The sequence below is a fragment of the Tachypleus tridentatus genome, chromosome 4 (genome assembly GCF_004210375.1).
Source record: "Tachypleus tridentatus isolate NWPU-2018 chromosome 4, ASM421037v1, whole genome shotgun sequence".
Taxonomy (NCBI): Eukaryota; Metazoa; Arthropoda; class Merostomata; order Xiphosura; family Limulidae; genus Tachypleus; species Tachypleus tridentatus.
Window position 1 is genome coordinate 17,843,570 of NC_134828.1, and position 72,089 is coordinate 17,915,658.

Consider the following 72,089-nt stretch of genomic DNA (forward strand, 5'->3'; position numbering starts at 1 on the left):
TTCCTTTCTTGGTATTCTACAAGTACGTGTATAAACTTTGTGAAACATACAGAGAGTTTGAGGTTTCCTTTCTTGGTATTCTACAAGTACGTGTATAAACTTTGTGAAACATACAGAATTTGAGGTTTCCTTTCTTGGTATTCTACAAGTACGTGTATAAACTTTGTGAAACATACAGAGAGGTTGAGGTTTCCTTTCTTGGTATTCTACAAGTATGTGTATAAACTTTGTGAAACATACAGAGAGTTTGAGGTTTCCTTTCTTGGTATTCTACAAGTACGTGTATAAACTTTGTGAAACATACAGAGAGTTTGAGGTTTCCTTTCTTGGTATTCTACAAGTACGTGTATAAACTTTGTGAAACATACAGAGAGTTTGAGGTTTCCTTTCTTGGTATTCTACAAGTATGTGTATAAACTTTGTGAAACATACAGAGAGTTTGAGGTTTCCTTTCTTGGTATTCTACAAGTATGTGTATAAACTTTGTGAAACATACAGAGAGTTTGAGGTTTCCTTTCTTGGTATTCTACAAGTACGTGTATAAACTTTGTGAAACATACAGAGAGTTTGAGATTTCCTTTCTTGGTATTCTACAAGTACGTGTATAAACTTTGTGAAACATACAGAGAGTTTGAGGTTTCCTTTCTTGGTATTCTACAAGTAAGTGTATAAACTTTGTGAAACATACAGAGAGTTTGAGATTTCCTTTCTTGGTATTCTACAAGTACGTGTATAAACTTTGTGAAACATACAGAGAGTTTGAGATTTCCTTTCTTGGTATTCTACAAGTACGTGTATAAACTTTGTGAAACATACAGAGAGTTTGAGATTTCCTTTCTTGGTATTCTACAAGTACGTGTATAAACTTTGTGAAACATACAGAGAGTTTGAGATTTCCTTTCTTGGTATTCTACAAGTACGTGTATAAACTTTGTGAAACATACAGAGAGTTTGAGGTTTCCTTTCTTGGTATTCTACAAGTACGTGAATAAACTTTGTAAAACATACAGAGTTTGAGGTTTCCTTTCTTGGTATTCTACAAGTACGTGTATAAACTTTGTGAAACATACAGAGAGTTTGAGGTTTCCTTTCTTGGTATTCTACAAGTACGTGTATAAACTTTGTGAAACATACAGAGAGTTTGAGGTTTCCTTTCTTGGTATTCTACAAGTATGTGTATAAACTTTGTGAAACATACAGAGAGTTTGAGGTTTCCTTTCTTGGTATTCTACAAGTACGTGAATAAACTTTGTGAAACATACAGAGTTTGAGGTTTCCTTTCTTGGTATTCTACAAGTACGTGTATAAACTTTGTGAAACATACAGAGAGGTTGAGGTTTCCTTTCTTGGTATTCTACAAGTATGTGTATAAACTTTGTGAAACATACAGAGAGTTTGAGGTTTCCTTTCTTGGTATTCTACAAGTACGTGTATAAACTTTGTGAAACATACAGAGAGTTTGAGGTTTCCTTTCTTGGTATTCTACAAGTACGTGTATAAACTTTGTGAAACATACAGAGAGTTTGAGGTTTCCTTTCTTGGTATTCTACAAGTATGTGTATAAACTTTGTGAAACATACAGAGAGTTTGAGGTTTCCTTTCTTGGTATTCTACAAGTATGTGTATAAACTTTGTGAAACATACAGAGAGTTTGAGATTTCCTTTCTTGGTATTCTACAAGTACGTGTATAAACTTTGTGAAACATACAGAGAGTTTGAGGTTTCCTTTCTTGGTATTCTACAAGTATGTGTATAAACTTTGTGAAACATACAGAGAGTTTGAGGTTTCCTTTCTTGGTATTCTACAAGTATGTGTATAAACTTTGTGAAACATACAGAGAGTTTGAGATTTCCTTTCTTGGTATTCTACAAGTACGTGTATAAACTTTGTGAAACATACAGAGAGTTTGAGGTTTCCTTTCTTGGTATTCTACAAGTATGTGTATAAACTTTGTGAAACATACAGAGAGTTTGAGGTTTCCTTTCTTGGTATTCTACAAGTATGTGTATAAACTTTGTGAAACATACAGAGAGTTTGAGGTTTCCTTTCTTGGTATTCTACAAGTACGTGTATAAACTTTGTGAAACATACATAGAGTTTGAGGTTTCCTTTCTTGGTATTCTACAAGTATGTGTATAAACTTTGTGAAACATACAGAGAGTTTGAGGTTTCCTTTCTTGGTATTCTACAAGTATGTGTATAAACTTTGTGAAACATACAGAGAGTTTGAGATTTCCTTTCTTGGTATTCTACAAGTACGTGTATAAACTTTGTGAAACATACAGAGAGTTTGAGGTTTCCTTTCTTGGTATTCTACAAGTATGTGTATAAACTTTGTGAAACATACAGAGAGTTTGAGATTTCCTTTCTTGGTATTCTACAAGTACGTGTATAAACTTTGTGAAACATACAGAGAGTTTGAGGTTTCCTTTCTTGGTATTCTACAAGTACGTGTATAAACTTTGTGAAACATATAGAGAGTTTGAGGTTTCCTTTCTTGGTATTCTACAAGTACGTGTATAAACTTTGTGAAACATATAGAGAGTTTGAGGTTTCCTTTCTTGGTATTCTACAAGTACGTGTATAAACTTTGTGAAACATACAGAGAGTTTGAGGTTTCCTTTCTTGGTATTCTACAAGTACGTGTATAAACTTTGTGAAACATACAGAGAGTTTGAGGTTTCCTTTCTTGGTATTCTACAAGTATGTGTATAAACTTTGTGAAACATACAGAGAGTTTGAGGTTTCCTTTCTTGGTATTCTACAAGTACGTGTATAAACTTTGTGAAACATACAGAGAGTTTGAGGTTTCCTTTCTTGGTATTCTACAAGTACGTGTATAAACTTTGTGAAACATACAGAGAGTTTGAGGTTTCCTTTCTTGGTATTCTACAAGTACGTGTATAAACTTTGTGAAACATACAGAGAGTTTGAGGTTTCCTTTCTTGGTATTCTACAAGTACGTGTATAAACTTTGTGAAACATACAGAGAGTTTGAGGTTTCCTTTCTTGGTATTCTACAAGTACGTGTATAAACTTTGTGAAACATACAGAGAGTTTGAGGTTTCCTTTCTTGGTATTCTACAAGTACGTGTATAAACTTTGTGAAACATACAGAGAGTTTGAGGTTTCCTTTCTTGGTATTCTACAAGTACGTGTATAAACTTTGTGAAACATACAGAGAGTTTGAGGTTTCCTTTCTTGGTATTCTACAAGTACGTGTATAAACTTTGTGAAACATACAGAGAGTTTGAGGTTTCCTTTCTTGGTATTCTACAAGTACGTGTATAAACTTTGTGAAACATACAGAGAGTTTGAGGTTTCCTTTCTTGGTATTCTACAAGTATGTGTATAAACTTTGTGAAACATACAGAGAGTTTGAGATTTCCTTTCTTGGTATTCTACAAGTACGTGTATAAACTTTGTGAAACATACAGAGAGTTTGAGATTTCCTTTCTTGGTATTCTACAAGTACGTGTATAAACTTTGTGAAACATATAGAGAGTTTGAGGTTTCCTTTCTTGGTATTCTACAAGTATGTGTATAAACTTTGTGAAACATACAGAGAGTTTGAGATTTCCTTTCTTGGTATTCTACAAGTACGTGTATAAACTTTGTGAAACATACAGAGAGTTTGAGGTTTCCTTTCTTGGTATTCTACAAGTACGTGTATAAACTTTGTGAAACATACAGAGAGTTTGAGGTTTACTTTCTTGGTATTCTACAAGTACGTGTATAAACTTTGTGAAACATACAGAGTTTGAGGTTTCCTTTCTTGGTATTCTACAAGTACGTGTATAAACTTTGTGAAACATACAGAGAGTTTGAGGTTTTCTTTCTTGGTATTCTACAAGTACATGTATAAACTTTGTGAAACATACAGAGAGTTTGAGGTTTTCTTTCTTGATATTCTACAAGTACGTGTATAAACTTTGTGAAACATATAGAGAGTTTGAGGTTTCCTTTCTTGGTATTCTACAAGTACGTGTATAAACTTTGTGAAACATACAGAGAGTTTGAGGTTTCCTTTCTTGGTGTTCTACAAGTACGTGTATAAACTTTGTGAAACATACAGAGAGTTTGAGGTTTCCTTTCTTGGTATTCTACAAGTACGTGTATAAACTTTGTGAAACATACAGAGAGTTTGAGGTTTCCTTTCTTGGTGTTCTACAAGTACGTGTATAAACTTTGTGAAACATACAGAGAGTTTGAGGTTTCCTTTCTTGGTATTCTACAAGTACGTGTATAAACTTTGTGAAACATACAGAGAGTTTGAGGTTTCCTTTCTTGGTATTCTACAAGTACGTGTATAAACTTTGTGAAACATACAGAGAGTTTGAGGTTTCCTTTCTTGGTATTCTACAAGTACGTGTATAAACTTTGTGAAACATACAGAGAGTTTGAGGTTTCCTTTCTTGGTATTCTACAAGTACGTGTATAAACTTTGTGAAACATACAGAGAGTTTGAGGTTTCCTTTCTTGGTATTCTACAAGTACGTGTATAAACTTTGTGAAACATACAGAGAGTTTGAGGTTTCCTTTCTTGGTGTTCTACAAGTACGTGTATAAACTTTGTGAAACATACAGAGAGTTTGAGGTTTCCTTTCTTGGTATTCTACAAGTACGTGTATAAACTTTGTGAAACATACAGAGAGTTTGAGGTTTCCTTTCTTGGTATTCTACAAGTACGTGTATAAACTTTGTGAAACATACAGAGAGTTTGAGGTTTCCTTTCTTGGTATTCTACAAGTACATGTATAAACTTTGTGAAACATACAGAGAGTTTGAGGTTTCCTTTCTTGGTATTCTACAAGTACATGTATAAACTTTGTAGACAAAATATATTTCTTGAGAGATCTACAATTATAAAAAGTTTATACATCTATTATTGTTTGCTAAAATGCTGGAAAGTTCTCCAGAATGGTAAGAAAAACAAGTACACATTGAGTTCACATTGCCATAACGTGTTCAGGTAGAGATATTTAATGATTACTTCTGAACTCTATACACAACTTTGCAGTATATGTTAACTTCTGATAATGCTAATTTCTGTTGTTGTAAACATGATCTTGTGAATGTTTATGGCCATTTATGCTAATTTTTAGTCATTCTTTAGTTTCTTTCATATTTGAAATTATTCATTCTAATTTTTATTGTTAGGTAAGCTTTATAGTTTTGCAATGAGCCCATGTGTGTGTTTATAGTCTTTATTAACATTATAAGATAAAGTTATTTATTATGTAATATTAACAATTATTTAAACCAGTATTCAAACATCCCAACATCTCTATACTATAGTTGTATCTATAGGGTTATCAAATGATAACTTTTTGTGAACAGTATTGTCAGTAGATATTTATACTCACTACTAATTGTAATGTGATACAAATAGTGAGTAAAATCTGAGAACAAGACTAAATCAGAGTCAGTTTACCATTTTAAGTTCAACTAACACTTTATATTTGTGATAAATGTAATCAGATGTTTTAAATTGATTAGGTTTTATTCCATTGTTACAATTTGATATGCTTGTTATCAGAATCTTAGTGTAAAATACACTGAATATGTTATAAAATATATCAGTAAATAACTTTATTAAATTGGTTCACAACATATTTTATATCAATTCAACACACTTATTCCTTATTTATAACTAACTCTGATTACATAGTTTTGTGTTCAGGAAAAGTTAAAATAAATAGATAGTACCAGTTTTTATTGAAATTAGAACATAATGTTATAATAAGTCACTGTCACTACCTCAGTGACAAATGTATCACAGCCATACTATTTACTGAGGTTCACATGTTAGGTCAGGTTGGTTCAATATCTTCATGATAATTTATACAGATTGATTCAGTGTCAGATTTACAATTTATCAACAGAATGTACAATATAAACTAATGAATAACATAACATTATTCAAGTGTCATGAAGCTGTTGTAGTAATAACTTTGAAGTTTCCTTTCACTAAAGACTGATTGTTGGATCAAGTTGTGTTAATTTTGTTCAAATGATAAACACTCAATTTATTAAGAAGAACAAATATATTCTTACAGTTCTACATACTGGTATTATTGTTTGTTTAATAAATCTAGGTACGATAATTATTTGTTCTGATCATATATGTACAAATTTTACCAAAGAGAACCAATATATTCTTACAGTTCTACATACTGGTATTATTGTTTGTTTAATAAATCTAGGTACGATAATTATTTGTTCTCATGATATGTACAAATTTTACCAAAGAGAAGTAACAGATTCATACAGTTCTACATACTAGTATTATTGTTTGTTTAATAAATCTAGGTATGATAATTATTTGTTCTGATGATATGTACAAATTTTACCAAAGAGAAGCAACAGATTCTTACAGTTCTACATACTAATGTAGTTTTAAAAGAAATGTGGATAAACTGTAACAATTTTAGCAAAATACTGAACAACCATTAAAACCATTAATATAGAACTTTGAATCATAAAAACACAGACTCAATACTAAAGCTAATTTTGATTCCCAGTTTGTTCCTGAAGAAGGAAGATTCACCTTTTGAAAGTGCTTCGGTTATAGTGTTTTTCACTTTATAGAACTTTGTTATTTCAGTATCTGTTATGTATGTTGAGAATATTCAGTTAAGTATGCTAAACATTTATTATAAAATCTGTAACACTATTTAAATGAAATATTTTTGTTACCCATTCCACACACAATTATTCTTTCATAATAGTTCATAAAGTCTGTAGAAAAATAACTATTTCTTTGGATATGACTTGTAAATCTGACACTGAATCAATCTGTATAGTTACAGGCTTCACCACGTGTGTACATTGGTACAAGCACATTATAAAGTAAAAATTAATGTATTCTAGAACTGTTTTTGGTACAGTATTTATAAGTAACATTATTTTAATTTAACTTTACATTGATACATACTACTAAAGATATTTGTATAAAATACATGTATAAATCTTCTTGTAGATAGTTATTTGTTGTACTTGAAATAGATTTTCAAAATAAATTAAACATGCTACAGGCTGATACTGTCATGTACACTGAAAACATTACATATTCCTAAGATCTATGTTTCAAATGTTAGTATTAAAATAGATTTCTAAATATTCAGTTTTGTGTGTTGTGTAGCATACTGAATGATTATTTGGCTTAAATTATATGTTTGTGACATTGAAAGGCAAAATCCATAGTTCCTTAAGAAATAGAATTTCAAATTACCAATATTAACAAGGTATAATATAAAACAAGGACCTTCTATTTTATCTATTTTCCAAGACATATTTAGAAAATCAAACAAGTTGGTCCTGCCTGTCTCTTCTGTCTTTGGAAATGTTTGTTCACATGTACTTACTTCATTGTATGAAATGTTTATAACCAATCAAAACATCAGAATTTCTCTTACGTGATTTTTCTGTTTTTATAAAGTATCTTCATCAGTAAACTCATTTTTCTATTGCAGACATGAAACAATCATTTTGTTTTACATATTACACTTTCACAACTCAAAAGGCTTAGCAGATTGTGACATGTGAGTACTAATTATGTAAACAGAGAATATCATTGTTATCTATTTTATTTATTTATTGTTCTGTGTTTTAAGACAAGTAACTGAAATTGAAATTTAAAGATTAATTTGTAAATAGTAATTATATATATATATATATATATACATACATGTATCAGAACTCAAATGTGATTGTATTTTACAAAATACAGGTTCTCTAGAACAAAGGAAAGTCAGTTTTATAATATTTTATTTCAACTGTGGTTACACGTGACTCACTGATTTGTGTATTAAAAATTGTTGTAACATAAACCACTCAACACTTTGTATTATTATACTTTGGATGTTTAACTTAGGTTGAAACTTACAATTATTATAAGATAAACTACATTATAAGATTTGTCACACTGACTTATTTTTGTTTATAAGCTTCAATGGCTTATGTCGATTTAAATACTGTTTACTAAAACAGTAGTTAAAATATGAATTTTAAACATTAAGTGTTTTAAATTATATCTTCATATATCACATGTCTACAGACTGACGTAGATATCATGATACTTATTTCTGTTTCTGTGACTCAGCAATAACAACTAGATTATAAAAGTTTACCTGCTACACAATATTATATTGAGGCTTATTTGACTGTGTTTGTGTCAGCAGTACAAAATATACTCAAGTTGAGGGGTTATTATGACGTGATAATTTGTGTTTAGTGTGTACAGTGGAACTTGTTGGTTTAAATAAATAATTAGGAAGCTTTCAATGTGACTTATCACTGCAATGTGTGTGTTATTTTTACGTGTTTTAATCTTATATAAAAATACTTTCTCTAGCAATCAAAACTTGATTTTTAAAACATATTAACAAAACAAGTAATAGAGCCATGGCAACATATGTAAACATCTGTAATGAATGTTTTGAATTACACATACTTCATCTTCAGTAAATCAATAAAATTAATTAATCAAACAATCTTTAGTATAAATACTAATATAAACATACAATAAACGATGTTATAAATATCAATATAAACATATAATAAACACTGTTATGAATATTAATATAAACATAAAATAAACAGTATTATAGATATTAATATAAACATAAAATAAACAGTATTATAGATATTAATATAAACATACGATAAACAGTGTTATAAATATTAATATAAACATACAATAAACAGTGTTATAAATATTAATAACAAAAACCAAAAAAACTGTTACTGAAAAATTGCATCAACTGTACAAAGTTCAAATATGATTAATAACTTTAGTAATTTTTAAGTTTTGTTTCTCTAAGTAGATTATTGTACCAATTAATTACTTCATCTCTGTAACATGAAATATGAATTGATAGAATTGTTTTAAGGATGATGAATAAAAGCACAATAGTAATATAAACATTTGACTCTGAGACATTTAATACTAGAATGGTTTTAAATATTCCATTTTCAGCAATATACATTTAAATGAGGTAAAATATTAGATACAAAGATATCTAAATTTATAAAATTCCAACATCTTATGGAGAGGAATTAGAATACAAAGTAACAAAATAAAATAAATAAATAAAAGATGATGTTCATGTGAAGAATATAATATACTTTTATCCATCCTACAGTTTTATATTATATCTAGTGTTCACTCATCTACCATAAACTGTGGATGAATCTGAAATTTGAGGTAAAGTATATAACTGATAACTGTTGTTATGTAATACCAAGTTGAATAACACTCTGCTAAAGAGATTGGGAGGTGAACTTTGACCCCCAACCCACACACGTAGGGTAAAGTTTTTGCTTTGATGGATTTATAGATGTCTATGTTATTGTAGTTCCATAGTAAATATTTTAGAAAATTTACTTTGACCTGTAACAAACCTTGAATGCTTAGTCTGACACTTTTAATTTTTCTTCCATTGAATTTCTGAAAGCCTGAGATGTTAAAAAGGAATCTTGGGTAATCTTTATAGCTTCAGTAAAACAGAAGTATTGGTGACATGCTATTTTTGGTGTTCTTTCAATATTTGGTTCAAAAGTGGTATATTAAGCTTGGTATGTGGTATTTACAGAATAAAAAATTCAGATTGTAGAAAAGTCACTGTTTACCATGTTCTACTGAATGACCAGATTTCCTGGAAACGGAACAAGACTAAATTATCACAATGAACTTGAAGGAAACAAATTATAACAATAAGACTGATCCTTAATTATAGTATATAGTCACTGAGAAATGCACATTAATGGGTGTCTACAGAAACTTTCTGGGGAGGGGAGAGTGAAATTGTGAATTGTATAAAAAAGTCATATACATATGCTGAATGAATAAAGAAATAACTGTCTCTTATTTTCGTAGGGGGACACTCCCCCCTTTATTCATACCCACGTGTACACTCAAGCTAAAAAATGATATTGTGGCTGAATATGTTTAAACTTTTTTGAGTAATGTATCAGTGAAATTATTAGTGTAACAAAATCATATACGAGTTAGTTTAGGTTTCATTATAAAAATGTGTTATTACTGACCTGTATAATAATTGTAAGAGTTAGTTTAGGTTTTATTATAAAAATGTGTTATTACTGACCTGTATAATTATTGTAAGAGTTAGTTTAGGTTTTATTATAAAAATGTGTTATTACTGACCTGTATAATTATTGTAATATTTTGTTTAATTTCAGTAGTATCAACTTCTTTAAATTGTAATCTGTCAATCCAACTCTTTCCTCACTAACAAAATGTGTTGTACAGCTGCACTCTATGGAATAAGCATAATGAAACAAATGAACAGAGATTTCAAAGTTGGTGAGTGAAACAAGTTTGGTTCTACACCTTTTGAAGTAATATTATGTCTGGGATTTTCTTTACTGACGTGAAGTGTAAGCTAACTAGCTCATATATTGTATTATCAGTTGAAATGTGTTGACCAACAAAAGTTTCTGTTAGAATTGGAACTTAATGAAACATTTAACAGTAATTTTGAACTAACTTTTCACATGAAAATAAACTAATAAGCCTTCTAAAGCAATATTAAATTAAACCAAACATATATCAAATAAATATTAAATACAACAATATTATAAACCAATACTAAAAACGCTTGTTATAGATGTGTACATTATGTAGTATTATGTGTGGGATTGCCAGTGTGCTACACAAAAGTGGCCCAGTTTAGTTACTTTTGTGATATGGACAACTGTTTGTCTACAGTTTTGAATGTCCTTGGCACAGTGCCAAACATGCATCAACTTCCCCATAGTTCACTACACTTCTGTCTTCCTTATGATTTATTGTGTCTGCATGAGGAGGACACATATAAGCTTCAATTTCATATTAAAATACAAATTGTTTTCTTGGTAATAATGCTGTTAAATTGCTAATTGTTAATTCTGAAGCCAATGTTACTTACTGCTGTAGATATTTATACCGGTATCATAAATTTTAAACTGGTTTGTCACCTTACTTAAATAACATGTAGAAATTAATGTCCATACTCCTGCCTTGCCTCCTGATATATTTCTCAGTTGACATTAGCTACTTCTACATGTTGTTTTTTCCTTCCTTGTAATCCAGAGTAGACAATATGTAATTAATGTTTTCTGTTTTGGTCAAGTCTACCTTCTGGATGTTGTGGCTCATCTGTGAGACACTTGGCCTTGAGATCCTTGGGCTTGAGAGATTATTCACTCTTGTATTCATGTCTTTTATTTTTTCTTCCTATTCAGTCACATATTGTAGATTAGGAAGTTTCAACTCCATTCAGAATTGAGCAGTTGAAATTGTTTGTTAAGGTGCTACAATGTTTCATTTTTCTCTCTTTGTAGTTCTGCCACCACATGGTGTGCTATAGACCTGCCTCATTTTATCTATTCCTGTAAATATTTAATTTTAATATGGAAAGTGTAAGGTTGTTATGAAAGATTCTATATCAATGTCACTTGATAACAACAGTGAATACACAGAATACTTAACATCCCTGTTCATCTTTCATCCAACATTTTACTTCTTTGATATATGGAGGAGGTATTTCACATTCCTTCTTTGTGGCTTGGTTTCAATCATTTTTCTCGAGTCATCTAGTTTTTTTCTGGTCTTCTCCATTAGTTTCATTCAATATCAGACTCTGTTTTACATGGATTGACTTATTCTGTTGCATCTCTTGAACACTATAAAGTGACCAGTCAGTAAGCTACATCTCTTGGGTTGATCATCCATAGCTCCATTTTACATTTAGCACCAATACAACATTTACATTTGTGCTTTTTGATTAATACAGTTTAAGTTACGGTTCAGCTTTATGCTATGACATTGCAAGCCTTGGAATATGGTGTCCATACTCTTATACGTTTTACTTTGGATACGATGGCTGTATTTCACAAAGCCATTCCTGTAGGGTATGCTCATATGTGAAACCTATAGTGACACCTTGATTCTCAGTAGGACCTCAATCCTCCATTGTTGTTACACAGCATGCCTCAATCTTTCACCACTCTTGTGTTTCTCCATTTGTTCTATATCTTAGAGAACTACAAGTTTACTTTTCACTGTTGGCCCTCTTTAGTTAATTCTATTTTCTTGTTGTATATCAGTCTTATTGGGCTGCCTCTTCAAGAGCCGATGCATGAAACTTAATATGTTGTATCTTCAACCTCTCAACAAGCTGTTTTCCTGATGTATTTGTTTCATGATTGTGAACTTTATCCAAAAAATGTTTACAGAACTCCTCTATCTGACACCTTCAAATTCCATTTTCATCTATTTTTTGTTCTCATTATTCAAGGACATTATACAAGCCTTACAGTAATTCCACATGTGGTCCCATACGGGACTAGAGTTTAATCTTGTATTTCATTTTCTTTTTTTCTTCCTTCAAACTCATAAATAACTCGTTCATTCTGCCATCTTTCATTCAAATTATATATTCATTTAGTGTTTGCATCAGACATAAGTTATTCTACAGTCTGTGCCCATGATGCTTCAATAGTTTTATTTTTGAAAGAACTTTTGATTACATATTAAGCTTTCCTACTTAGAACTGAGGCTGTATTTTTTACTTTAAAAGATTCTGAGTTACCATTGTTTTCCCTTGAGCTTGTTCAGTTTCCTCCTCTATCATAGTTATAACACTGGTTTTATAAAGTGATTGGATTTTTTAAGTGAATGTAGAGGGCGTTAGACTCAAGAGAACTTCCAGTCATCACATGTTAGTAGGCTCTTCTTCCTCCATCAAGACATAGAACAACACATAGTGTTTTTACCCTAAATGTTACATCATCATCTGAGAATGTATATGACTATGACTAGCTATGTATATATTGTCAGACTCCCCAGTTTTTATATTAATTAAAGGGCACCTAGGCTGATGAGTTAATCTGCTGTAGAAGGACAACTTTTTCTGAGAGTCTTATGAAAATGGTCTACTTCATTTAATTCTAACATAGCTATAGTCCAATCCAATCTATTGTTTTCTAACACTGATTTTTGATTTTGTTCAACTTCTGATTAATTACCTCTTATAACTGTCATATTTAGCTTGTTAATTTCCTGTCTCAGAATCCAGCTTTTGAGACCCATTGGTCTTTATGACTTTCTTTGGGTTCAATCTTCCATCTCAGTATTTTTGTATTTGAAATGTAAGGCAACCTGTTTTAAATTTTACATTTTTAGAACTTCAGAAATACATTTTCATGCGTCTTTCAACAACCACATTTCCTTCCTGACTGCAAGTTAGAAACCTGGTATGGTGGTAAATCAGAACTTATATAGATCCTCCTGAGGCAGGTGTGTTAAAATAAGTAGGACAGTGGACAACTCTGTAAGTTAACTGGTATTCTATATTGTGCCACAGACTCAGAACTATAGTTATACTTAGTTTGACAGCATGAGACTATCTCACTAATGATAGGTTTTAAGTGATTGCTTGTTTGAATTTAATTTAAATTCTAATCAGTGATGACCAGAAAATCCACTTGTATAGAAAAATATTTATGTAAAAACGGCTGGTTTGGGTTGAGAAAATTTTGTACATGGAGGAGCGAACAACGTTTCGACCTTCTTCAGTAATCGTCAGGTTCACAAAGAAAGACGTAACTGACCAGTAGCTGACCACATGTTTGAAGGGGTTGTGTAATGGAGTGTAGGAATGTAGAGGGCGTGCTTAGATGTGTGATTATATTTATTAATATAGGTATATAGGTGTTCCTTTGTATTGGTTTATTTTGGGCTTGAGTTATCGATAAGAAGAATTCTTTAATTTTGCGTTTGTTTACGTTTGTTTCTTTATTTAGTATTTGAGTGTTTTCTATGGTTATGTTGTGTTTATTTGACTTGTAGTGTTCAAAAACGTGTGAAGGTGACTTTTCATGTTCTTTGAATCTGCTTTCCATTTTTCTACTTGTTTCTCCAATATAGAAGTTGTGGCAGTTATCACATTGTATTTTATAAATAATGTTGGTGTGGTGTTTGTCAGTGTAGTTTTTACATAGTATAGACCTTAGTTTTGTGCCTGGTTTTTGAATATATTTGGTATTAACTGGAATGTCATATTTCGTTACTAGTTTTTGCCAAATGTTGGTTATTTTTCTGCTGATGTATGGAATATGGTTTCGTGATTTTTTAATTTGTGGGATACATTTATTTTTTTTATTTGGTTTTGCTTTCTGTCTAGGTGTGTGCATATAACGTTTTCTATGGTTTGCGGAGGAAACTTATTGCTGTTGATGAAGTTTTGTAACAATAAATCCTAATTTTAATGCTAGATTTGAGTCACGAATTAAAGAAATTTCAGATCAGCAAGGATTACAGAGGAATTGTGCTGGAAAATCAGTAATCATACAAGCCAGTGCTGAAAATGTTAGTTCTAATGGGCATGGCTTGTAATCGCGTCATTGTGGCCTGTGTGGCTGTGTTGCGGGCAGTGAATTTATTGGCGTGTTAGTGTGATACTGAGTGTTCTAGAGTTTGGTTGCATTGTGCGTGTTGGAGCTTATTGTTTCTTTACACTTCAATTTTTTAGAAGTGTCTGTGAAAATTTTGTGAAGGAAGTTGGTGTTATCAAATTGTAGGAAGGGAAATTATGAAGATAAAAACAGAAATGTTAAGTCAGAGTGCAAGGAAGATTTTGCATTCACTGTTAAAGCAGGTAAACCTTTGTGTCTTATCTGCAATGTGTTACTCCGTCATTACAAAACTGGTAACTTGAAATGTCACTATGAAACAAATCACAAAATGTTTTCATCTGATTGTCCATCTAAATCAGAATTATAGTAAAACAAGTTAACTGTGTTAAAATCATCACTAAATAGTTAAACATCCATAATCTGATTGTGAAGCTGTTGAAGAAGTTATATGGATGGATTCAAGATCAAATGTTCCTTACTGATATTATGAGTCATAAGCTAACTCTCAACTTCTCACACCAGGGAAAGGATAAGATTGTTTCTGATCTTACTCAGACATTTGTCAGCTTTCAAAATAAAATAAGACTTTTTTAAAGAGACATAATGTGAAGAAACTTCAGTCACTTTCCAAATCTCAAAAGGAAAGTAAATCCATTCCCTGATACTGAAATAAAAAACCAGAAACTTGAAGAATACAAAGATAAATTACAAGGACTGCTTGATAATTTCCTAGATGGGTTTGAGGCCTTGCAGAAGCTGAAACCCTGCTTTACCATTTTTGTAAATCCACTGACATTTGATGTTATCAACGATGGTTGTCCAATTCTCGAACCTGTAGTTACAGAATCATCTGCTGTGGAAATGAAACTAATAGAACTACAGGAGGACCTGGGTCTAAAGATGATCCATAAATCCTATTCTACAATTGAGTTCTGGAAGCAAGTTCCAGAAATAAAATATCCTGAACTGAAGAAAACCAGTGTGCGACTCATCTCAAGTTCTTGCACAACATACTGCTGTGAATCACTGTACTCGGTAATAAAGTCTGTGAAGTCGAAGCATCGTGCAATCCTTACAAATCAATACCTGATGGAACTAATTCGTACAACTATAACAACATATTAGCCTGGATTTCAACCACTCACAACCAAGATGGAAATTCACATGACCTCTACTAGCAGTAAATAGCCTGATAATTGTATCAATGTCTGTCTGTGTGAGAAAAATATTATTATGACAACACTAAAATTTTGTAAGGTGGTATCTGATTAAAATATCAATAATTTTATTGTTTTACATATTTTCCTCCAAAATGTGAGTTTGGATATTTTTCTCAGATGTTTCCCTAGTTTTTTATCGTATTAAATACGTTCAATATAGTTGAAGCAATAATCAGCCACGATTTTGAAAACATTTTGTATATATATATGTACTTTGTGGTTATTGAAACTGATACAAATTAACAGTTTAAAAACTACGTACATGAATAAATACACGTACGAATGTAAATACATGTATTTATTAATACTTTTATATAATTTATGTAACATAATGTGTATGTAACAATAAAAACGTGTGTGTAATATTTGTTCATGTTCTCAAACATCTGAAGGTTATCGTATGTGTATCTTTCATTAAGCAAGTTTGGCCATCCCTGCTCTAGAGTATCACACACAATCTTACAAATTAATTTTTATCACTGCTAGTAAATTATGCATCCTTTCAACTTTGAATGTTTGTTTCTTAGTAGCATCTATTTGTATACTTTAATCTAATCATAAACATTTTCTGGTTCTCTCTATATTTTTATTTCATATAATACAAACATATCTATATGTATATAAAAGGTTAAAGACGACAAATACAACTTGTCACATCTAAAACTTGTTCTCAGATCTACACTGACAAATCGTCATACACCTGATCGCGAAAAACAACCTTTTATTTATAATCTAGGTACAATTTGTTTGCCAGATTTAAAGGATAAATCTTCGTTTTCATCACTCAACTTTGAATATCTTCTGAGTTTTCCCATTGCTACCTCCTCACTTATCAGTTTTATTTTTATGTCACATTACAACAATTGATTCAAGAGTTTCGTTACACTTGAAACCAATATAAACTGTGAAGAAAGACAACAATAAAGTTGAACCACAATATTACTGAATGTTGCATATAGTAACTGTGGAGATCAGACATTGAAATGAAAGCCGAATTTTGAGAAGATCAAAATTTTATAGCAAAAGATTACCTACCTTACATTTCACGGACATTTCGACCAGCACAATTTGTAGGCATAAAATTTTGTATAAATATTTTAATTGTATATTTACATAAGATCATTCTATAAATCTGAATTAAATTCTTGAAATAAGAAACAAAAGACAGAAAACCAGTAACATTCACTTTACTCTGCAACCTGTAAGAGGCTTAGCAATTAGGGTTAGCAAATACTGGGCTATTTCAGATAACGTCGTACTAAAATATTAAAAAAAAGGGACCATTTTCTAAGCAAAAAACTTTTTTTTCACAGTAATTAAAGTAGTGGAAAACTGTTTTGATTGTGCTAAGCAAACATTATTTTTGATCTGTTAAGTATGGTACCGTTTATTTCAAAACTAACAGTGTTTTTAACACATTTCCTAAAAACTATATTTATAAATTACATCAATAAAGATATAACCAAACCTTTAGATTTTGTTCTTTTGAAAGTAGGGTTCTTGTTCCGAGGACAACACTTTAAAATTCTGTTCTTTGATAAATAAAGGTTTGTCGTTTGTTTTTGAATTTCGCGCAAAGCTACTCGAGGGCTATTTGCGCTAGCTGTCCCTAATTTAGCAGTGTAAGACTAGAGGAAAGGCAGCTAGTCCTCACCACCAACCGCCAACTCTTGGGCTATTCTTTTATCAGTGAACAGTGGGATTGACCATAACATTATAATGATCCCATGCCTGAAAGGGCAAGCATGCTTAGTGCGACCGGGATTCAAACCCGCAACCCTCGGATTACATACGAGTCGAACGCCTTAACACACTTGGCCATGCCGGGTGCAAGGTTTGTCGTATGTATCGTAGTTATTTTTATAATTGTCTGAATTTAGGATACCAGAGTGGGAATTGTTTATAGATTTTCTTTTGTGGTGCTATTTAATAGATAGTGACACAATGTATTTATTATTTTGGTCACATACATACAAATATGGACGCCATGTCTTTTAGATGATAGTAAGATTAGAAAATGTAACGTGATTCTTTGTACTGGATTTGCTAAAAGATATATTTTCAACATAATATAATGCTGTAATTCTTTATAGATAGCCTATACTATGTTGTTGTATTATTAATTAACTGTACTTTTAGTTCGTGATTTCAGTAAATTTAAGATAATTATATCAATATAACCCACAATAGCAAATTAATATACTGTGATGGTTTACCTGGAGTCGTCTCGTCATCAGTCAAATGTCTACGACATTTTTCTTTCTATGTTCCCTCAGGTATCATTGGAATGTTTCCTCACGTTGGATGATAATTGATAGGCATTGATGAGGAATTTAAATGTGGTAGAGTTGTCAAGAATAACCACCACTCTGATCAAGTAATTATTTTAGTTAAGAATAACAATGGTATTGTCGGACGATGTAACATAAATATTTTTATTTAATGATCGTTTTTAAAAATATTTATTCAGGATATAAATGGTAAGGACGAACATTAGGGATGAAACCATAAAAAGTAGAAGAGGCAGATTTCTTTATTTTCGTCATGAAAAAATTACTAAGTAGATAAAGAGTTGCTTTGTCTTTCACAAGAAGGTCCTTTAGATACCTGTATTGTGATTTAAAAGTGTAAACTAAGTTAGGTACATGGAGTTTACGTGGTGAAAGAGAGAACTGAAGACCTTTAGCTGGCACTGATTTACACTGATTATTTATGCTATAATTACATAGGTTAACAATCTGGTCGCCAGGATGAAACTAGGAATGAATGCTGTTAATAAGTCAATTCGACCTCAAATTTTGGACATGTTCACACTGAACAATTTGTCTCAATTCCATTGGTTCCACTTGTTTAGTACATCGCGGTAATCAACACTGGTATCAACAATTCTAAGGTTAGTACAGTACACTTTGAACTTTTCCAGTACAATTTATGTTCTGTTGATGTTTTGTTCGAAATTCATGATCCAACTTTTACTTCATCAAACATGCTCACTCTTTGTGATATGTGTTGGGGTATGGAAAATATTGTTAGGGTTAGTCTCACTATTCGTTTGTGAAAGAATGGTTAGTGGATGGTGATGACAAGGTGCCACTATTCTTTCACTGCTAAATTACGGACAACTGGCGTAGATAGCCCTCGTGTAGCTTTAAGCCAAATTTAAAACAAACCAGTAATCTCTTTAGACAAATCTGATAATATAAGGACTTTTAAACTTTTCGATTTGGTTCTTTAAAGTGGAGAAACTTTGGATTCATGTTTCGAAGAATGCATTGTGAAAGAAAGCAAATTTCAAGGTTAATGGTTAATAGTATAACCATATTGAAGATGAAGAAATAGATTCATACAACAGAACGGAACAGAGATAAAGTTTTCAATATTTTACAGATTCAATATTTAAAGTAAAAAATATATAAAATCTTGATAACTAGAAACTCACTTTAGATAAAAATGTATTTCAGAATGGCTGGTATGGGTACTAACACTTGTATTGTATATCAGAATGTCTGGTATGGGTACTAACACTTGTATTGTATATCAGAATGGCTGGAATGGGTACTAACACTTGTATTGGATATCAGAATGTCTGGTATGGGTACTAACACTTGTATTGTATATCAGAATGTCTGGTATCGTACTAACACTTGTATTGTATATCAGAATGTCTGGTATGGGTACTAACACTTGTATTGTATATCAGAATGTCTGGTATGGGTACTAACACTTGTATTGGATATCAGAATATCTGGAATGGGTACTAACACTTGTATTAAATATCAGAATGTCTGGTATGACAGCCTGATAAACACTCAGGATGACCTCAACACTATAAGAGTCCTGATAAACACTCAGAATAACCTCAACATTATAAGAGTCCTGATAAACACTCAGGATGACCTCAACACCATAAGAGTCCTGATAAACACTCAGGATGAACTCAACACTATAATGACAGCCTGATAAACACTCAGGGTGACATCAACACTATAAGAGTCCTGATAAACACTCAGGATGATCTCAACACTATAATGACAGCCTGATAAACACTCAGAATAACCTCAACATTATAAGAGTCCTGATAAACACTCAGGATGAACTCAACACTATAGGAGTCCTGATAAACACTCACGATGACCTCAACACTATAATGACAGCCTGATAAATACTTAGGATGACCTCAACACTATTATGACAGCCTGATAAACACTTAGGATGTCCTCAACACTATAAAAGTCCTGATAAACACTCAGGGTGACCTCAACACTATAAGAGTCCTGATAAACACTCAGGTTGACCTCAAAACTATAGGAGTCTTGATAAACACTCAGGATGATCTCAACACTATAAGAGTCCTGATAAACACTCAGGATGACCTCAATACTATAATGACAGCCTGATAAACACTCAGGTGACCTCAACACTATAAGAGTCCTGATAAACACTCAGGGTGACCTCAACACTAGAAGTGTCCTGATAAACACTCAGGTTTGACCTCAACACTATAAGAGTACTGATAAACACTCAGGATAACCTCAACACTATAAGAGTCCTGATAAACACTCCGGATGAACTCAACACTATATGAGTCCTGATAAACACTCAGGGTGACCTCAACACTATAGGAGTCCTGATAAACACTCACGATGACCTCAACACTATAATGACAGCCTGATAAATACTTAGGATGACCTCAACACTATTATGACAGCCTGATAAACACTCAGGATGTCCTCAACACTATAAGAGTCCTGATAAACACTCAGGGTGACCTCAACACTATAAGAGCCCTGATAAACACTCAGGATGACCTCAACACTACAACAGTCCTGATAAACACTCAGGATGACCTCAACACTATAAGAGTCCTGATAAACACTCAGGGTGACCTCAACACTATAAGAGTCCTGATAAACACTCAGGATGAACTCAACACTGTATTGACAGCCTGATAAACACTCAGGATGACCTCAACACTGTATTGACAGCCTGATAAACACTCAGGATGACCTCAACACTATAAGAGTCCTGATAAACACTCTGGATGACCTCAACACTATAAGAGTCCTGATAAACACTCCGGATGAACTCAACACTATATGAGTCCTGATAAACACTCAGGGTGACCTCAACACTATAGGAGTCCTGATAAACACTCACGATGACCTCAACACTATAATGACAGCCTGATAAATACTTAGGATGACCTCAACACTATTATGACAGCCTGATAAACACTCAGGATGTCCTCAACACTATAAGAGTCCTGATAAACACTCAGGGTGACCTCAACACTATAAGAGCCCTGATAAACACTCAGGATGACCTCAACACTACAACAGTCCTGATAAACACTCAGGATGACCTCAACACTATAAGAGTCCTGATAAACACTCAGGGTGACCTCAACACTATAAGAGTCCTGATAAACACTCAGAATGAACTCAACACTGTATTGACAGCCTGATAAACACTCAGGATGACCTCAACACTATAAGAGTCCTGATAAACACTCTGGATGACCTCAACACTATAAGAGTCCTGTTAAACACTCAGGGTGACCTCAACACTATAAGAGTCCTGATAAACACTCAGGGTGACCTCAACACTATAAGAGTCCTGATAAACACTCAGGATGACCTCAACACTACAACAGTCCTGATAAACACTCAGGATGACCTCAACACTATAAGAGTCCTGATAAACACTCAGGGTGACCTCAACACTATAAGAGTCCTGATAAACACTCAGGATGAACTCAACACTGTATTGACAGCCTGATAAACACTCAGGATGACCTCAACACTATAAGAGTCCTGATAAACACTCTGGATGACCTCAACACTATAAGAGTCCTGTTAAACACTCAGGGTGACCTCAACACTATAAGAGTCCTGATAAACACTCAGGGTGACCTCAACACTATAAGAGTCCTGATAAACACTCAGGATGAACTCAACACTCTAATGACAGCCATATGGAAGATAATTGAAAGAAGGTGAAACTGCTGATATGTACTAACAGGATGACAAATAAAACTTTGAGAAATTCTGCAATAAATTTCAAATTTTCTACATAGGTCTATTGTTATAAAGTTAGTTAAACTGTACATTTGTCATATCTGTGATTTTTAAAATTAATTCATAAGTATATCTGTTTAAGTTTCTTTCATATCCTTTCTCTTTATAAGTGAATGTAGAAGGTATTGGTTTACAGTTTTTCCCACATATATGTGCTAAAATAAGTGTTTTTTCACGGTTTGGATTTTGAAGTCTAAATTACAAGAATTCAGTTTTGGGTTTTTATAACTTATTGTTATAATTTTTGACTAAATGATTTTATTCATCATGAATATAAAATTAATGTTTTTAAAAGGGGTTTTATTTTCTTGTATCATGTGTCACATAAATAGATTACTTGTGTCTTTTTATAAAATTATGTTTTCTTTAAAATTCGTCATTTAATTTTATTGTACCTTAGATATATTTTCAGTTCAAGCTAAAAAGATTTCTATTTTAATGATATATGTCGTTCATTGTTAAATGATTGTATTTTATAACCAAAATTCACTCAAGATTCCGTTAAAAATACCGTCTTTCAAAGTGAACAGGTGATTTTTGTTTAAATAAACTTGTGCTTGTTAGGCTTCTATTCAGGCCCACTTTAACAAGATGGATGAGACACTTGACTAGTAATCTGAGAGTCACTGGTTCAAATCCCTTCTCAACATTTTCGCCGTTTCAGCCTTGGTGGTATTGTAATGTTTCAGTCAATCCCACTATTCATCATGAGAACCTTTTTGTCTTACGTTTAGGTTTACGATTTTCATTTCAATGCTAACATATTTGATAAGAGATTCCTTTATTCTAATATTTATTATATTTTAATTTTATTTTATAGTCAAAAGGTTTTATTACGATATATGAAAGAGTATTTCTCTGTTTAATGGTAGTGTAATGTATGTGATATATAATCACCTGTATGAACAAGAAAATAATTCTAACACTTCCTAGCCGTGTTACAAGTTTAAAGGTAATTGACAGTTTGGGAAGAGAACCCGAAGCAGATATTGTGGGAAAATGTGATATGCAGACATATTCCATCATTTTCTATGAATGGAACAATTTTCAAACATTTTTCGTTTGTTCTGTTTCTATTAAGTTTTATAAACATGTACTCTAGCAAAACCATTGAAATTGTTTATTTGTAGTTACCTCTGCTTCTTTGTTTCGTCTAACATATAGTATTTACTTTGTTCATTAGCATGCTCTTGCAATTTAACATGTTGTTTACAAATAGTACAATGACAGTAGTGTCCTTCAATGGCCGAGAGTATGATGTCTTGACAGTAGTGTCCTTCAATGGCCGAGAGTATGATGTCTTGACACTAGTGTCCTTCAATGGCTGAGAGTATGATGTCTTGACAGTAATGTCCTTCAATGGCCGAGAGTATGATGTCTTGACAGTAGTGTCCTTCAATGGCTGAGAGTATGATGTCTTGACAGTAATGTCCTTCAATGGCCGAGAGTATGATGTCTTGACAGTAGTGTCCTTCAATGGCTGAGAGTATGATGTCTTGACAGTAGTGTCCTTCAATGGCTGAGAGTATGATGTCTTGACAGTAGTGTCCTTCAATGGCTGAGAGTGTGATGTCTTGACAGTAGTGTCCTTCAATGGAGAGTATGATGTCTTGACAGTAGTGTCCTTCAATGGAGAGTATGATGTCTTGACAGTAGTGTCCTTCAATGGCTGAGAGTACGATGTCTTGACAGTAGTGTCCTTCAGTGGATAGTACGATGTCTTGACAGTAGTGTCCTTCAATGGCTGAGAGTATGATGTCTTGACAGTAGTGTCCTTCAGTGGATAGTACGATGTCTTGACAGTAGTGTCCTTCAATGGAGAGTATGATGTCTTGACAGTAGTGTCCTTCAATGGAGAGTATGATGTCTTGACAGTAGTGTCCTTCAATGGCTGAGAGTATGATGTCTTGACAGTAGTGTCCTTCAATGGCCGAGAGTATGATGTCTTGACAGTAGTGTCCTTCAATGGAGAGTATGATGTCTTGACAGTAGTGTCCTTCAATGGCCGAGAGTAATGATGTCTTGACAGTAGTGTCCTTCAATGGAGAGTATGATGTCTTGACAGTAGTGTCCTTCAATGGAGAGTATGATGTCTTGACAGTAGTGTCCTTCAGTGGAGAGTACGATGTCTTGACAGTAGTGTCCTTCAATGGAGAGTATGATGTCTTGACAGTAGTGTCCTTCAAGGGCTGAGAGTACGATGTCTTGACAGTAGTGTCCATCAATGGAGAGTATGATGTCTTGACAGTAGTGTCCTTCAAGGGCTGAGAGTACGATGTCTTGACAGTAGTGTCCATCAATGGAGAGTATGATGTCTTGACAGTAGTGTCCTTCAATGGCTGAGAGTATGATGTCTTGATAGTAGTGTCCTTCAATGGCCGAGAGTATGATGTCTTGACAGTAGTGTCCTTCAATGGCCGAGAGTATGATGTCTTGACAGTAGTGTCCTTCAATGGCCGAGAGTATCATGTCTTGACAGTAGTGTCCTTCAATGGCTGAGAGTACGATGTCTTGACAGTATTGTCCTTCAATGGAGAGTATGATGTCTTGACAGTAGTGTCCTTCAATGGAGAGTATGATGTCTTGACAGTAGTGTCCTTCAGTGGAGAGTACGATGTCTTGACAGTAGTGTCCTTCAATGGAGAGTATGATGTCTTGACAGTAGTGTCCTTCAATGGAGAGTATGATGTCTTGACAGTAGTGTCCTTCAATGGCTGAGAGTACGATGTCTTGACAGTAGTGTCCTTCAATGGAGAGTATGATGTCTTGACAGTAGTGTCCTTCAATGGCCGAGAGTATGATGTCTTGACAGTAGTGTTCTTCAATGGAGAGTATGCTGTCTTGACAGTAGTGTCCTTCAATGGAGAGTATGATGTCTTGACAGTAGTGTTCTTGAATTGAGAGTATGATGTCTTGACAGTAGTGTCCATCAATGGAGAGTATGATGTCTTGACAGTAGTGTCCTTCAATGGAGAGTATGATGTCTTGACAGTAGTGTCCTTCAATGGCCGAGAGTATAATGTCTTGACAGTAGTGTCCTTCAATGGAGAGTATGATGTCTTGACAGTAGTGTCCTTCAATGGCCGAGAGTATGATGTCTTGAGAGTAGTGTCCTTCAATGGAGAATATGATGTCTTGACAGTAGTGTCCTTCAATGGAGAGTATGATGTCTTGACAGTAATGTCCTTCAATGGCCGAGAGTATGATGTCTTGACAGCAGTGTCCTTCAGTGGAGAGTACGATGTCTTGACAGTAGTGTCCTTCAATGGAGAGTATGATGTCTTGACAGTAGTGTCCTTCAATGGAGAGTATGATGTCTTGACAGTAATGTCCTTCAATGGCCGAGAGTATGATGTCTTGACAGTAGTGTCCTTCAGTGGAGAGTACGATGTCTTGACAGAAGTGTCCTTCAATGGAGAGTATGATGTCTTGACAGTAGTGTCCTTCAATGGCCGAGAGTATGATGTCTTGACAGTAGTGTCCTTCAATGGAGAGTATGATGTCTTGACAGTAGTGTCCTTCAATGGCCGAGAGTATGATGTCTTGACAGTAGTGTCCTTCAATAGAGAGTATGATGTCTTGACAGTAGTGTCCTTCAATGGAGAGTATGATGTCTTGACAGTAATGTCCTTCAATGGCCGAGAGTATGATGTCTTGACAGTAGTGTCCTTCAATGGCTGAGAGTGTGATGTCTTGACAGTAGTGTCCTTCAATGGAGAGTATGATGTCTTGACAGTAGTGTCCTTCAATGGCTGAGAGTACGATGTCTTGACAGTAGTGTCCTTCAGTGGATAGTACGATGTCTTGACAGTAGTGTCCTTCAATGGCTGAGAGTATGATGTCTTGACAGTAGTGTCCTTCAGTGGATAGTACGATGTCTTGACAGTAGTGTCCTTCAATGGAGAGTATGATGTCTTGACAGTAGTGTCCTTCAATGGAGAGTATGATGTCTTGACAGTAGTGTCCTTCAATGGCTGAGAGTATGATGTCTTGACAGTAGTGTCCTTCAATGGCCGAGAGTATGATGTCTTGACAGTAGTGTCCTTCAATGGAGAGTATGATGTCTTGACAGTAGTGTCCTTCAATGGCCGAGAGTATGATGTCTTGACAGTAGTGTCCTTCAATGGAGAGTATGATGTCTTGACAGTAGTGTCCTTCAATGGAGAGTATGATGTCTTGACAGTAGTGTCCTTCAGTGGAGAGTACGATGTCTTGACAGTAGTGTCCTTCAATGGAGAGTATGATGTCTTGACAGTAGTGTCCTTCAAGGGCTGAGAGTACGATGTCTTGACAGTAGTGTCCATCAATGGAGAGTATGATGTCTTGACAGTAGTGTCCTTCAAGGGCTGAGAGTACGATGTCTTGACAGTAGTGTCCATCAATGGAGAGTATGATGTCTTGACAGTAGTGTCCTTCAATGGCTGAGAGTATGATGTCTTGATAGTAGTGTCCTTCAATGGCCGAGAGTATGATGTCTTGACAGTAGTGTCCTTCAATGGCCGAGAGTATGATGTCTTGACAGTAGTGTCCTTCAATGGAGAGTATGATGTCTTGACAGTAGTGTCCTTCAATGGCCGAGAGTATCATGTCTTGACAGTAGTGTCCTTCAATGGCTGAGAGTACGATGTCTTGACAGTATTGTCCTTCAATGGAGAGTATGATGTCTTGACAGTAGTGTCCTTCAATGGAGAGTATGATGTCTTGACAGTAGTGTCCTTCAGTGGAGAGTACGATGTCTTGACAGTAGTGTCCTTCAATGGAGAGTATGATGTCTTGACAGTAGTGTCCTTCAATGGAGAGTATGATGTCTTGACAGTAGTGTCCTTCAATGGCTGAGAGTACGATGTCTTGACAGTAGTGTCCTTCAATGGAGAGTATGATGTCTTGACAGTAGTGTCCCAATGGCCGAGAGTATGATGTCTTGACAGTAGTGTTCTTCAATGGAGAGTATGCTGTCTTGACAGTAGTGTCCTTCAATGGAGAGTATGATGTCTTGACAGTAGTGTTCTTGAATTGAGAGTATGATGTCTTGACAGTAGTGTCCATCAATGGAGAGTATGATGTCTTGACAGTAGTGTCCTTCAATGGAGAGTATGATGTCTTGACAGTAGTGTCCTTCAATGGCCGAGAGTATAATGTCTTGACAGTAGTGTCCTTCAATGGAGAGTATGATGTCTTGACAGTAGTGTCCTTCAATGGCCGAGAGTACGATGTCTTGAGAGTAGTGTCCTTCAATGGAGAATATGATGTCTTGACAGTAGTGTCCTTCAATGGAGAGTATGATGTCTTGACAGTAATGTCCTTCAATGGCCGAGAGTATGATGTCTTGACAGCAGTGTCCTTCAGTGGAGAGTACGATGTCTTGACAGTAGTGTCCTTCAATGGAGAGTATGATGTCTTGACAGTAGTGTCCTTCAATGGAGAGTATGATGTCTTGACAGTAATGTCCTTCAATGGCCGAGAGTATGATGTCTTGACAGTAGTGTCCTTCAGTGGAGAGTATGATGTCTTGACAGAAGTGTCCTTCAATGGAGAGTATGATGTCTTGACAGTAGTGTCCTTCAATGGCCGAGAGTATGATGTCTTGACAGTAGTGTCCTTCAATGGAGAGTATGATGTCTTGACAGTAGTGTCCTTCAATGGCCGAGAGTATGATGTCTTGACAGTAGTGTCCTTCAATGGAGAGAGTATGATGTCTTGACAGTAGTGTCCTTCAATGGAGAGTATGATGTCTTGACAGTAATGTCCTTCAATGGCCGAGAGTATGATGTCTTGACAGTAGTGTCCTTCAATGGCTGAGAGTATGATGTCTTGACAGTAGTGTCCTTCAATAGAGAGTATGATGTCTTGACAGTAGTGTCCTTCAATGGAGAGTATGATGTTTTGACAGTAGTGTCCTTCAATGGCCGAGAGTATGATGTCTTGACAGTAGTGTCCTTCAATGGCTGAGAGTATGATGTCTTGACAGTAGTGTCCATCAATGGAGAGTATGATGTCTTGACAGTAGTGTTCTTTAATGGCTGAGAGTATGATGTCTTGACAGTAGTGTCCTTCAATGGAGAGTATGATGTCTTGACAGTTGTGTCCTTCAATGGCTGAGAGTACGATGTCTTGACAGTTGTGTCCTTCAATGGCCGAGAGTATGATGTCTTGACAGTAGTGTCCTTCAATGGCTGAGAGTATGATGTCTTGACAGTAGTGTCCTTCAATGGAGAGAATGATGTCTTGACAGTAATGTCCTTCAATGGCCGAGAGTATGATGTCTTGACAGTAGTTTCCTTCAATGGCTGAGAGTATGATGTCTTGACAGTAGTGTCCATCAATGGAGAGTATGATGTCTTGACAGTAGTGTTCTTCAATGGCTGAGAGTATGATGTCTTGACAGTAGTGTCCTTCAATGGAGAGTATGATGTCTTGACTGTTGTGTCCTTCAATGGCTGAGAGTACGATGTCTTGACAGTTGTGTCCTTCAATGGATGAGAGTACGATGTCTTGACAGTAGAGTCCTTCAATGGCCGAGAGTACGATGTCTTGAGAGTAGTGTCCTTCAATGGAGAGTATGATGTCTTGACAGTAGTGTCCTTCAATGGAGAGTATGATGTCTTGACAGTTGTGTCCTTCAATGGCTGAGAGTATGATGTCTTGACAGTAGTGTCCTTCAATGGCTGAGAGTATGATGTCTTGAAAGTAGTGTCCTTCAATAGAGAGTATGATATCTTGACAGTAGTGTTCTTCAATGGAGAGTATGCTGTCTTGACAGTAGTGTCCTTCAATGGCTGAGAGTATGATGTCTTGACAGTAATGTCCTTCAATGGCCGAGAGTATGATGTCTTGACAGTAGTGTCCTTCAATGGCTGAGAGTATGATGTCTTGACAGTAGTGTCCTTCAATAGAGAGTATGATGTCTTGACAGTAGTGTCCTTCAATGGAGAGTATGATGTCTTGACAGTAGTGTCCTTCAATGGAGAGTATGATGTCTTGACAGTAGTGTCCTTCAATGGAGAGTATGATGTCTTGACAGTTGTGTCCTTCAATGGCTGAGAGTATGATGTCTTGACAGTTGTGTCCTTCAATGGCCGAGAGTATGATGTCTTGACAGTAGTGTCCTTCAATGGCTGAGAGTATGATGTCTTGACTGTAGTGTCCTTCAATGGAGAGTATGATGTCTTGACAGTAATGTCCTTCAATGGCCGAGAGTATGATGTCTTGACAGTAGTGTCCTTCAATGGCTGAGAGTATGATGTCTTGACAGTAGTGTCCATCAATGGAGAGTATGATGTCTTGACAGTAGTGTCCTTCAATGGAGAGTATGATGTCTTGACAGTAGTGTCCTTCAATGGAGAGTATGATGTCTTGACAGTAATGTCCTTCAATGGCCGAGAGTATGATGTCTTGACAGTAGTGTCCTTCAATGGCTGAGAGTATGATGTCTTGACAGTAGTGTCCATCAATGGAGAGTATGATGTCTTGACAGTAGTGTTCTTCAATGGCTGAGAGTATGATGTCTTGACAGTAGTGTCCTTCAATGGAGAGTATGATGTCTTGACAGTTGTGTCCTTCAATGGCTGAGAGTACGATGTCTTGACAGTTGTGTCCTTCAATGGCCGAGAGTATGATGTCTTGACAGTAGTGTCCTTCAATGGCTGAGAGTATGATGTCTTGACTGTAGTGTCCGTCAATGGAGAGTATGATGTCTTGACAGTAATGTCCTTCAATGGCCGAGAGTATGATGTCTTGACAGTAGTGTCCTTCAATGGCTGAGAGTATGATGTCTTGACAGTAGTGTCCTTCAATGGAGAGTATGATGTCTTGACAGTAGTGTCCTTCAATGGCCGAGAGTATGATGTCTTGACAGTAGTGTCCTTCAATAGAGAGTATGATGTCTTGACAGTAGTGTCCTTCAATGGAGAGTATGATGTCTTGACAGTAATGTCCTTCAATGGCCGAGAGTATGATGTCTTGACAGTAGTGTCCTTCAATGGCTGAGAGTGTGATGTCTTGACAGTAGTGTCCTTCAATGGAGAGTATGATGTCTTGACAGTAGTGTCCTTCAATGGCTGAGAGTACGATGTCTTGACAGTAGTGTCCTTCAATGGCTGAGAGTACGATGTCTTGACAGTAGTGTCCTTCAGTGGATAGTACGATGTCTTGACAGTAGTGTCCTTCAATGGCTGAGAGTATGATGTCTTGACAGTAGTGTCCTTCAGTGGATAGTACGATGTCTTGACTGTTGTGTCCTTCAATGGCTGAGAGTATGATGTCTTGACAGTTGTGTCCTTCAATGGATGAGAGTACGATGTCTTGACAGTAGAGTCCTTCAATGGCCGAGAGTATGATGTCTTGAGAGTAGTGTCCTTCAATGGAGAGTATGATGTCTTGACAGTAGTGTCCTTCAATGGAGAGTATGATGTCTTGACAGTTGTGTCCTTCAATGGCTGAGAGTATGATGTCTTGACAGTAGTGTCCTTCAATGGCTGAGAGTATGATGTCTTGAAAGTAGTGTCCTTCAATAGAGAGTATGATATCTTGACAGTAGTGTTCTTCAATGGAGAGTATGCTGTCTTGACAGTAGTGTCCTTCAATGGCTGAGAGTATGATGTCTTGACAGTAATGTCCTTCAATGGCCGAGAGTATGATGTCTTGACAGTAGTGTCCTTCAATGGCTGAGAGTATGATGTCTTGACAGTAGTGTCCTTCAATAGAGAGTATGATGTCTTGACAGTAGTGTCCTTCAATGGAGAGTATGATGTCTTGACAGTAGTGTCCTTCAATGGAGAGTATGATGTCTTGACAGTAGTGTCCTTCAATGGAGAGTATGATGTCTTGACAGTTGTGTCCTTCAATGGCTGAGAGTACGATGTCTTGACAGTTGTGTCCTTCAATGGATGAGAGTACGATGTCTTGACAGTAGAGTCCTTCAATGGCCGAGAGTACGATGTCTTGAGAGTAGTGTCCTTCAATGGAGAGTATGATGTCTTGACAGTAGTGTCCTTCAATGGAGAGTATGATGTCTTGACAGTTGTGTCCTTCAATGGCTGAGAGTATGATGTCTTGACAGTAGTGTCCTTCAATGGCTGAGAGTATGATGTCTTGAAAGTAGTGTCCTTCAATAGAGAGTATGATATCTTGACAGTAGTGTTCTTCAATGGAGAGTATGCTGTCTTGACAGTAGTGTCCTTCAATGGCTGAGAGTATGATGTCTTGACAGTAATGTCCTTCAATGGCCGAGAGTATGATGTCTTGACAGTAGTGTCCTTCAGTGGAGAGTATGATGTCTTGACAGTAGTGTCCTTCAAGGGCTGAGAGTACGATGTCTTGACAGTAGTGTCCATCAATGGAGAGTATGATGTCTTGACAGTAGTGTCCTTCAATGGCTGAGAGTATGATGTCTTGATAGTAGTGTCCTTCAATGGCCGAGAGTATGATGTCTTGACAGTAGTGTCCTTCAATGGCCGAGAGTATGATGTCTTGACAGTAGTGTCCTTCAATGGAGAGTATGATGTCTTGACAGTAGTGTCCTTCAATGGCCGAGAGTATCATGTCTTGACAGTAGTGTCCTTCAATGGCTGAGAGTACGATGTCTTGACAGTATTGTCCTTCAATGGAGAGTATGATGTCTTGACAGTAGTGTCCTTCAATGGAGAGTATGATGTCTTGACAGTAGTGTCCTTCAGTGGAGAGTACGATGTCTTGACAGTAGTGTCCTTCAATGGAGAGTATGATGTCTTGACAGTAGTGTCCTTCAATGGAGAGTATGATGTCTTGACAGTAGTGTCCTTCAATGGCTGAGAGTACGATGTCTTGACAGTAGTGTCCTTCAATGGAGAGTATGATGTCTTGACAGTAGTGTCCTTCAATGGCCGAGAGTATGATGTCTTGACAGTAGTGTTCTTCAATGGAGAGTATGCTGTCTTGACAGTAGTGTCCTTCAATGGAGAGTATGATGTCTTGACAGTAGTGTTCTTGAATTGAGAGTATGATGTCTTGACAGTAGTGTCCATCAATGGAGAGTATGATGTCTTGACAGTAGTGTCCTTCAATGGAGAGTATGATGTCTTGACAGTAGTGTCCTTCAATGGCCGAGAGTATAATGTCTTGACAGTAGTGTCCTTCAATGGAGAGTATGATGTCTTGACAGTAGTGTCCTTCAATGGCCGAGAGTACGATGTCTTGAGAGTAGTGTCCTTCAATGGAGAATATGATGTCTTGACAGTAGTGTCCTTCAATGGAGAGTATGATGTCTTGACAGTAATGTCCTTCAATGGCCGAGAGTATGATGTCTTGACAGCAGTGTCCTTCAGTGGAGAGTACGATGTCTTGACAGTAGTGTCCTTCAATGGAGAGTATGATGTCTTGACAGTAGTGTCCTTCAATGGAGAGTATGATGTCTTGACAGTAATGTCCTTCAATGGCCGAGAGTATGATGTCTTGACAGTAGTGTCCTTCAGTGGAGAGTACGATGTCTTGACAGAAGTGTCCTTCAATGGAGAGTATGATGTCTTGACAGTAGTGTCCTTCAATGGCCGAGAGTATGATGTCTTGACAGTAGTGTCCTTCAATGGAGAGTATGATGTCTTGACAGTAGTGTCCTTCAATGGCCGAGAGTATGATGTCTTGACAGTAGTGTCCTTCAATAGAGAGTATGATGTCTTGACAGTAGTGTCCTTCAATGGAGAGTATGATGTCTTGACAGTAATGTCCTTCAATGGCCGAGAGTATGATGTCTTGACAGTAGTGTCCTTCAATGGCTGAGAGTATGATGTCTTGACAGTAGTGTCCTTCAATAGAGAGTATGATGTCTTGACAGTAGTGTCCTTCAATGGAGAGTATGATGTTTTGACAGTAGTGTCCTTCAATGGCCGAGAGTATGATGTCTTGACAGTAGTGTCCTTCAATGGCTGAGAGTATGATGTCTTGACAGTAGTGTCCATCAATGGAGAGTATGATGTCTTGACAGTAGTGTTCTTTAATGGCTGAGAGTATGATGTCTTGACAGTAGTGTCCTTCAATGGAGAGTATGATGTCTTGACAGTTGTGTCCTTCAATGGCTGAGAGTACGATGTCTTGACAGTTGTGTCCTTCAATGGCCGAGAGTATGATGTCTTGACAGTAGTGTCCTTCAATGGCTGAGAGTATGATGTCTTGACAGTAGTGTCCTTCAATGGAGAGAATGATGTCTTGACAGTAATGTCCTTCAATGGCCGAGAGTATGATGTCTTGACAGTAGTTTCCTTCAATGGCTGAGAGTATGATGTCTTGACAGTAGTGTCCATCAATGGAGAGTATGATGTCTTGACAGTAGTGTTCTTCAATGGCTGAGAGTATGATGTCTTGACAGTAGTGTCCTTCAATGGAGAGTATGATGTCTTGACTGTTGTGTCCTTCAATGGCTGAGAGTACGATGTCTTGACAGTTGTGTCCTTCAATGGATGAGAGTACGATGTCTTGACAGTAGAGTCCTTCAATGGCCGAGAGTACGATGTCTTGAGAGTAGTGTCCTTCAATGGAGAGTATGATGTCTTGACAGTAGTGTCCTTCAATGGAGAGTATGATGTCTTGACAGTTGTGTCCTTCAATGGCTGAGAGTATGATGTCTTGACAGTAGTGTCCTTCAATGGCTGAGAGTATGATGTCTTGAAAGTAGTGTCCTTCAATAGAGAGTATGATATCTTGACAGTAGTGTTCTTCAATGGAGAGTATGCTGTCTTGACAGTAGTGTCCTTCAATGGCTGAGAGTATGATGTCTTGACAGTAATGTCCTTCAATGGCCGAGAGTATGATGTCTTGACAGTAGTGTCCTTCAATGGCTGAGAGTATGATGTCTTGACAGTAGTGTCCTTCAATAGAGAGTATGATGTCTTGACAGTAGTGTCCTTCAATGGAGAGTATGATGTCTTGACAGTAGTGTCCTTCAATGGAGAGTATGATGTCTTGACAGTAGTGTCCTTCAATGGAGAGTATGATGTCTTGACAGTTGTGTCCTTCAATGGCTGAGAGTATGATGTCTTGACAGTTGTGTCCTTCAATGGCCGAGAGTATGATGTCTTGACAGTAGTGTCCTTCAATGGCTGAGAGTATGATGTCTTGACTGTAGTGTCCTTCAATGGAGAGTATGATGTCTTGACAGTAATGTCCTTCAATGGCCGAGAGTATGATGTCTTGACAGTAGTGTCCTTCAATGGCTGAGAGTATGATGTCTTGACAGTAGTGTCCATCAATGGAGAGTATGATGTCTTGACAGTAGTGTCCTTCAATGGAGAGTATGATGTCTTGACAGTAGTGTCCTTCAATGGAGAGTATGATGTCTTGACAGTAATGTCCTTCAATGGCCGAGAGTATGATGTCTTGACAGTAGTGTCCTTCAATGGCTGAGAGTATGATGTCTTGACAGTAGTGTCCATCAATGGAGAGTATGATGTCTTGACAGTAGTGTTCTTCAATGGCTGAGAGTATGATGTCTTGACAGTAGTGTCCTTCAATGGAGAGTATGATGTCTTGACAGTTGTGTCCTTCAATGGCTGAGAGTACGATGTCTTGACAGTTGTGTCCTTCAATGGCCGAGAGTATGATGTCTTGACAGTAGTGTCCTTCAATGGCTGAGAGTATGATGTCTTGACTGTAGTGTCCTTCAATGGAGAGTATGATGTCTTGACAGTAATGTCCTTCAATGGCCGAGAGTATGATGTCTTGACAGTAGTGTCCTTCAATGGCTGAGAGTATGATGTCTTGACAGTAGTGTCCTTCAATGGAGAGTATGATGTCTTGACAGTAGTGTCCTTCAATGGCCGAGAGTATGATGTCTTGACAGTAGTGTCCTTCAATAGAGAGTATGATGTCTTGACAGTAGTGTCCTTCAATGGAGAGTATGATGTCTTGACAGTAATGTCCTTCAATGGCCGAGAGTATGATGTCTTGACAGTAGTGTCCTTCAATGGCTGAGAGTGTGATGTCTTGACAGTAGTGTCCTTCAATGGAGAGTATGATGTCTTGACAGTAGTGTCCTTCAATGGCTGAGAGTACGATGTCTTGACAGTAGTGTCCTTCAATGGCTGAGAGTATGATGTCTTGACAGTAGTGTCCTTCAGTGGATAGTACGATGTCTTGACAGTAGTGTCCTTCAATGGCTGAGAGTATGATGTCTTGACAGTAGTGTCCTTCAGTGGATAGTACGATGTCTTGACTGTTGTGTCCTTCAATGGCTGAGAGTACGATGTCTTGACAGTTGTGTCCTTCAATGGATGAGAGTACGATGTCTTGACAGTAGAGTCCTTCAATGGCCGAGAGTACGATGTCTTGAGAGTAGTGTCCTTCAATGGAGAGTATGATGTCTTGACAGTAGTGTCCTTCAATGGAGAGTATGATGTCTTGACAGTTGTGTCCTTCAATGGCTGAGAGTATGATGTCTTGACAGTAGTGTCCTTCAATGGCTGAGAGTATGATGTCTTGAAAGTAGTGTCCTTCAATAGAGAGTATGATATCTTGACAGTAGTGTTCTTCAATGGAGAGTATGCTGTCTTGACAGTAGTGTCCTTCAATGGCTGAGAGTATGATGTCTTGACAGTAATGTCCTTCAATGGCCGAGAGTATGATGTCTTGACAGTAGTGTCCTTCAATGGCTGAGAGTATGATGTCTTGACAGTAGTGTCCTTCAATAGAGAGTATGATGTCTTGACAGTAGTGTCCTTCAATGGAGAGTATGATGTCTTGACAGTAGTGTCCTTCAATGGAGAGTATGATGTCTTGACAGTAGTGTCCTTCAATGGAGAGTATGATGTCTTGACAGTTGTGTCCTTCAATGGCTGAGAGTACGATGTCTTGACAGTTGTGTCCTTCAATGGATGAGAGTACGATGTCTTGACAGTAGAGTCCTTCAATGGCCGAGAGTACGATGTCTTGAGAGTAGTGTCCTTCAATGGAGAGTATGATGTCTTGACAGTAGTGTCCTTCAATGGAGAGTATGATGTCTTGACAGTTGTGTCCTTCAATGGCTGAGAGTATGATGTCTTGACAGTAGTGTCCTTCAATGGCTGAGAGTATGATGTCTTGAAAGTAGTGTCCTTCAATAGAGAGTATGATATCTTGACAGTAGTGTTCTTCAATGGAGAGTATGCTGTCTTGACAGTAGTGTCCTTCAATGGCTGAGAGTATGATGTCTTGACAGTAATGTCCTTCAATGGCCGAGAGTATGATGTCTTGACAGTAGTGTCCTTCAATGGCTGAGAGTATGATGTCTTGACAGTAGTGTCCTTCAATAGAGAGTATGATGTCTTGACAGTAGTGTCCTTCAATGGAGAGTATGATGTCTTGACAGTAGTGTCCTTCAATGGAGAGTATGATGTCTTGACAGTAGTGTCCTTCAATGGAGAGTATGATGTCTTGACAGTTGTGTCCTTCAATGGCTGAGAGTACGATGTCTTGACAGTTGTGTCCTTCAATGGCCGAGAGTATGATGTCTTGACAGTAGTGTCCTTCAATGGCTGAGAGTATGATGTCTTGACTGTAGTGTCCTTCAATGGAGAGTATGATGTCTTGACAGTAATGTCCTTCAATGGCCGAGAGTATGATGTCTTGACAGTAGTGTCCTTCAATGGCTGAGAGTATGATGTCTTGACAGTAGTGTCCATCAATGGAGAGTATGATGTCTTGACAGTAGTGTCCTTCAATGGAGAGTATGATGTCTTGACAGTAGTGTCCTTCAATGGAGAGTATGATGTCTTGACAGTAATGTCCTTCAATGGCCGAGAGTATGATGTCTTGACAGTAGTGTCCTTCAATGGCTGAGAGTATGATGTCTTGACAGTAGTGTCCATCAATGGAGAGTATGATGTCTTGACAGTAGTGTTCTTCAATGGCTGAGAGTATGATGTCTTGACAGTAGTGTCCTTCAATGGAGAGTATGATGTCTTGACAGTTGTGTCCTTCAATGGCTGAGAGTACGATGTCTTGACAGTTGTGTCCTTCAATGGCCGAGAGTATGATGTCTTGACAGTAGTGTCCTTCAATGGCTGAGAGTATGATGTCTTGACTGTAGTGTCCTTCAATGGAGAGTATGATGTCTTGACAGTAATGTCCTTCAATGGCCGAGAGTATGATGTCTTGACAGTAGTGTCCTTCAATGGCTGAGAGTATGATGTCTTGACAGTAGTGTCCTTCAATGGAGAGTATGATGTCTTGACAGTAGTGTCCTTCAATGGCCGAGAGTATGATGTCTTGACAGTAGTGTCCTTCAATAGAGAGTATGATGTCTTGACAGTAGTGTCCTTCAATGGAGAGTATGATGTCTTGACAGTAATGTCCTTCAATGGCCGAGAGTATGATGTCTTGACAGTAGTGTCCTTCAATGGCTGAGAGTGTGATGTCTTGACAGTAGTGTCCTTCAATGGAGAGTATGATGTCTTGACAGTAGTGTCCTTCAATGGCTGAGAGTACGATGTCTTGACAGTAGTGTCCTTCAGTGGATAGTACGATGTCTTGACAGTAGTGTCCTTCAATGGCTGAGAGTATGATGTCTTGACAGTAGTGTCCTTCAGTGGATAGTACGATGTCTTGACAGTAGTGTCCTTCAATGGAGAGTATGATGTCTTGACAGTAGTGTCCTTCAATGGAGAGTATGATGTCTTGACAGTAGTGTCCTTCAATGGCTGAGAGTATGATGTCTTGACAGTAGTGTCCTTCAATGGCCGAGAGTATGATGTCTTGACAGTAGTGTCCTTCAATGGAGAGTATGATGTCTTGACAGTAGTGTCCTTCAATGGCCGAGAGTACGATGTCTTGACAGTAGTGTCCTTCAATGGAGAGTATGATGTCTTGACAGTAGTGTCCTTCAATGGAGAGTATGATGTCTTGACAGTAGTGTCCTTCAGTGGAGAGTACGATGTCTTGACAGTAGTGTCCTTCAATGGAGAGTATGATGTCTTGACAGTAGTGTCCTTCAAGGGCTGAGAGTACGATGTCTTGACAGTAGTGTCCATCAATGGAGAGTATGATGTCTTGACAGTAGTGTCCTTCAAGGGCTGAGAGTACGATGTCTTGACAGTAGTGTCCATCAATGGAGAGTATGATGTCTTGACAGTAGTGTCCTTCAATGGCTGAGAGTATGATGTCTTGATAGTAGTGTCCTTCAATGGCCGAGAGTATGATGTCTTGACAGTAGTGTCCTTCAATGGCCGAGAGTATGATGTCTTGACAGTAGTGTCCTTCAATGGAGAGTATGATGTCTTGACAGTAGTGTCCTTCAATGGCCGAGAGTATCATGTCTTGACAGTAGTGTCCTTCAATGGCTGAGAGTACGATGTCTTGACAGTATTGTCCTTCAATGGAGAGTATGATGTCTTGACAGTAGTGTCCTTCAATGGAGAGTATGATGTCTTGACAGTAGTGTCCTTCAGTGGAGAGTACGATGTCTTGACAGTAGTGTCCTTCAATGGAGAGTATGATGTCTTGACAGTAGTGTCCTTCAATGGAGAGTATGATGTCTTGACAGTAGTGTCCTTCAATGGCTGAGAGTACGATGTCTTGACAGTAGTGTCCTTCAATGGAGAGTATGATGTCTTGACAGTAGTGTCCTTCAATGGCCGAGAGTATGATGTCTTGACAGTAGTGTTCTTCAATGGAGAGTATGCTGTCTTGACAGTAGTGTCCTTCAATGGAGAGTATGATGTCTTGACAGTAGTGTTCTTGAATTGAGAGTATGATGTCTTGACAGTAGTGTCCATCAATGGAGAGTATGATGTCTTGACAGTAGTGTCCTTCAATGGAGAGTATGATGTCTTGACAGTAGTGTCCTTCAATGGCCGAGAGTATAATGTCTTGACAGTAGTGTCCTTCAATGGAGAGTATGATGTCTTGACAGTAGTGTCCTTCAATGGCCGAGAGTACGATGTCTTGAGAGTAGTGTCCTTCAATGGAGAATATGATGTCTTGACAGTAGTGTCCTTCAATGGAGAGTATGATGTCTTGACAGTAATGTCCTTCAATGGCCGAGAGTATGATGTCTTGACAGCAGTGTCCTTCAGTGGAGAGTATGATGTCTTGACAGTAGTGTCCTTCAATGGAGAGTATGATGTCTTGACAGTAGTGTCCTTCAATGGAGAGTATGATGTCTTGACAGTAATGTCCTTCAATGGCCGAGAGTATGATGTCTTGACAGTAGTGTCCTTCAGTGGAGAGTATGATGTCTTGACAGAAGTGTCCTTCAATGGAGAGTATGATGTCTTGACAGTAGTGTCCTTCAATGGCCGAGAGTATGATGTCTTGACAGTAGTGTCCTTCAATGGAGAGTATGATGTCTTGACAGTAGTGTCCTTCAATGGCCGAGAGTATGATGTCTTGACAGTAGTGTCCTTCAATAGAGAGTATGATGTCTTGACAGTAGTGTCCTTCAATGGAGAGTATGATGTCTTGACAGTAATGTCCTTCAATGGCCGAGAGTATGATGTCTTGACAGTAGTGTCCTTCAATGGCTGAGAGTATGATGTCTTGACAGTAGTGTCCTTCAATAGAGAGTATGATGTCTTGACAGTAGTGTCCTTCAATGGAGAGTATGATGTTTTGACAGTAGTGTCCTTCAATGGCCGAGAGTATGATGTCTTGACAGTAGTGTCCTTCAATGGCTGAGAGTATGATGTCTTGACAGTAGTGTCCATCAATGGAGAGTATGATGTCTTGACAGTAGTGTTCTTTAATGGCTGAGAGTATGATGTCTTGACAGTAGTGTCCTTCAATGGAGAGTATGATGTCTTGACAGTTGTGTCCTTCAATGGCTGAGAGTACGATGTCTTGACAGTTGTGTCCTTCAATGGCCGAGAGTATGATGTCTTGACAGTAGTGTCCTTCAATGGCTGAGAGTATGATGTCTTGACAGTAGTGTCCTTCAATGGAGAGAATGATGTCTTGACAGTAATGTCCTTCAATGGCCGAGAGTATGATGTCTTGACAGTAGTTTCCTTCAATGGCTGAGAGTATGATGTCTTGACAGTAGTGTCCATCAATGGAGAGTATGATGTCTTGACAGTAGTGTTCTTCAATGGCTGAGAGTATGATGTCTTGACAGTAGTGTCCTTCAATGGAGAGTATGATGTCTTGACTGTTGTGTCCTTCAATGGCTGAGAGTACGATGTCTTGACAGTTGTGTCCTTCAATGGATGAGAGTACGATGTCTTGACAGTAGAGTCCTTCAATGGCCGAGAGTACGATGTCTTGAGAGTAGTGTCCTTCAATGGAGAGTATGATGTCTTGACAGTAGTGTCCTTCAATGGAGAGTATGATGTCTTGACAGTTGTGTCCTTCAATGGCTGAGAGTATGATGTCTTGACAGTAGTGTCCTTCAATGGCTGAGAGTATGATGTCTTGAAAGTAGTGTCCTTCAATAGAGAGTATGATATCTTGACAGTAGTGTTCTTCAATGGAGAGTATGCTGTCTTGACAGTAGTGTCCTTCAATGGCTGAGAGTATGATGTCTTGACAGTAATGTCCTTCAATGGCCGAGAGTATGATGTCTTGACAGTAGTGTCCTTCAATGGCTGAGAGTATGATGTCTTGACAGTAGTGTCCTTCAATAGAGAGTATGATGTCTTGACAGTAGTGTCCTTCAATGGAGAGTATGATGTCTTGACAGTAGTGTCCTTCAATGGAGAGTATGATGTCTTGACAGTAATGTCCTTCAATGGCCGAGAGTATGATGTCTTGACAGTAGTGTCCTTCAATGGCTGAGAGTATGATGTCTTGACAGTAGTGTCCATCAATGGAGAGTATGATGTCTTGACAGTAGTGTTCTTCAATGGCTGAGAGTATGATGTCTTGACAGTAGTGTCCTTCAATGGAGAGTATGATGTCTTGACAGTTGTGTCCTTCAATGGCTGAGAGTACGATGTCTTGACAGTTGTGTCCTTCAATGGCCGAGAGTATGATGTCTTGACAGTAGTGTCCTTCAATGGCTGAGAGTATGATGTCTTGACTGTAGTGTCCTTCAATGGAGAGTATGATGTCTTGACAGTAATGTCCTTCAATGGCCGAGAGTATGATGTCTTGACAGTAGTGTCCTTCAATGGCTGAGAGTATGATGTCTTGACAGTAGTGTCCATCAATGGAGAGTATGATGTCTTGACAGTAGTGTCCTTCAATGGAGAGTATGATGTCTTGACTGTTGTGTCCTTCAATGGCTGAGAGTACGATGTCTTGACAGTAGTGTCCTTCAATGGCTGAGAGTACGATGTCTTGACAGTAGAGTCCTTCAATGGCCGAGAGTACGATGTCTTGAGAGTAGTGTCCTTCAATGGCCGAGAGTACGATGTCTTGAGAGTAGTGTCCTTCAATGGAGAGTATGATGTCTTGACACTAGTGTCCTTCAATGGAGAGTATGATGTCTTGACACTAGTGTCCTTCAATGGAGAGTATGATGTCTTGACAGTTGTGTCCTTCAATGGCTGAGAGTATGATGTCTTGACAGTTGTGTCCTTCAATGGCTGAGAGTATGATGTCTTGACAGTAGTGTCCTTCAATGGCTGAGAGTATGATGTCTTGAAAGTAGTGTCCTTCAATAGAGAGTATGATATCTTGACAGTAGTGTTCTTCAATGGAGAGTATGCTGTCTTGACAGTAGTGTCCTTCAATGGCTGAGAGTATGATGTCTTGACAGTAGTGTCCTTCAATGGAGAGTATGCTGTCTTGACAGTAGTGTCCTTCAATGGAGAGTATGATGTCTTGACAGTAGTGTCCTTCAATGGAGAGTATGATGTCTTGACAGTAGTGCCCTTCAATGGCCGAGAGTATGATGTCTTAACAGTAGTGTTCTTCAATGGAGAGTATGATGTCTTGACAGTAGTGTCCTTCAATGGAGAGGATGATGTCTTGACAGTAGTGTCCTTCAATGGCCGAAAGTATGATGTCTTGACAGTAGTGTTCTTCAATGGAGAGTATGATGTCTTGACAGTAGTGTCCTTCAATGGAGAGTATGATATCTTGACAGTAGTGTTCTTCAATGGAGAGTATGCTGTCTTGACAGTAGTGTCCTTCAATGGCTGAGAGTATGATGTCTTGACAGTAGTGTCCTTCAATGGAGAGTATGCTGTCTTGACAGTAGTGTCCTTCAATGGAGAGTATGATGTCTTGACAGTAGTGTCCTTCAATGGAGAGTATGCTGTCTTGACAGTAGTGTCATTCAATGGCCGAGAGTATGATGTCTTGACAGTAGTGTTCTTCAATGGAGAGTATGCTGTCTTGACAGTAGTGTCCTTCAATGGAGAGTATGATGTCTTGACAGTAGTGTCCTTCAATGGAGAGTATGATGTCTTGACAGTAGTGTCCTTCAATGGAGAGTATGATGTCTTGACAGTAGTGTCCTTCAATGGCTAAGAGTATGATGTCTTGACAGTAGTGTCCTTCAATGGAGAGTATGATGTCTTGACAGTAGTGTTCTTTAATGGAGAGTATGCTGTCTTGCAGTAGTGTCCTTCAATGGCCGAGAGTATGATGTCTTGACAGTAGTGTTCTTCAATGGAGAGTATGCTGTCTTGACAGTAGTGTCCTTCAATGGAGAGTATGATGTCTTGACAGTAGTGTCCTTCAATGGAGAGTATGATGTCTTGACAGTAGTGTCCTTCAATGGCTGAGAGTATGATGTCTTGACAGTAGTGTCCTTCAATGGAGAGTATGATGTCTTGACAGTAGTGTCCTTCAATGGAGAGTATGATGTCTTGACAGTAGTGTCCTTCAATGGAGAGTATGACGTCTTGACAGTAGTGTCCTTCAATGGAGAGTATGATGTCTTGACAGTAGTGTCCTTCAATGGAGAGTATGATGTCTTGACAGTAGTGTCCTTCAATGGCCGAGAGTATGATGTCTTGACAGTAGTGTCCTTTAATGGCTGAGAGTATGCTGTCTTGACAGTAGTGTCCTTCAATGGAGAGTATGATGTCTTGACAGTAGTGTCCTTCAATGGAGAGTATTATGTCTTGACAGTAGTGTCCTTCAATGGAGAGTATGATGTCTTGACAGTAGTGTCCTTCAATGGCTGAGAGTATGATGTCTTGACAGTAGTGTCCTTCAATAGAGAGTATGATGTCTTGACAGTAGTGTCCTTCAATGGAGAGTATGATGTTTTGACAGTAGTGTCCTTCAATGGAGAGTATGATGTCTTGACAGTAGTGTCCTTCAATGGCCGAGAGTATGATGTCTTGACAGTAGTGTCCTTCAATGGCTGAGAGTATGCTGTCTTGACAGTAGTGTCCTTCAATGGAGAGTATGATGTCTTGACAGTAGTGTCCTTCAATGGCTGAGAGTATGATGTCTTGACAGTAGTGTCCTTCAATAGAGAGTATGATGTTTTGACAGTAGTGTCCTTCAATGGAGAGTATGATGTCTTGACAGTAGTGTCCTTCAATGGAGAGTATGATGTCTTGACAGTAGTGTCCTTCAATGGCTGAGAGTATGATGTCTTGACAGTAGTGTCCTTCAATGGAGAGTATGATGTCTTGACAGTAGTGTCCTTCAATGGCTGAGAGTATGATGTCTTGACAGTAGTGTCCTTCAATAGAGAGTATGATTTCTTGACAGTAGTGTCCTTCAATGGCCGAGAGTATGATGTCTTGACAGTAGTGTCCTTAAATAGAGAGTATGATTTCTTGACAGTAGTGTCCTTCAATGGCCGAGAATATGATGTCTTGACAGTAGTGTCCTTCAATGGCCGAGAGTCTAAAGTAAAAGAGGCTACAGTGATTAGAAACGAAACTGTTGAAATAAGAAATGTATTATTATGTTTTGTTTATATTATTTATGTTATTTCATAAACTGATCTCAAAACATGTATCTCAGAACGGCTGGTATTGGTATTAACAGTTTTATTGATGAGGAGAAAACAACGTTTAGACCTTCCTTGGTCATCTTCAGGTTAAGATAATATGACCCAGGAAGGAATAAACGTTGTCCTCTACTTTGTTTTAATAAAAGGTTTAATACCCATACCAGCCGTCTTGAGATACATTTTTATTTCAAGTGTGTTTCTCGTCTTCAAGAATGATCTCAAAACAGAAGACGAAAGTCTATTAAAACGTTTTCCTCACACTTGTGTTTCTACAACAGACAGTTGCTGTATAACTAAGCTTCAGATAAATACATATGTTCATTTCACCATTTCTCTTGAAACTTTAACCCATGTACAGCTTTTTATGACTTATTTTAGTTAATATATACTCAATAGAGGTCACTACAATATTGCGATATTTTTTCTTCCTCAATTTGTTATTTATTTCATTCAAACTTATGTATTATTATTGTCAGTAGTCTTTATGATAAACAAATTCTAATTATTTAATAATAACTTTAATATTCTTATTGTTAATTAACTACTAATTACAGATTTGTTTTTATCCTATTTTCCTTTAGCAGTAACATATAAAAAGAATATAAGCTAATAATAAGTAGATGTATCAGGTTTATAAAGTGATATAAAATATTAACCATAAAAAGTGATATTTTATCTTCACAACCTTCACTTGAGTACTTAAATGTATCTGTATTTGCCTGAAGTCTTTAAACATGTTCCACATAAGTGTAAAAATTCAAACTTGTACGTTACTTATACCGTGTTTCTCCGAAAATAAGACAGGGCTTATATTAATTTTCACTCCAAAATATGACACTAGGGCTTATTTTCTGGGGATGTCTTATTTTGATATATTAAAAAAATGAAGTTAGAAAGTAAAAATTATAAGACCTCTAAATTAATAGAAATTACGAAACACATTTCTTTACAGAAAGCAGTAAGATTCTTGCCCTGTGATTCCTCCACTATGCTTCTTTTATACTCGATCGAATAACTTTTTCTTACATTCATCTTGTTCTGGAGTGAAAATGACTAAAAAAATTATATTCTATTTAATGTTGCAAACTATTAAACTAACCATTTAAAATAAACTATTATTAAACTATTAAACTAACTGATTAATACTTAAACAAACTAATTAACTAACTATTAAACTAATTAATAAATTAATTTTTTTTATTTCTTTCCTCTTCCTGCCACTCTTAACTAGGGCTTATTTTAAGGGTAGGGCTTATATTAAAACTATCCCCAAAAATCACACTAGGTCTTATTTTATGGGTAGGTCTTATTATCGGAGAAACACGGTATCACGAGACTGTACAACAAAACTTACAAATAGCAAATTTTCATCAGAATGCAGGTGGGTGTTTCTAATGTTATCGTTTAGTTTGTATTTGAATTTAGCACAAAACTACACGCTAACTTTTCCTAATATATCAATGTAAGACTAGAGGGAAGGAAGCTAGTCATCAACATCCACCACCAACTATTGATACACTATTTTACTAACGAGTAGTGGGATGGACCGTAACATTACAACAACCCCACGACTGAAACGGTGAGTTGGTTGGTGCGACGGTGATTCGAACCCGCGACTCTCGGATTAGAAGTCGAGCGTCTTGACTTTGCTGGGCCTTGTTATTTACTTCACGAGATTAATTTTTAATTACATAGATTTAAGAGGTATGTGAAATTAGATATCTTACTACTGGTAAAAGCGGTTTTTTTGCACCAATTTTAGTTCAAAACTTAAAAAAATGGGCTGTCTGCAGTACATACAAGGTTGGTAACTCTGTTTAAAGTGTTTAGATTTTTACAGAAAGTACATAAACTTTGTGTTCCTGGTCTCTCACACATATCCATAAATTTCGTATCGTCCCAAATTTTAATACAAGTAAAAATACAATAATGCTTCGAATAATAGACATTTATTAGGCTTGTGTTTATGAATTGTTAGGTTTGAAATGTTAATTATTTTGTCTATGTTACTTTGGAAACCTTCAAATGCCTTCTGATAGGTATTAATATGAACAGCATTTCCAAAGTTTACACATGAATCTTACAGTAGTTTAGAATTCACGTTATGATATATATATATATATATGATGAGGTGTTGTATCGTTATTGTCAACTTGAATATTTATTAAGAACAGTGACATATTTATATGTTCAGCCACAGATGTAAAATCACCATATACTATCACAATACTGCATATTCATAGATATAAACGAGAAATTACATAAAGTAAGAGTATATGATATTTTCTAATTACTTTTGTTTCTCTACTATTCGTTAGCTGACAGTATCTTGTTTGCCAAGGAGACGCTGCTGCAACTTTAGTTATATAGAAACAAGTAGCAGCAATGTCCTTTGTTGGCCGAGTGGATAACATCGAGAGATTACAATTTTCGTCTGATCTACAAGAATAGGCAATCACGATTACATGTTAGGCATGGAACATAGATTTCAGTAATAATACAGGAAGTCTTTTTTTTATCGACGTGAATAGGTCAAAGAATATGCACCTGGAGAGAGGGGGAGCTGTTGATGATTCACAAATTCAGTGAGAACATAATAGTTTAGTTGTTTACATATTCATACGTACTGTTTATTGAGTTGCAGAGTTATAGGAAAATAGTCCGCATTACATCACACGTCCAGTCTGCTTATTCTCTCAACGGAAATGTTACTCGTATCATTATATTCAGATTTAATGTAGGATAAACAGTTTTCACATTTATATATATATATGAACAATGTTTGCTATTTTATTTATATAGCTTTTTGTGTATTATATTAAAGTCAAGTTTTTGGCATATGATTGGTTCACAGAAAGTCGAGTTAAAACAATCTAATAGTTACATGTCCTGCTATATTTCAAGGATAACTAATCGCACATACAATCATTAACGAAGTTAGGATTAATTTGTTAGTTTTAAAGAAGGAACCTTCATGTTACATTGTTTTTCTCTTTACGATGTTTAATGGTTCATGTTTCTCATTTAGCTTCCAGTTAATAAATATAGTATTTCTTGCTTTAATTGTACATAAATCTTATTATTACTCTCTCTGACCTTCTGAGAAAACTCCAGTTTCTCGCTGATAACTAAGAGTACACCTAAAATCAAGGCGTTTCAGTTCTTCAACACGTTAATAAAAGTTATTTTTAAAGGTTTTCCTTAACATTTATACAAGTAGTTAAAGGATGTTCCACGTGTGTATTTCGAGATTCTTAAATAAAACGCTCTAAAAATAATAACTTCTTGTAAAAGTCAAGATATTAAAGATTTAATTACAAATGGCAATTAGGCCACCTATTGGACAGTTTTTATTAAATGAATTTTTAAAATGTTATTTTCTCAACATGAAATTCAGTTACTGCATAAAACCTATGTGGTTAAAGTGTCAAATTTTTTATATAGTTACTTACCATCATATAGGAATAGTTAATAATTTTTTACTTTAGTTTTACAACTAAAAAAATAAAACTAATTCTTAATACAGTTTCAACTACTTCAATTAAGTTCATAATTTACTCTTAAAACAATAAAATTCTTTAAGTAAAGCAATTTTTTGTAAGAGAAATGAATTCAAAAACACCTTTAGAAAGTGTATTCAGGTTTAGTTCATGTAAAATAGCATAGATGGCAGCAAGCTCGAACTTTTTAGTTTGTAGTCGGTTGCATTAATCCGGTCTAATCTTTTCACTCAAGAAGAGTTCTGCACTTATACCTATAATTATTACAGGGATAAATAACTTATTCTCAGTTTATCCTTCAAGAAGACAAGTTCACCTTTCAAAGTATTCTATCATTATCTTGTATGTGTTCATTATTACACGTTTATATATACATAGTGCAGTTTCGTCACTATATATACACGCGTACACACACATATGGTGTTGTTTGTTTTGTTCTTGTTTTGAATTAAGCACAAAGCTACACAATGGGCTATTTGTGCTCTGCCCACCACGGGTATCGAAATCCGGAAATGCGTTGCACACATAAAAAAATAATTTGAACCCAGATTTTCCTAAAAAAATTCTCATATAAAACATATACACATATACATATGTACACATACATAAGCCACAATTTTGTCAGTATATATACGTGTATACACACACACATATGTAAACAAGTCATAGTTTTGTCAGTGTATATATCTGTATAAATATACACATGTACATATACATAAATCATACTTTTGCCAGTATATATACAATAATACACGTACATATACATAAGTCATAGTTTTCAGTATATATACATGTATACACGTACACGTATTCAAAGATATCAAATAAATAACTTGAATCCAGATTTTGCTGAACATTTGTGATATAAAACTTTATAAACTTTCATGTAGTCATAAACATAAAAGCCATACAAGAATGTTACAAGTTTCTATAACCGCTCATTTATTGAACACCAAGAGAATATAAACAATCAATCTTTGTAGTATATAATTTCTAAAAACTATTAATTATTTCAGTCTTACAAGCTTCCTGAAAAATTTTAAAGAGGGCGCTAGTGAAATCTCAATTTATAAAAAGTTATTCAGAATATGAGAGTTGTTGTTTTCTTCAAGTTCCATATTTCATTTTTTATTATTCATTTTTATATTACCAGTTCGTCCTGTCTCTTTGTTGAGACCAATTTGTCAACTGTACTTGAACGACTGAACTACACTTTTCATGTTTTCTTATTATTGGCTATCCCTTTACCATGTGACTATTTACCTACATCATGGTTGTTTGTGTTCTAAAGACGGCTATTTAGGCTAACGTTAGGTTAACTGCTCTTTCTTTTCAAATATTCCGCCATAATATTGTAATTTATGCATTGATAAAATATAAGAATTGTTATTTCGAGTTTTAATTTGAAAGACAGCTCACTTTACTTTCTCTGGTTTGCCTGTGAATCTCATTCATGTAACATTCAATGTTGGTTACGGAGGTAGACAATGGTATTGGTTAATGAAACAGTAACCCAGGAAACACAGTGGTCACTTACGTCCAACTGTGTACAATGGCCGAAGGTACAAAGTTAGTTTTTACATGAACACGTGTTGGAAACGTAACTAAAACAAAAGAAAATTTCCCCAGTCGTAAATGAAGTAATCGCGGGTGTGATTTTAAAAAGCAAAGAAGAAATCATAGGTGTACACAAAACCTTTATTAGAGTGTCATGAGAGGAATGTAACAATCATTCTCTGAGACTAACTGCAGATAGCCTGGTGGCTTTGCGCCATAAAACATCAAACCGCCAACCAGAAGACTTTACAAAAAATGTATTCCAAGTAGCAGGAGAAAGTACAGAAAACTGTAAACTGAGAATAAAAATTGTGCTCCTGGAGCTATTCGGCATAATGTATTCTCAGGACAGCTGGTATGAGTATTAAACCTTTAATTAAAATAAAGTACAGAACAACGTTTCCACCTTCTCAGGTTATTTTCATTTTGTGTGTGTGTTTTGAATTTTGCGCATAGCTACTCGAGGGTTATCTGCGCTTGCCCTCCCTAATTTAGCAGTGTAAGACTAGAAAGAAGGCAGCTATTCATCATCACCCACGGCCAGCCCTTGGGCTACTCTCTTACCAACGAATTGTAGGATTGACCGTAACATTATAACGCCCCCACGGCTGAAAGGGCGAGCATGTTTGGTGTGACCGGGAGCCGAACCCGCGACCCTCAGATTACGAGTCGAACGCCTTAACCCATCTTATCATGCCGGGCCCATTTTCAGGTTGACAAAGAGTTTTAAAAAATAGTAATTTACCTCAAGAAAGGAAAGCTCTTCTGACAGAGCTCAAGTCCCCGTGTGGCACAGCGGTATGTCTGTGGGCTTACAACAAAGAAACCAGGTTTCGATACCCGTAGTAGAAAGAGCAGTGATAGCACTCTGTGTATATCTGTTCTTAACAACAAAAACTGAAAGTGCTCAGTTTATGGGCTTCACTTTATGCATAACGAAAAAAGAAAGGCCACAAAATCTATTAATCTATTCAAGATTTCAGAGTTTCGAGCTGAGTTTCAGGACGTCTACTTCTAGCTATACATAAAACACGTTTATTAAAAGTCTAAAGTACTAATATTCCACAATGTGGAATCTGCTGACCATGAAGAAAAGAGATAATATGAAGCTCCAATATTTTGGACCTTCAAAAGTTATATCTTTATTTTATTTGCAAGTTTTTTGGAATTTTTTATTTGCAACTTTCCTTTAGAATTTTTTATTTCCTAATTTATAGCTGAATTAAAAATTTTGTATGATGTATATTACAAATTCACTAGACAATTACCGGCCGTTGGCTAGAAATCAGATATCGATACCCACCGTACGCAGAACACAGATAACTTATTGAAGTTAGTAAGAAACACCAGAAACCACATGGAGGAATGTGTATTTCTCAATATCAAAAGCGAAATACACTGGAATAGTATAATTTCACAACACTTAAATGTTCTATACGATTTATACTTCGTGACATTACACTATAATTTACTTACCTAAAACATTGTTCTTGTAATAAAAGCTACCAGTTACAACAGCAAGAAAAGTACACGCAAATACTTGGAATATTCATATAACTGAAAATAAATGCATCTATGTTTGAGAGTAAAACGTGAGTAGGAGAGACTTTGGTTGAAAAAGGCTGAAATTACAAATCCTATTGTGGCGACATCTGTTGCATTAGTTTGAAATATATTAAGCCGTATTATAAAATTCCACATAAACCTAAACTCAGAAACAACTTGTTAAAAGATTGGAATATTATAAATAATCGGCAATTTAATCTGAAAATATTGAATTTTTAAAAATATTCCCTGAATATATTTTCTCTTTTAAAAGAACTATTAAAAAGTTACGTAAAAAAAGAGGTTTGTATTTGTTTGGTCAGTACATGAACCAAATCTTTTCGTTTTAAAAGAGTGGTTTCGAATCCCCGTCTTATCAAACATACTCGCCCTTTCAGCCGTGAGTGCATTATACTGTGACGGCCAATCCCACTTTTCGTTGGTAATAGAGTAGCCCAAGAGTTGGCGGTGGGTGGTGATAACTAGCTGTGTAGCTTTGCGTAAAATACAAAATAAACAAACAATACAAGCAGTGTTTATAAATATAAATAAAGAGGTTTGAAAATGGTGTCGATTTTCAATATATAAATTGGCAATCCACGAAACAACCTCAGTAATCATAGAAGTTTGTTGGAATGACATGTTGTGAGATGCAGAATAACCAAAATATTTACATATAATTTGATGAACAACTACAGTTACAACATTATCACAGATTAGTTCAAATTTTTATTTAAGAAAGTGTTATGGGTTTTAAATACAATACAAATGTATGGTATTCTGAGCAAAGCAAGCAAATATACGAGTCTACCCAGAATGAATTAATTATGAAACACTGTAAAACAAACTTACAATGATTAAAGTTCAATGAGCCATTAGATAAGTTTTCCTGCAGTTCAATTAATATTCCGCAACTTTTGGCCAACTTAAGAGATTTCTGTCAGTCTTTAATCGATATACGCTGAAGTTACAAAATCCTTGTAATTAAATATAAGTTATTAAGTACTTCAACTAATAACGTAGTTGAACAGGATACAGATTGTTTAGAAACACACATATACTAGTGGTTTGTTTAACGTATTAAAATAAATTCCACGTTTCCTGACAGCATATACTCAAATACATGTAGTAACATGGAGCCTGGCATGGCCAAGCGCGTTAAGGCGAGCGCTTCGTAATCTCAGGGTCGCTTTATAATGTGACGGTCAATCCCACTATTCGTTGGTACAAGAGTAGCCCAAGAATTGGCGGTGAGTGGTGATGACTAGCTGCCTTCCCTCTAGTCTTACACTACTAATTTAGAGACGGCTCAGTGCAGTGGGCTAACAACCTACCCACTTAAATACCTGTTCATGAAACCGCAAGTGATTGTGGCCCTGTGTTCCTTGACGGAATCGACTGGTAGATGATGATGATGTAGTAAAATCATATTAAACTGAATGACGAGATTTTATCTTTTCAGTGAAAGTTCTCTCAGCCACTGGCTCTTCATAATAAATATGGAAAGATTATTTAAACCTGATAATACCTAATTCAAAGCATATTTCAAAAACTGATCACATTGAACTCTACAGAGATAAAAACAAGTGGAATAAGTTTCGTTTCGTTTGAATTGTGTATAAATAAGCTACATGAAGGCTATCTTTGCTAGCTGTCCCTAATTTAACAGTGAAAGACTAGAGGGAAGGCAGCTAGTCATCACCACCTATTGCTAACTCTTGGGCTGTTCTTTAGCAGTGAATAGTGGAATTGACCATTACATTATAATGCCCCATGGCTGAAAGTGTGAGCACGTTTGGTGGGACGGGGATTCGAACCCCGGACCATCAGACTGTGAGTTGAAAGTATGATCTTTATATAGAGGAGGCTCTATTGCATTAAAAATTATTCTTTCTTGGCTCACTGACATTTATAATCCATCAGTTTAACCTGCTCATTCAATATTAAGAGCACATGCAGTGACTTTCCACCAGTAGGACACAAACACTCTTGGAGTAGTTGGTTTTCTCTGTATTACATTTTATGTTGGTCACTTGTAAGATTAGGTCCATCACAAAATACAAAAACACTCTAAGTAGGAGCAAAAGCAATCTTGTTTTATAATTTGTAATAATTTATGTATAAAAGTTCTAAATTGAATGTGAATACTGATATTTTCGACATAACAAAATATGATACGTAGGTCGTGATGAACTGGACGTCCAAAAGACCTTTTTTAAACATATATAGTGATTTCAAGCATTCATAAGTTGAAAACATGGAAAGCCAATCTAATCAGTGCTGTAGAGCATTAAAGAACCAGCTCAAGAAACTTATGAGCATTTTCCCAGCAGCTAAAACATATCCACACCAACATTTATGTCAAGTGATCGATGTAGCTTTATTTCACCATTAAAGAAGATCGTCTTGCAGGGCAAAAGGAATAGAAATGGGGGTGTAAAAGTACCCTGAGCAAGGTTCTGTCAGTCATGAAGCATCCACTGAGGGGATCTCATGTGGGAGCAACCAGGGAGGATCAGTGATGTCACTGATGACCACATCCTTACAAAAAGAGATGACCACTTCCTTATAAAAAGAGATGACCACATCCTTACAAAAAGAGATGACCACTTCCTTACAAAAAGAGATGACCACTTCCTTATCAAAAGAGATGACCACATCCTTACAAAAAGAGATGACCATATCCTCATAAAAAGAGAATCTTACAAGCAGTAACTACCTAAGCCAAGAGCACGTGGCTAAACAACAGTTCCATTAAACAAATCAGTAAAGAGAAGTTTAGTGAAGGGACAGTTTGAAGACTTAATTGGTGTCTTGTTAAAGTATATCATCTTTTAAATATTTCATGTTTTGTGCAGAGACAGTTTGAAGACTTAATTGGTGTCTCTTGTAAAGTATGTCATCTTTCAAATAGTTCATGTTTTGTATCACTACAATAACATTACTTATGAGGAAGGCATTCATTATCTAATTCAATCACATGGAAAATTGATAATAAGGTTTTCGTAAAATCTGTTTCCAAAATAATTTGTCCTTTAAAAACCAGATTTATTCTATTACACCATTATTGTGTTTTCGTGATGTCATAAAAACATACAGGGTCGAGAAGTCCTAAGATAAAACAATAACAAAACTATAACTTGATGACGAGAAACCCTCTTGAAATAAAAATGTATCTCAGAACGGCTGGTGTGGGTATTAACACTTTTATTGATAAGAAGAGAACAACATTTCAACCTTCCTAGGTCATCTTCAGGTTGAGAAACCAATATAAAGGAACACCTTTACTAATTTATAACCTAACATCCACCTGCAACGCCCCCTACAGTCCCGTACATGTTTATACTCTCGTACAACGGTCACATTCACATTCTCTCTTTCTTAACCTAAATATGACTTTGGAAAATCAAAACTTTGTTCTCTCCTTATCAGTAACAGTGTTAATATCCAGAACAGCCGTTCTGAGATACAAACCTATAACCTGAATATTTTCCAAAGGTGGACTTTCTTCTTCGGGGTTAAACCAGTTTAAAAGACAGATGTGTTAGACAGTTTTTACCTTTATTCTATATATGTATAAAAATATGGAAATATATTAAGAAATATTCTATGAGTGGGACAGGAACCTGGAATTCTTGATCAAAGTTATTTTATCTGAACAGCTGGCTCTTAAGTTCCAGCAGATAATTCAATCTTGCCTATTTCAGAGTTTACCTACTCAAACACAACTTATAGTCAAGCCTACAAAACAAAACACCAAACGATCTGGCATAACAACACATCATGGTATTAGAAATTTGGATATACAGTCACAACTAGAAACTACAAAGACAACCCCTGAAAAATCAGTTGCCACCAGTTAGGAATCATTATATAATTAATGAATTAGGAGCTACAAAAACTACAAAACTGCTTCGACTTGTACTTGAATCCAAGACTTTTGACTCTGCTGGTGATATTACGAGACCAGCTGACCTGCAGAATTCAAATCCAACCTGGTGACCTCCATTCACGTTTCGTCAGTAGTCTATTTCTGGAAGAGATAAAGTAATACCGTTAAAATGTTTCAAATGTTCACTAAAACTATAGACTAATCTAATAGTGTCAACTTTCAAAAATTCAATGTTAATTACATCTTTGTCTATTCAGATAATGTAATTTTTAAATACCACTACAGTTTTATTAAAAACAACAACGAATAAAAGCCATGAGACATTGTTGTACTATAATCAAATTCATGCAAAAAATTTAACTAACAATAAAAACATTAAAATTTACAATATATGAAAACAATCTGAGCAAGTTAAGCTCTTGGGTTTTATTTGGTTTCTGCAACACAATTTATCTTGCTTTTTTCTCTATAATGCGTTTACTTATTTATACAAATAATGTGCGTTAAGCATCTAACAAAGTCTAAATGTGTGTTTTTCTAAATTCTTATATACGCATGTAAATTTTATTTTATAACACACTACAAACAGTTTTGGTTTGTTTTGAATTTCGGTCCAAGTTACACGAGGGCTATCTGTGCTAGCCGTCCCTAATTTAGCAGTATAATGCTAGAGGGAAGGCAGCTAGTCATCACCACTCACCGCTGTTTGGCTACTCTTTTACCAACAAATAGTGGGATTGACGGTATATAATAACGCCCCCATGGCTGAAAGGGCGAGCATGTTGGGCGTGAGGGCCACAGTCTATTTCTTACATGTTTAACACAGTTCCTTTTCTTATAAGTAAGCTCTTAAATTAATTCAAAGTTTTGCAAGATTATAATAAATAATATTAACAACAATTATTGTCAATAGTCATTAAAGACAAAGGTAAAACAACAAGGTATACAAAAGGGGTCTTAGTACCATTAGTATTACCAATGGCACTCTTACTTAGAACAATGGCGTAAACTTGTTACTTCAGTAAGTCTAATGTGAATTATAGTAACTGCTTCTATCCATTTTAGTTTGTACGACAATTTGTGGTCGTAATTATCTTATTTCGTTACTTTCTCTTAGCATGGGAATTAGCATCTAATCTGTGTCACGCAAGCTAATGTAACGAATACGAACATTTCTATACTGTTGCTTCTGTCTTTTTCCCTTAATATACCTGCGCATACCCTTTGTCTTCCTTCTTTAACCCAATGCACTTTTCCTTAACGTTTCGTTTTATTCAATAACACGAATAACAACTACTGTTATTTTTAACACATAGCGTGGGTTGAGTGTTTTTTGAATGAACCTACTTTGCACGCTGCACAACATACCTCAAAATACGGTGTTTTATTGACTTATTACTTGGACATAATTAGGAACATTTATTTAATTGATTGGTATTTAATCAATAAAATCTTAGAAACAGATTTATTTTTTTGTTTTGTTTTTATTTTTCTCCATATGTTACTATTGACAATACAATACCATAGTAACAAGAAAAGCGGTATGTCTCCGGATTTACAACGCTAAAATCAGGGGTTCGATTCCCCTCGGTGGGCTGAGCAGATAGCCCTTTGTGGCTTTGCTATAAGAAAAAACACACAAAAAAAAAACACAGTAACAAGAAAATTTAACATTGTCGGGCCATATAAAGTGCCATCTATTGTTACTAACCAAAAATGAAAGCACATGTCCCTGTTTGTCTACGACTGATTTTTCCTTTTCTGTGCTCTCAGAGGCGTCTCGAAGAGTTGTTTTTTAGAGGGTTATAACTACTGCTCAGTACATGTTTTGTCACTTGTGCGAGTTTTACACTTCTGAAGTTTTTGCTTGAGTTTTAATGTCTGGATAAACTCCGTTAATCTGTTTCTTTATTAGTTAGTTATCAAAATTAGATTCCATCTAGGAACATAGGGCCGCAATCGCTTGCGGATTCTTCAACAGGTATTTAAGTGAGTAGGTTGTTAGCCCACTGCACCGAGCCGTCCCTAATTTAGCAGTGTAAGACTAGAGTGAAGGCAGCTAGTTATCACCACCCACCGCCAACTCTTGGGCTACTCTTGTACCAACGAATAGTGGGATTGACCGTTACATTTTAACGCCCCCACGGCTGGGAGGGCGAGCATGTTTGGCGCGACGGGGGCGCGAACCCGCAACCCTCGGATTACGAGTCGCACACCTTACGCGCTTGGCCATGCCAGGCCCTGTTTCTTCATCATGAACCTAAATTATTCCGAAATGAAAAATAATATGGCCTTAGTTGTTAAAAACATAAACTATGTTACTAAATAATTTCACTTTCAATGAAATGACTTATGAACAACTAGAAGGGTTGCTAGGGGACTCAACACCAGACCTTAACTAAGTCTTGTCACTGTAAGCCAACTATTATGAGACATTTTATTCATTTTCATAGTTGTGTATCATTTGTAGGTAAAGAAAACGTAATGGAAATATTTGGGTTTACAGTTTTGTTAACAATAGATAACTGTTGAATCAAGAATTGTTTAAGAGCAACAAATATTTGTCAAGAATTCTTACTCGCCCAACCACGTTGACAAAGTGATAAACATCTGGATGGTAAAACTTCAATATTGAATAACTCAATTTTGTTGTTTTAGTTATTTGGTAATACGCGTAAGATGCATCTATGTATGTAATTTAAAGACATTTCCTGCTCATTAATTAAACGTAACGCCCAGAAATGGCTCAACAATGATTCTGAAGGCCTCTCATGTCGAACATTACGTTTCGATACTCTTAGCTGACAGGATGCAGACAGTCCATTACATAGCTTTGCCATTAAAAACAAACAAACAGCTCAACCTAACATTTCGAGGGAGGTCTGTCGCTTAGGGAGACAAGACTACTAAGAGTAGATGAAATGGTTAACTTGTCTCAACTACTGATGTGAACATAATCTGACAGTTATTAGGTAAAGTGAAAAAAAACAACGTCTTGCCCCTTATATACCAGACCTCAGAGAAAAACGGATTTCTTCAGAAGTCCCGTCACACTATGCGACAGTCTTAAAAAAGAAAAATGTTTAGTTTCCAGTCCTGTCACTCACAAAAAACACTAGTTTATAGCAAGTAGTGTGAGTTTACTAAGCACTACCTTCAAGGAGAGACACTCACACACCCGTTACAGGTAATATTTAAAGAACACCAAAGAGGTATTTGAAACTGTGATATGAATACATCACTTTTCGTGTTTAGGAGTCACATAGAAGAAAGGCAAAAATAATAAACAGAAAAACAAACATGAAATGTAAGAACATGAACGAAGCTGAGTGTTGACCCAAACAACCTTTCAGTAGAACTGGACATCACTTATAAAATATATCACTTGTAATTGTATCGAAGTCAAACCTTTAAGAAATTATTATTTTGTGGTTTAACCATGACTAATGATCTTATAACACAGTCATATAGAATGTATATAATATAGAATATATATATATAGAATATAGAATAGTCATATAGAATATATATATATAGAATATATATATATAGAATAGTCATATAGAATATATATATATAGAATATATATATATAGAATAGTCATATAGAATATATATATAGAATAGACATATAGAATATATATATGGAATAGTCATACAGAATATATATATAGAATAGTCATACAGAATATATATATAGAATAGACATATAGAATATATATATGGAATAGTCATACAGAATATATATAGAATAGACATATAGAATATATATATATAATAGTCATATAGAATATATATATATAATAGTCTTATAGAATATAGAATATATATATAGAATAGTCTTATAGAATATAGAATATATATATAGAATAGTCTTATAGAATATAGAATATATATATAGAATAGTCTTATAGAATATAGAATATATATATAGAATAGTCTTATAGAATATATAATATATATATATATAATATTCTTATAGAATATAGAATATATATATATAGAATAGTCATATGGAATATATAGAATATATATATAGAATAGTCATATGGAATATGTAAAATATAGAATATATATATAGAATAGTCATATGGAATATATAGAATATATATATAGAATAGTCATATGGAATATGTAAAATATAGAATATATATATAGAATAGTCATATGGAATATATAGAATATATATATAGAATAGTCATATGGAATATATAGAATATATATATAGAATAGTCATATGGAATATATAGAATATATATATAGAATAGTCATATGGAATATGTAAAATATAGAATATATATATAGAATAGTCATATGGAATATATAGAATATATATATAGAATAGTCATATGGAATATGTAAGATATAGAATATATATATAGAATAGTCATATGGAATATATAGAATATAGAATATATATATAGAAGTCATATGGAATATATAAAATATATATATAGAATAGTCATATGGAATATATAGAATATATATATATAGAATAGTCATATGGAATATGCAGAATATAGAATATATATATAGAATAGTCATATGGAATATATAGAATATAGAATATATATATAGAATAGTCATCTGGAATATGTAGAATATAGAATAGTCATATGGTATATATAGAATATAGAATATATATATAGAATAGTCATATGGAATATATAGAATATAGAATATATATAGATTAGTCATATGGAATATATATAATATAGAATATATATAGATTAGTCATATGGAATATATAGAATATATATATAGAATAGTCATATGGAATATGTAGAATATAGAATATATATACAGAATAGTTATATGGAATATATAGAATATATATATATATATAGAATAGTCATATGGAATATATAGAATATATATATAGAATAGTCATATGGAATATATAGAATATATATACAGAATAGTCATATGGAATATATAGAATATATATACAGAATAGTCATATGGAATATAGAATATATATATAGAATAGTCTTATAGAATATAGAATATATATATAGAATAGTCTTATAGAATATAGAATATATATATATAGAATAGTCTTATAGAATATATATATAGAATAGTCATATGGAATATATAGTATATAGAATAGTCATATGGAATATATAGAATATAGAATAGTCATATGGAATATATAGAATATAGAATATATATATATATAGAATAGTCTTATGGAATATATATATAGAATAGTCATATGGAATATATAGTATATAGAATAGTCATATGGAATATATAGAATATAGAATAGTCATATGGAATATATAGAATATAGAATATATATATAGAATAGTCATATGGAATATATATATAGAATAGTCATATGGAATATATAGAATATATATATAGAATAGTCATATGGAATATATAGAATATAGAATATATATAGAATAGTCATATAGAATATATAGAATATAGAATTTATATACAGAATAGTCATATAGAATATAGAATATATATAGAATAGTCATATAGAATATATAGAATATAGAATTTATATATAGAATAGTCATATAGATTAGTCTTATAGAATATAGAATATATATATGTGTAGAATAGTCATATAGATTAGTCTTATAGAATATAGAGTATATATATATAGAATAGTCTTATAGAATATAGAGTATATATATATATAGAATAGTCTTATAGAATATAGAATATATATATATAGAATAGTCTTATAGAATATATATATAGAATAGTCATATGGAATATATAGTATATAGAATAGTCATATGGAATATATAGAATATAGAATATATATATAGAATAGTCATCTGGAATATGTAGAATATAGAATAGTCATATGGTATATATAGAATATAGAATATATATATAGAATAGTCATATGGAATATATAGAATATAGAATATATATAGATTAGTCATATGGAATATATATAATATAGAATATATATAGATTAGTCATATGGAATATATAGAATATATATATAGAATAGTCATATGGAATATGTAGAATATAGAATATATATACAGAATAGTTATATGGAATATATAGAATATATATATATATATAGAATAGTCATATGGAATATATAGAATATATATATAGAATAGTCATATGGAATATATAGAATATATATACAGAATAGTCATATGGAATATATAGAATATATATACAGAATAGTCATATGGAATATAGAATATATATATAGAATAGTCTTATAGAATATAGAATATATATATAGAATAGTCTTATAGAATATAGAATATATATATATAGAATAGTCTTATAGAATATATATATAGAATAGTCATATGGAATATATAGTATATAGAATAGTCATATGGAATATATAGAATATAGAATAGTCATATGGAATATATAGAATATAGAATATATATATATAGAATAGTCTTATGGAATATATATATAGAATAGTCATATGGAATATATAGTATATAGAATAGTCATATGGAATATATAGAATATAGAATAGTCATATGGAATATATAGAATATAGAATATATATATAGAATAGTCATATGGAATATATATATAGAATAGTCATATGGAATATATAGAATATATATATAGAATAGTCATATGGAATATATAGAATATAGAATATATATAGAATAGTCATATAGAATATATAGAATATAGAATTTATATACATAATAGTCATATAGAATATAGAATATATATAGAATAGTCATATAGAATATATAGAATATAGAATTTATATATAGAATAGTCATATAGATTAGTCTTATAGAATATAGAATATATATATGTGTAGAATAGTCATATAGATTAGTCTTATAGAATATAGAGTATATATATATAGAATAGTCTTATAGAATATAGAGTATATATATATATATAGAATAGTCTTATAGAATATAGAATATATATATATAGAATAGTCTTATAGAATATATATATAGAATAGTCATATGGAATATATAGTATATAGAATAGTCATATGGAATATATAGAATATATATATAGAATAGTCATATGGAATATATAGAATATAGAATATATATATAGAATAGTCATATGGAATATATAGAATATAGAATATATATATAGAATAGTCATATGGAATATATAGAATATAGAATATATATATAGAATAGTCATATAGAATATAGAATATATATATAGAATAGTCATATAGAATATAGAATATATATAGAATAGTCATATAGAATATATAGAATATAGAATTTATATACAGAATAGTCATATAGAATATAGAATATATATAGAATAGTCATATAGAATATATAGAATATAGAATATATATAGAATAGTCATATAGAATATATAGAATATAGAATTTATATACAGAATAGTCATATGGATTCCTATTATTTTATTTCTCTTATAACTTTAAAGTAATACTCGTATTTTATCTTACACATTGGCTAACAACAAGGGTGTAAAATATTTATATTGTCATATGATTTGAATATTCAAGCTGTATAAATACAAGTTAAGGTAGACATCCTTTGTTGAGAATATGAGATTTAAAAATGTAAGGGTGAATGCTAAACCAGTAGAAAACAAATCTTAACCTTCACACAATTTATTTATAACGTAACATATTGTTACAGTATTCATTATTACTTTATAAAATATTTTGTATAAGATTTAAGAATCACAGACTCACACGTTAAACTTTCTGTAACACAACACACAACGTGGAGTAGGGCACAGCGCTCTCTATGGAGGAATACAGTGAAAACAATGACTTTACCTCGTGTAATAATTCATAAACTGATGATGTTTTGGTTTGTTGCGAATTTCGCGCAAAGCTACTCGAGGGCTATCTGCGCTAGCCGTCCCTAATTTAGCAATATAAGACTAGTGGTACGTGTTCCACAGTTTGAAAATCCTTTCCGCAAGATATTCTGCGGCGTGTTATGTTTGTTTGTTTGTTTTCAATTTCACACAAAGCTACTCGAGGGCTATCTGTGCTAGCCGCCCCTAATTTAGTAGTGTAAGACTAGAGGAAAGGCAGCTAGTCATCATCACCCACCGCCAACTCTTGGGCTACTCTTTTAGCAACGAATAGTGGGATTGACCGTCACATTATAACGCCCCAACAGCTGAAAGGGCGAGCATGTTTGGCGCGACGGGGATGCGAATCCGCGACCCTCGGATTTCGAGTCGTAAACCTAAACACACTTGGCGATGCCGGGCCAGCAGTGTTATGTATTAGGCATTTAAGAGTGCAACAAGTCATCACGAGTATGCTCCCAAAAACTTATCGTTGCGAGGACCAGGCAACGATGTATTTGAATCTTGAAACATCACGCGAAGACATTGGCACAGCTTTAGTCTGTATTCTTACAGTGAGAAAACTGTTCGTTTCTAGCAGATAAAAAACTTTAGTTTTAATACCAGAAGGTAGTTAGGAAATACAGTTTGTACTCCCAAATAGTAAGATTCTAATTAACAATTATGATTGCTTAACATGAATAACAGTTTATGTTTATTTTTCGTTCTACGCCTAAGACTATTTGTATTTATTTCATTGTTCCGCAAGAATTACTTTCCAAACGACATGTAATCCAGTCTGGTATGTGTTATAGTTTCATCGATTTGAATATCGTAAGATGTTTGATTACTTGTAATCTGCCACAGAAAAACAACACGCGTGTTTCATTAGTTCAGTAAAGTGTTTAATTGGTTTTAGAAATAATGAACGTGCTTAGTTTCTCTGTCATATTTTAAATGTTTTGTGAAAGCATTTAAAGAAACCCATTCTATCCATTTTTTCAGTTCCGTTGGTGAATTTAGTACAACAATTAATAAGTTACGTTTCGATACTTCTTCCTATAACTTAGCGGTAAGATACAAGGCTTATGATGCTGTGGACACAATGAATATAACCATTACAGCTTTGAGATTAAGAACGTCAACCAAGGTTGACTCGAGATAGTCAGAGGAACAAATCAAACACGGTAATTTTGGTAATCAATCTTCGCTGTGACAAATGTTTCAACTTATTTCGTTGACTTTCCGGAAACTTGATTTTTTTTTTATTTTTGCAAAGCAATTTAATATATTAGAAATGAACCATGTTGAAAATTTAAAACAAGTGTAACTTAAGTTATTTGATAACTACTTTAGCTGTTATTAGTTCAAAAAATAGCTAGCACTTAACTTAAGCCTAATTTTATTTAAGGTATATCTCTCAAGATGCTAAATCCAAAACGATAGCATGCTGAGTGTTTGTCAGAAATAGTGAAATTCTTAATTTTAGATATCTTACATTGAAAAATATACCTATTTTAAATAAGCCACACTTGCAAAAGCATACCTATGAGAGAAATATGTATAAGGACCTTGGATTGAAGGATAACGTTATTTTTCGATAACAGTGGTAGTGAATAAATTAAGAACGGTAGTCTTGTGTTAACACCTACTGTAATCTAAAGTCGCCTACTTTGTGAAATACTTCTGTTCTAGCGGTGCTTGCTTTCGCTATTTATGAATCATGAAAACTAAAGTACAACTAATTAGAAGTTCTACTTAACAAATATTCTTTGTTATGCCACTGGAGATGAAAATAATCTATAAGTTATTGCAATATAACTAAGTGTGATTTTTATTTGTCATTAGTGACGTAGATCAGTTAATTTCACTCGTGTTCAAAAGCTAATAATATATGTAAATTCACGCCTTTATTTAGGTTTAGAAAAGTTATGTACTTCAGTGAAAACCATTTCTTGGGGCTGACATAGCCTTCTGGGTAGGGCACTAGACACTCAATGCTGTACATGCTTACCCTTTTAATTTTAGTGGCGTTATGATGTGATGGTCAGTTTAACTATTTGTTAGTAAAAAGTCCAAGAGTTGGGGTATTGGCTAGCTGCATTGCTCCTAGTTTATCGCTTCAAAACTGAAAATGTCAGGAAACTTCAGGGATCATTGGGTGCACTATATGGTGTTGCCTGTTGTCAACCAGCCTCCCAGCAAGATGACGAAGATAGGCTCAACCGGGCCAAAGAGGTGCTCTTACATAGATGCATTCACTTTAGCCTATCAATTGAAAGCTCGGAAGAGATTGCTTTTATACAGTTCTCAACAAAATTGTGAAATAAACGAATATAAAACAACGATACTGTCAAACAGGTTTTGATTGACTTTGCTAACATACCGACAAAATTTATATTAAAATTAAAATTATTCTCTAAGTTATTAAGTAGAGACGATTTTTGTAAATAATTTCAGCTTGAAACATAAATATTTAAGTTTGCTGTTTAAAAAGGAACATATTTCGCATTTATCTCTCTAATAGCTAACAGAATCATTACCAATAAAATTGTTGTAACATATTCTTAACTTAGCATATTTTGTGTACGTACGTGTACAGATTACATGTATCGATGCATAATTTCAGTAATAAAATTGTAGTTTACCATAGTCCATTACGTGACTCGCATCAAATTATGCAAATAATATTCCAACTTTGTAAGCAGGATAAATGAAAAAAAGTAAAGAAACAAATCGGGGACCATTCCAGAAACTGGATAGATGACAAACAGCGAGGTGAACTGGAAGCGTTAATGCAAAAACAAAGTTTTCTCAAATATTAAATCTGGAGCGTCATAATAGAAAACCTTACATCCAAGTTAATGCAAAGAAAAAGTATATTCGGTAATGTACACAGGTGCGTTATGATTATCGGAAATTGAGTACGTCAATCATTGGTGATGCAAGAGGTGTGTATACGTATGTGGCTGATGCCACGATGAGAGACGTTAAATAACCATGCCCATCAGCATGTAAACAGAACTGCCCAGAAAATTTTGCAGGAGAGCTAAAGGAGTTACAGTTCCAGTTGACAATATGAACCAAGTAGCTTTCAGAGTAGTGGACATAAGTTCTTCCTTTGGCACGTTTGTGGGAAAGCTGTTTATTATAAAAGTTAGACATTCTAGAAAGTTAAGTAATTTCAGTCGGTTGCGAATATAAGTTTTATTTGTATATTGTAAAGGCGTTATTATTATAAATTATGGATTGAAGGGAAATTAAATTTAGAAAAACAAGAAGGAATTTTCAACAGCCGCGGCACTTCAAATTACTTTAGACAGGAGTGAATTAAATTCATCTATGAGTGTTTCTTTTTCCTTTTTATTAACTATGTTTTAATATGGTAGCAACACCAAGTTTACGGCTCACTTATATCTGATTCGATTTTATTACCTATGAGGATCTCATCAATCAACCCTCAAACTGAAATATTTTTTAGACACAATTAAAGTAAATTGATTTGTGATATCTTGAACAGTGTTAAATACATCAGTCGAAAGGGTTTGACCTCCTGAGCTCTTTGGCTACTCTTTTACCATGTCCCCTCGCTCGTACAGCGGTAAGTTTAGTTAGTTACAACGCTAAAATCAGGAGTTCGATTCCCCTCGGTGGACTCAGCCGATAGACCGATGTGGCTTTGCTATAAGCAAACACAAACACACTCTGTTACCAACAAATAGAAGAATTGACCATCACATTATAACGTTCCTACGGCTGAAAAGGCGAGCATGTTTGGTTGGATTCGACGAGGATTCGAATCCGTAATCCTCAGATTACGAGTCGGGCGCCTTAACCACCTGGCCATGCCCGGGACTGATAGGAAGTAAACGAAAAGCATATATTTTATGACCCTAAGTTGGCGAGTCTTCTTTGACATTGTAACTTGATTGTCCACATGAACAGAACACCGTGTATATTTAAGTTTTAGGAGTCACTAATCTCAATTGATAATTTTAAAACGATTACAAACAAGGGCGCGTGTTGGTGGGTATGCATAACCGTAAACATTATTGGGCTAGACGAAGTCAATTTGACCTTTGACCTACATGACCTTGAATAGTGAAATTAATAGATATCACATCTGCTAAGATGGTGATTCTCCCATGCGCAGCTATCTTCGATGAAGAAGTTTTCAATTAACAGCACAGATGTAACATATGTCTAGATTGTGATTTCAAGATGGTGATTCCCTCTGGAGGTAGCCATATTATCAATAACTGGTCTTGAACCTTCCAAGGGGTAACACCCTCCAACACAATGATTTCCTATTTGGCGCAACCATTTTGGATAATGGTGGATATATGTTCATTAAGATATGAACACTTTCTACTCATCTAACTTGGATACGAAATGAGCCAAGCAAGACATCTCTATGACAGTTACGTTTTGGACAAGATGGTTCAGAGAGCAGATATTTTCATATTCATAATTATTCTTTTGCATTATACATATCACTATTTAGTAATTATTAAATATTTAAGTTATTTGATTACCTTCTGACCCTACCAATAATATACTCTTCAAAACAAGAAACGCAAAAGGGATATTTTTGTTATTTTAAAGAGAAATATATGTAATAACGTTACAAGCTCAGAGTATGTGATGTTACACGTGTCAAGGCACTGATTGTCAGACCAAAATGACAATAAAAGTTGTGCACTTTGAAAACGGAGGAAAACATCGGATTTTTCGCCAAAACGCATTCGTGTCCAATAAATTTGTTTGAGAGATCTGGATGTTCTGCAAGTGCAACATGTGCAAAATTCCTATAAAAGTGACGGGTTCTCGGCTTCCATAGCTCAGTGTTAAGCCACCGACACGCAATACAGTTACGCCAAGACTGACTGAAGCACAACGCAACAACGCCATAGGGCGCTTGGAAGCAGGCGAATCTCGATCAGATGTTGCCAGAGCTGTGAATGTCCACCCAAGCACCATCACAAGGCTATGGAATCGTCACCAACAACATGGATCAACTCGTTACCGTCCACGATCTGGCAGACCTCGTGTGACCAAGCCCGCACAAGATCGCTACATCCGGTTACGTCACCTTCGGGATAGGACCACCACTGCGACGTCTACTGCCTCAACCATACCAGGGCTGCGTAGGATTTCCGATCAGACCGTACGCAACCGTCTACGAGATGCAGGAATCCGACCTCGACGTCCAGTCAGAGGCGTCATCCTCACCCAGCAACATCGTCAAGCACGGCTGCAGTGGACTCGGGCACATCGGGTATGGCCTCATCGACGATGGAGGCATGTTTGGTTCAGCAATGAATCACGTTTTGTGCTTAGTAGGCAGGATGGAAGGACCCGTGTTTACCGTCGCCGAGGTGAACGTTTTGCAGCAAACTGTTTGCAGGAAGTTGACAGATTTGGTGGTGGCAGCGTCATGATGTGGGCTGCCATCTCCTACAATGCCAGAACAGACCTTTTACACATTCGAGGGAATCTTACGGCTCAACGATACGTCGACGAGATTCTTAGGCCCATGTGCAACCCGTCAACGACGTTTTTCAACATGACAACGCCCGTCCTCACACAGCCCGACTCACTACTGTCTTCTTGAAACACCACAACATCAACGTTTCTCCCTGGCTCTCTAGAACACCAGATTAAAACCCATCGAACATCTTTGGGACGAGTTGTACCGACGTCTGCGACGGCGACAACCTCAACTGCAGACTCTACCTTAGCTTGCAGCAGCTTTGCAGGCTGAGTGGACAGCCATTCCACAGGATGTGATTCGTCATCTCATCGCTTCCATGGGCAGGTGATGCCAAGCAGTTATTGATGCTCACGGGGGGCATACTCGTTATTGACGTTGAGTGACGTTAAACTTCACCTAGTGAGCGTAGACTTCGTCTTTGCAGAGTTTGGATGTTCAGCAGTGAATGTGCAAATTTTCACACATGTCATACAGAACTACCCGGGATAAACTTGTTAACAATTTGTCTCAAATTTTGCCTTTTGCGTTTCTTTTTTTGAAGAGTATATTAGTTTGTTTATTTGTTTCGCATTTTCCTGTAAAGCTACACGAGGGCTATCTGTGCTAGCCGTTCCTAATTTAGTAGAATAAGATTAGAGGGAAGGCAGCTAGTCATTACCACCCACCACTTACTCTTGAGGTGCTCTTTTACCAACGAATAGTGGGATTTTTCATCACATTATAAAGCCCCCACGGTTGAAATAGTTAGTATATTTGGTGTGATTAGGACTCAAACCCACGACCCTTAGATTGTAAGTCGAGCGCCTAACCACCTGGCCATGCCGGACTACCAATAATATTGGACGTGTATTAATAGATCTCGAACACCATTGCAGGGTCTCGGATACGGTTAACTAAGACTAAATATATTACCAGATCTCTATAAAATGAATCTTACTTAATAATATAAAAGTTTTTCTCATGTCTCATTAACTATTACTTGATACACAATATTCTAATCAACCTCTGACGGAGTTGGATAGGCAGTTTAGATGTTCATGGATATTTTGTCATGTTTTTCTTAATTTTTCGAATTAACCAATGTCCTTCATGTAGCCAATTAAAACATACTTAGCTTCTTCGTAGCAGTTTGGATAACTTTCAACCAATAGCACTCATCTTAATCCACTGGGAGGAGCCATCACGGTAGATGTGATCTCATGACAGTGCCATTAATTGGAAATGATATTATCCAAGATATGATATATATCCGTGACAGCACAGGGGTAAAGTACACGTGGAGGCATCACTGACAAAGGTCATTTTGACGGATATGGTATCAGAAAGGAAGTGGATATGCCATCACTCACACAGGTAACAATCAATGATAATTGCTATAATAAAGTAAGAATTCGAGCCGTGGAATTTTTGTTACCAGTGTTTGGAACTGACCTAAGAAAAGTGGTCAAGCTTCTGTGTTTACTACCACTCTACAGTTACACAGTTTATCTAGTGTACAAAATATTTAAAATATAGATCAGTCTTATGGTTATCAACAAAAATGAAACTTTTAAACGTCGCTTGTTTCTTCATTTAATAATTTCGCGGGAAGCTAGAAAAGAAAACCTGCGCATACCATCATTAATTTTGAACAAATAAAATAAAGGCATCTAGTTAAAAGCACTCACCGCCAACTCTTGGGCTACTTTCTTCTGACCAAATAGTTAGATTTGGCTGTCATTCTCATAATGTGCTCACGGCTTTAAAAGTGCGAAATCCGTTGTTGTGGTAATGGATTGTGGATCGTAAATTTTCGGATTCACATACTCTTTAGGGTGAACACAAATGGTTCTTGTTTTCTTGGTAATAGAGATGAGCTGAATTGAGAATTAAAATGCAAATGGAGATTAAATTATTCGTGGATGTAAATATTTAGTTTATTTAAACATTAGAAACTAGCATAAAATACCCTTTTGGGGGATTCCAAAGTCCCTTAATGACTTGTAGAGGCTTCAAAGTATCACTTAAGAACCTAAATTATCTTAGTTACTTCTATATCAACCCTAGTGCATCAATTCTATAACTGATTTGTCCCTTTCCATTTCATAAATATAATTTAATTCAACTACGGCCAGGTGGTTAAGGCGTTCGACTCGTAATTCGAGGATCACAGGTTCGAATCCCCCTCGCACCAAACACGCTCGCTCTTTCAGCCGAGGGGGCATTATAATGTGACGGTCAATTCCACTATTCGTTAGCAAAAGAGTAGCCCAAGAGTTGGAGGTGGGTGGTGATGACTAGCTGCCTTCTCTCTGGTGTTACACTACTAAATTAGGAACGGCTAGCACAGATAACCTTCTAGTAGCTTTGCGCGAAATTCAAAAATAAACAAACAAAACAACTCTTTTTATAAACGAGCAGTTTTAATTTCGCTTCTCAGATTATTTTTCATGACGTTTTTATTCGAATTACTTCCATTCTTCCAGTTCTACAGTATGCTCTGATTCATATTTCAATTACTTCCATTCTTTCAGTTTTACAGTATGCTCTGATTCATATTTGAATTACTTCCATTCTTCCAGTTCTACAGTATGCTCTGATTCATATTCGAATTACTTCCGTTCTTCCAGTTCTTCAGTATGCTCTGATTCATATTCGAATTACTTCCGTTCTTCCAGTTCTACAGTATGCTCTGATTCATATTCGAATTACTTCCGTTCTTCCAGTTCTACAGTATGCTCTGATTCATATTCGAATTACTTCCGTTCTTCCAGTTCTACAGTATGCTCTGATTCATATTTGAATTACTTCCTTTCTTTTAGTTCTACAGTTTGCTGTGATTCATATTTTTCTTCAAGTTGTTTGTTATATTTTTCCAAACTTAGTTCAATTCAATATTCTTTAATTCTTAGCTTTGCATTTTTTCTCTCCATGTTTGTGTTGATAAAAGTATTTGGTATTAAACTTCCACATATTGTTCATTCAGTAACTGAGAATTAGAAAATTATTATTATTTCCTTTATGAATTCAGGAAGTAGAATTATGGGCCTTAATGGCTGTAGAGAGTAAAAAATTGAAGGAATTTATTTCGAGTCAAATATAAAAAATAATATCCATGTGCACACCCTCAGGATCCTATTAGTATGTTTGCAAAATTGAAAGTTTATAGGTTCTTTTCTTTTGACACTGTGGCAGTCACACACAAACAAGTGCTTTCATTATTATAGGTATAATTTTGTGTTTTAAATATCATTTTGACAAGGTCGAGATGAAAAATCTACAATGTTTATTGTATTCACGACAAATATGCTGATGTGGTACTTCCTTTCGAGGCCCAGCAAATACAATACATAAGTTAACTGGAACAAAGTGTGACTCAGTGTCCACAGAGATCTGAGTCAAGGGTTAATGTGTCACATCCTGTTCCGAAAAAAACGAGCTCTGGATTTTGAGGGATGTTCATGTGTTATAAGAGTAACAGTCGAATTCACTATTCCGTCAGAACAGTGTAGCCCAAGAGTTGTTGTTGCATAATATTGACGTTTTCACCACTGAACGATTTTATTATTATATTGTTATTGAATAATTACGTGTAAAATGCTTGATACATTCTTACATTAAAGTTTGACGACTCATAGGTTTGTTATTGGTGAAGAACATACAATAATCTGTGATAAGCTTTATAGCTCAAAAATATTCATTAATTTTTCTCAAAAACATGACCAGCTACATGAACGAAATAGTTAATAAAACACAAACAGACGTAATCTAATGAATGATATTAGATCATAAAAAATAAGTGTAGATATTTTTCTTCATGAAAAAGTTGAAAGGTCTTATTCACTATTTCGTATTGATTTGAAAAACAACAACAAAGAAACGAAAATACTAAATATATTAACAATTATTTTAGTAACCACTAGATGGCAGTGCCTTCGCATTTTCGTCTGCTTTGAATGACACAAAAGTTCCTTATAACGTTAAAAACAAGGCCTACACTTCATGATTGTTTCCATGTTTCTCGTTGTGCAGTAAAACTTATCTTGTTGTACGAAATATTAGTATTTCAACTTGTAAGTTGAAAATTTGACTTAAAGCTATTTTTTACATTCATTTGAAAACGTTTGTTTATTTTTTTTTAAATTTCGCGCAAAGCTACACGAGGGCTATCTGCACTAGCCGTCCCTAATTTAGCAGTGTAAGACTAGAGGGAAGGCAGCTAGACATCAACAAAGTTACACGCTTAACTCGATGGTTTTCATATTCCATATTTTTTTTATATGTACACACTTCTCATTTGTTTTCTCTGTTCAGCCATAAATGAATAATCTATATCACCACCGGTGATATTTTAGTTTTTGTAAAATAAAATAAACTAATAAATATTTATTATGGTAAATAATATTTACCAACTATTATTCGTTGGTAAAGGAGTAACCCAAGAGTTGGCGGTGGGTGGTGATGACTAGCTGCCTTTCCTCTAGTCTTACACTACTAAATTAGTGACGGCTAGCACAGATAGCTTTGTGCGAAATTCCAAAACAAGTTTTACATCAAAAACGTATTTATTTGTTTGCCCGCCCCTTCGTTTATTTCGTAATATGATGCATTTCTATTGGATATTTACTTGTAAGATATCGATAGCTCTTGAGGAAGCGAAATATTGAACTAATAAAATTACCATCCCTAGATGCAGGTTGTGATATGATTTAAGTTTAGGGAAACGTCTCACAAGAAACTCCAGTTAATGTTAAGGGAAGTTAATAATAATTGTTTTTATTACCAAATGATTCCAACACAAGCACGTGTTTTGTCGTGACACGTTGTTC

The 72,089-nt window shown here is 35.3% G+C and overlaps 2 long non-coding RNA genes across 2 annotated transcripts; one reads left to right on the forward strand and one right to left on the reverse strand.

The window, feature by feature from the left end:
* Window positions 1-12,374: 12,374 nt before the first annotated feature.
* Window positions 12,375-17,112, reverse strand: LOC143248620 (uncharacterized). Its single transcript, XR_013027095.1, has 2 exons — window positions 16,678-17,112; window positions 12,375-16,544 (listed from the first exon to the last, which is right to left on the reverse strand). It is a non-coding gene; the product is annotated as an uncharacterized LOC143248620 (long non-coding RNA).
* A 1,257-nt stretch (window positions 17,113-18,369) lies between these two features.
* Window positions 18,370-46,356, forward strand: LOC143248244 (uncharacterized). Its single transcript, XR_013026837.1, has 2 exons — window positions 18,370-18,535; window positions 45,837-46,356. It is a non-coding gene; the product is annotated as an uncharacterized LOC143248244 (long non-coding RNA).
* The last annotated feature ends 25,733 nt before the right edge of the window (window positions 46,357-72,089 follow it).